Here is a 72,089-nt window from a genome sequence, read left to right on the forward strand (position 1 = left end):
ATACGATAAGGTTCAGTGGTAACACAACTGTTTTAGGTCACTTCAATTTGGCATTAATACTTCCAAAGGTCAGCTTCCAAAGGGAATAGCCTGTGTGTGTTCTACGTTTATATTTCTCACACTAGAGTCAGTGTGTGTACCCCGGTGGACGTGTAGCAGCTGAGGAGGGGCTGGGGGAGAAATCTGAGAGCCCATGTGATAAACACGGTGCTTCTTTGGCAGCACCAGTTTCCATGAAGCCTGAAGGAATCATTTTTATACTAAAACAATTTTATTACGGAGAATGCAAAATTCATTGACATTTTTAAGACAGAACACAAAATTTCATGAGTGGCAGGCTGCTTCTGATTTTGCTCTCAGGCCCCTTCGCCCACACATTCATGCTCCTCTGCTTTAGGACTGTGCTGGTGGAAAAATTCGAGAAGCAAACTTTAGATATGTCACTTTGCCCTTATCTTGGTCACTTTACCGATTCTTCTATGTTCTCTTTTTTACAAAGAGATGTATTAATGAATGTCACAGTATGGTGAATATTTTAAAGTAACCAATGGTAAACACTAACTTTGTTTCCAACTAGAAGTAAAGTCAGGCTGTGTAAAGAGTGAGACAATGAGAGATTCTCTTCTTTCCATCTAGACTTCTTATGGCTCTAGGTAAGATGCTTTGAGGGACAAATGTGAAAAAAAGATTTTCTCGGATCTTGTGCTTTGGATGCCCAAAGTACAAGGAAACTTGAAATACAATGCTAGATCACTTGACCATTCATTTAGGTTAGTAAGACCCTTCCCTCACCAGTTTCTAAAGCAATCTCAGAAAACAAGCGAATTGTGAAAGGCCATAATAAATTAATATATAGTAGTATCCAGACAGACCAAAAAAGGTTATGCAATAGATTTAAAATTACCTTGTACAATGTCTTAAATATTCTCACAATAATAACAAAATAACCCAAAGTCCGTTAACAAAAACAGCTCAGGATAGGTTTAAAGCATCCTGGGTGAATACAGTTAAGATTTTATATCAGTGAGGTAACAGGGCAACAGCTTTTCACAGTAACAAAATGTGGGAGGGCACCTAGGGAAACAGGGAGGTAGAGAGAAAAAGGCATAAAACAAATTTATCCAAGCAGAATTTGGATTTTTCAACATCACAAACATCTACGGAAAACATCTGACAGAAATACCAATAGCAGCAGTTCGTAGAACAATTTCTCCATTAAACTCCAGCTAATATCTTTATTGCATCAACTCCAGAAGCAACTTGCTTAAGAAATAGGAGGTCTATTCCCTATATAAAGATATTCCAAAGCATCCAACCTCTTAGAACCTTTCTGTCTGCTGAAGTTATGACATTCAAATAACAATAATTTATATCTAAAACAAACCCCTCAAATATCCTATAATGCTATACATTCTTCAAGATGAACAAAATTGTGTTCAAGTCTCAATTTGCAGGTTAAATTAAGCAGGTCTTTATACAGTGAATAAAGACTGCACTCATGCATCTACTACTCAACATATACAAAAACCATCTTGTGAGCTAAATTCTTCTAGACATGGAGTGAAACTCAAATGCTACTTTCAGCCCTCTTTATGACGTCATCTTTGTTCCAACCTGAGATTTAAAAAAAAAAAGTATTGGAAGGAACCTTAAAAAGCCATTTAGTATATACCTTAATATTTAAATGTTTAACTTTATTTTTAAAAAAATCCTTATTCCCTCTTATTCTGTCCTTGCTGGAGATGGAGTACAGTTTGTCATATTACTTCTTACTTTGAGTTCTTCAATAAAAGATTCAGTTAATAACTCAAGAGTTATTAAACTATCTCAACAGCTTTATCCCCTCCTGAGTTAAATGATCTTAATTCTTTGAACTTTTTCTCATCGGTCTTATTTCCCAATCTATATTTCATTCCTTTTTATTTCTGCTATATCCTCCCCTCTCCAGTTCCCATATGATCCTAAAACACAACATCCTAAGCAGGAACTGAATCAGTAAGAGGGGTACTTTGTCTCACCTCCTCCCTGGCCTCTTTTTAGCGGTCACTAATAAAAGAAAACAAAAGCATCACTATCTGCTCACCATAATAACAAGTAAACACAAGTAAACAACTTGCCCCCAGCCGGTTCACTCCCCACTTTTCGGGTGATAAGTTTACCCTTCACATGAAGCATTTCCTGTGCCACCTTACTGACCTTTCTATTGTTTACTTGTACAGTTTATTTCCAGTGCTTTGATCTTGCCCCATTAATTCTTTCCTTTCCCCCAAAGCTCTAGAAAATACCAGTTTTGATCTACATGCTCAATGAGAATACATTCATTTCCAAGATATTGTTCATAAACAAAAAGATAAACAATGTAGATCCTAAGGCTGAGACCTACTGGCAGTACTTCTGTTTCTCTTGGTTGGCTGGGGCTACTGAATTCATTCTGTTGGGCAAGTGTACACCCACTATGTCAAGTTCTTGTTAAATATGCTCAGACAGACTTGAGAGCTTGGCTAGAATCAAATAATTCCTTCAATCTATACACTTTGGGAACATTTGTAAAATTTTGTTAATTTTAACTTTGGATGTTTAAATTTTTGAGATACGCCTCCAAGCCTTAATGACTTTTTACCTTTAGATCACTCAAGTGTTGTATTATATTAAAGCACTCAAAACTGTTCTCTTTATAACAGAATGACAATACGGCACAGCTTTAGTCATTATGAATGAGCAACTGTATCATTTTAGCTCCACTTTGTTCTTCAGTCACTGAAACAAAGATACTAAAACCGAATATACATATTTTCATATATATATACATATATATATAGCATTGTTCATACCACTTTGTAGAATATAGGCCATTTCCTAAATTACAATCTACATTCCTAAGAGTAAATCAAGCAAAAAATTCTACACATTTCTTCTTTAGTACAAAGCCTTTGAAAACAAATTCATTCAGAAACAGTGCTCTACATTTAGCTCTATGATCTACAGTCACACAAGATTCAGCTATATAAGAAAGTGAGGAAGGAACAAATTAACAATAGTGGCAATACAATAATTTGAAAATTACACTTGGATTTTCTGCATTCAACCAAATGTTAGCTGACAGCTGCAATAAACCAAACCATAATTTAATAAATATTCCAGTCAGTTCAAATTTTACATTATTATTACTTTTGAGGACATAAATTCTCGTATACTAGCTATCTCCCATAGGCAATTTGTTTAGTGTAATTACGTATATCCAAGGCCTCATTACTGTTACCTCTTAACTACACCACATGTACTAAGTAGTCTATGAGCTATACAGAACAGGATACACTTTACGAAGATTAAACAACACCTCTCTATTAACTCTTTTTTAGAAGATGCAGAATCAACCAAAAGTAACCTTCCAAAAAATTTTTTTTTCACACTACAAAAGATAAACAGTATCCTTCTGATCAGAAATTCTACAGAAGTCAGCAAGATGTTAGGATACTGGACTTTAGTTTTAAAACATGTAGTTTTAGTGTTTCATAAGATCTAAAATCTGATGTTTTATTTCTTAGTAAAATGAGCATTACTTCATGTGATAAAGAAATAAATATACTTGTAAAAATGTAAAAGTTAGACTTTTAAATAAATTCACAGCTCCTTTCTTAGTTCGGATAATTTTCTTTACTTAGAGGTGGTGGTAACTGACAATTCTAACATGAAGATCCTTAACTACAGCTACGTTGAGCCTGCTTTTATTAAGATTTTTACTTATAACATTTTTAAATCAACAAACCTATTTGATATAGAGGGGAAGCACCTATATAGTTTGGAAGATTTTCTTTAACTGTCTGCAAATTAACTGATTAAGTCATATTCAATGCAAGAACATTATTTCAATTCAAACTGTGCCCTGAGAAAGCATTGAGAAATTTGACAAGAACCAAGCCACTAGGAGTGTTGCCACTATTGTTTTATGTTCGGTAAATGTCAGAATTTTAAATAAATACATTTACACTGCACCAAGAGCAACTGAAACAAAGGTGTTGAAACCACATATTGTAACATCTGTCTAAGCTAGAAGTGCTAAATACTTCATTTCAAATACTCTAATTTGTAAGTTAATACCTGTGATGCAATGACACTTTTCCACAGTATACTGGGAGCAGTGCCATTTTCTTGCCAATTTTATGGATTAATTTCCTTAACTAATTCTACAATTACATAACATTTATCTGCCTTTAAAAAAACCGTGCTATACACAATTACAAGAATATGGAGCTAAGCTTAATCACACTTTAATAAAAAAAACTCACATTTGTATTGTTTTGTGTCTGTTGAAGGAAGAACGATGTGTTACCATAATACTTTAAATGTAATGACTTTTGTTAGAGATTATGAAAAAATTTGAATCATTTCTCTCTAGACCATTTCATCTCAAATGTATACAGTTTGTTTAGTCAGCCAACCAAAAAGAAAGAAAATACAAGGAAAAAATATACTCAGCCAGATGAGAGAGAGAGAGAAGGCTAACACGAGTTCAATGACTGGAGTTCTTGGTTGTTCTGTTCCATGGGCCAGTGCAAAGCAACGATGTACTGGTGAACACTAAACAGAACGCCAGGTCAGTCCATTTTTACTGGGCTCAAGAAAATTCTCAATCAAAGCTTCAATGAGTTTCTTCAATTCCTCTTCTAGTAACGCAGTGTCACTGAGGAAAAAGGTTAAGAGTTTTGAAATTCTTTATTTTCATAGCCTTAAAATACATTTAAGTTGTTACAAATTTTTAAGAGGGCATATACCTGATGGGATGATTAAACAACTGGTAAACAAAAGAGAAATTCCCTCAGTTAAAACAAAATAAAACAAAACAAGACCAAACGTGGGAAGAGGGGAATCACACACACAGAAAACACCATTATCACAAACTGAAATTGAACTGCATTAAAAGGAGTTCCTTGGTACATGAAACACGGATGAGTTATAGAATATCCAAAGATTTCTCCTGAATCAGGCAATTTTAATGGCTTAGAACACCAATCCTAGGTGTTAAGATAAAATGGCTTCCTGAAATACTTTGAAGAATATCCCATATATATTATTATGGGATGATACAGCAGATCTTTCAGGTAGTAGAGAAAGAGGTGTGACTAAAAAAATGAGATGTTTAAAAAACAAGTATTTCGGGGATATGTGTATAAAAACATATGATTGAACTTGGTGTACCCCCCCAAAAAATAAAAAAAAATAAAAAAAATAAAAAAAACAAGTATTCCTTTCAAAGTTATCACCTGAAGAGCTGCCATTGCCCAAAACATCTCGAGGGAAGCCTCTTTAAAACTGCCTTCACAGTCATTTTACAAGCTACACAACAAATCAATTTTTATTACTTTAATAATCATCATTCATTTTAACCAAAGATAGCATTATTCAATTGGTTTTACTTTACACTCTGCACTGAATCAGGAGGTCATTTTTTTCCCCCAAAGGAAATCAAATCTGCTTCTAAACACAAAGATTAGGGAAACAGTTAATAATGTACCTTGGGCTCTAAAGGCAATTCCAAAAAAAATCTTCCCAAATATATATTGATCAATGACAACATTATAGGAGATACTACTTACAAAAGTTTAAATACCTTTGAACATGTTTATTAAAGTTACATACTCTACCTACTAAAAGTTAATTTGGTCACAATTCATACTCTTAAAAGGATATTAATTGGGCAGATTAAGTCAAATCATGTTAGATGCAGAAAATGAATATTTGGCAATAAACAATCTGTTGATCAGTTCTTTATGTTCCTCATATAATAGTTAAAGCTCAGAGAGCCTTCCCAGGAATATAAATTCACTAAAAAATTAAAATTCAGTTCCCAAATGACGCAGCCTCTTTGGAAAACAGTCTGGCAGTTTCTCAAAAGTTAAATACAGAACTACCATATGGCCCAGCAATTCTACTCCTCATATATATAGGATATATACCCAAGTGAAATGAAAATGTATGTCCACATAAAAACCTGAACACAAACACTTAGAGCACTGTTATTCATAAGAGCCAAAATGTGGAAATAACCCAACTGTCCATCCTCTGATAAACTGATTAAAAATACGGTACATCCATACAGTGGAATATCATTGAGCCATGAAAACAAAATTTTTTTAAAAAGGAATAAAGTACTGATTCATGCTAACATAGATGAACCTTGAAAACATTATGCTAAGTAAAAGATGCCAGTCACTAAGGACCACATATTATATGATTCTGTTTATATGAAATGTCCAGAATAAGCAAATCTATAATGACAAATAGTAGATTAGTGGTTGCCAAGGGCTGGGAAGGAGGGGAATGGGGAGTGATGGCTAATTGGTATGGGGTTGAAAATGTTCTAAAAGTGATTATAGTGATGTTTCCACAACTCTGAATACACTAAAAAACACTATCGTACACTTTAAATGGCTGAATGTGAATTACACCTCAATGAAGCTTTAACATATACATAATATTTAAAAAGCCAATTCTCACCTCTGGTCGGGTGGTGCACACATCTCTGCATAATACTTTATCTTTGGTTCTGTCCCGCTTGTCCGAAGGGTAGCAACACAGCCATTTTGAAAAGTAAGTGTAATCATTTGGCTGTTTTTACTCACAGGCAGCACCTATGCACAATTGCAACAACGCTCAATTACACTTGGTACCTTTCTCATTTTCAAGAATTGTAAAATACATTCCACTTATATGAGGTGTGTAAAGTAGCAAAATTCATAGAAAGAGAAAATAGAAGGGTGGTTGCCAAGCGCTAGCGGGAGGGGCAAATGGAGACTTATTTAATGGGTACAGAGCTTCAGTTTAGCAAGACTGAAAAGTCTTGGAGAGCTGTTGCACAACAATGTGAATATTGTTAACACTACTGAGCTGTACTCTTAAAAATGGTTAAGATGGTAAATTCTATGTTTTTTTAACTTCAATTAAAAATTTAAAAATATTTTAAAAGAATTTTAAAATACAAAAGATTACATGCATAACAATTCATAACGGTACCATTTACTGAACATTTATAATTGTACAGGCATTGGATAATACACCTTACACACATGATCTCCAGGCCTCAACAATAACCCTGCAAAGTAGATGTTACTCAAGGCTCAAAGAGAGTAAACGACCTGTTTAAGATAATCAGCTAAGTGGCAGAGTAAGAAGTTGAAGCCAAGTCTATCTGTACCAAAGTTCAAACTGCCTCTATGTTTGTTTGCCAAGTGCTTTAGAATTTCAAAGCACTTTCACAGATAGTCTGTCAATAGTCTCCAAAGCAGAGTGCACATATCCTAGAGGACAGGCAAAATAATCCACTGGGGTGCAATATATATATATTTTACCTAAAAATTAAAATAAGAAATGAAGCTCTACTGACATTAAATATATGAATTAACACTGGTACTATTCCTGGATCACAAATCAGTCTGTGAAGGTATCTTTTTTTTTTTTTTTTTTTTTTTTTTTTTTTTTTTTTTTTTTTTTTTTTTTTTTTTTGTGAAGGTATCTTGAGGGAACGGTGGGGGTTATAGTAGGGCAGAGGGGTTGACAGTAGTGCTTTCCCTCAAGGTGTCTCGAGCCTGGTCCTCTCCATGAGATCCCTCTCTCAGTCAGTGGTACTACTAGTTGCTTAAGACAGAGACCTTCCTTCCCTCTTCTGCACTCACAGGCCATCAGCTAGCAAGTCCTGTCGATTCTATCCTTTATTTAACGCAACTGTGGCCGGCTTTCTCCATCACTACTCCTACCATCTTACATTCAGGCTCCTGTCATCTCTCATCTGGATTTCTGAAACAGCAAACTAACTGCTCTTCCTGCCTGGAAGTGTGCCCCTCTCTAACCCACTTACCATACATGCCATTCTTCCTTGCACTCCACACTACAGCTGTAGAGAACTACTTGTGGTTCTTTGAAAGAAAACATGTCTTCTCACCTCCAGACATAGCACTTGCTGCTCCCTTTGCCTGAAACACCCTCTTTTCCTCCCACATCTGGATAACTCTTACCCAGACTCTAGAACTCAGCTCACAAAAGTCCTCTGCAAAGCCTTCCATAAGCCCCTCAGATCTCAGTAAGGGTCTATCTTATACTCTTCCATGGCACCCTTATGCACACCCTGGTTGCCCTTATCATTTTGTAAAGTAACCACTGTTTACTGGCCATTTCTCCACTGGACTCCTGAGTACAGAAACAGTGCCTTTGTCTTTACTGTACTGCCAGTGTGCCTGGGCCTGTAGTATAGCAGGCTTTTGACAAATGCCTGCTGAACACACAGATGAATGCCAATCTGAAGTTGGAGAAGAAAGAACTCAGGAAGTCTTTGACAGTCACTATGTGACCTTAGGGGATTAACAAATATCTACACTATTACAACAGTCTTACAAAACTGTTGTAAGCACCAGTGGAGAGTAGATAGGAAAGCACTTTGAATAACAAATATCATAAACTTTAAAGGGAGTCAAGAGGAAAAAAGCATCACACCAAGAACTATTCTAACCACAGCAACATTAGAGAAATAAAAGGAAGCAAAAAATTTGGTTCCTTTCAAGTAGTTTACAAAGACAGAAAAATAGCTACGCACATATGTGCACACAGACAGAACGACAACTGAGAACCAATTTTTGTTGACTAGATGAAAACACACAAAGGGAATATGGGTAGTATTCTACATAAAAGGCTTTAGATTTCCCAAATATATTATGCTCCTAGAACCTTGAGACAACATCAGAACATTATAAGTGGAAATTTAGGCTAATAATAATCATAACAATAACAAAATAAATACAATCAGCAATCTATGGCTTTTAAATATTAGTTGAGCACCTACTATGTAGGCAGGAGCTTTGAGAGGCATAAAGGGATATTAGAAATGTATCTGCCATGCACAAGACAATGGTAACATAAGATAGAAGGTGATAAATGACGAGAGGAAACCACAATATATAGTGAGAGGAGGAAGAAATCAGATTATGGGACTTGGGAGGGGTTGTAGAGGAGGTGACACTTGCATGAAGTCTTAAATAATGGCTAAAGTGTGGATCTGCAGCAGTGGGAAGAAAAGGTAGACTGAGGAAAAAGCCTGAGCAAAAAGAGAAAAAAAAAGTTTTAATGTATATATGTAAGAATGTATATATTCCATTTGGATGGAGGCATAGGGAATAAGGTTGAAAAGGGAAGTTAAAACTGGAAAGACGAATAGGTTTTGAAATTATAAGCATTTATTTATTCATTTACTTTTTAGGTGTCAAGATTATTAGGTAAAACGATAAAATTTTTAAAATTTTTATTGAAGTATAGTTGAGTTACAATGTTGTATTAGTTTCAGGTGTATATATATATACACATATTCTTTTTAGATTCTTTTCCATTATAGGTTATTACAAGACATTGAGTATAGTTCCCTGTACTATACAGTAGGTCCTTGTTGGTCATCTATTTTATATATAGTAGTGTGTATATTTTAATCCCAAACTCCTAATTAATCCCGCCCTTCCCTTTTCATAACCAAAAGTTTGTTTTCTATGTCTGTGAGTCTGTTTCTGTTTTGTAAATAAATTCATTTGTATAATTGTTTTAGATTCCACATATAAGCTATATCGTATGATGAAATTATAGGCTTTTAGACTTTATTTTCAACATTATTTAGCATCATCACACCTTTTCCCTCCCTCCCTCCCTTTCTCTTTCTGTCTCTCTCATTCTCCTTCCCACTCCCCAGCCCCAAGGGTAGCATACACTTTGGGGAGTGACGAGGACAGGATGGGAGTCAGAGCCAATTGCTGAACTTACAACTGCTCTGGAAAAAAACAACGGATCCTAGTTTCAAGAAACTCACAGGCTTGACCTTCAACTACTTTACTGTAGTATGAATTATTACAAATTGTTAAAAATTAAAAACAACAGGTACTTACTGATTTCTTATTAGGCTGGCTGCTATCATATCCAGTGGTAACATCTCGTATATGCAATATAGCAAATGTCCCACAAAACTTTGGGTATTCTTTTGGAGAATCAAAATTGCGAAGCCTTTCAAATATACTTTTGATGGTAGTTGGATCATAACACAAGAAATACGACGTTTTTGAAATATGATAACCATATCTGCACAAAGATTTAAAGTGTTAAAATCAGATTTCAAGTCATTCTTTAGAAAAGTATGTATTAAAGATAAGCCTATTACAGTGTTATACGGAAAGTGGCAGTCCTTAAGGCAGACAATTTTAGTACTTTTTAAAAAAGGAATGACTATTCCTCAAAAATAAATTTAGAAAGCTAGAAGTAGCACCAAAAAAATTAAAAAATTAGAATGCGGAATTCCTAATAGTAGAACTTACTTTTCATAAATGTTAATCAATTGCTGTTTCAATGTTATATTCATGGTTTCCAGGTAAGATGCCATCTCAGCAACAACAACGGCTGCACTCACCCCATCTTTATCCAAAACTGAAGTTCCACACAGAAAACCTAAGAATTAAAAACATCTTTAAAAAGGAGGAAAAGATAATTTCAATAGTTTTACATTTCTTCAGAAGGACAAATGAATTTAAAAGCCTAGAAATAAATGAAACCCACTGATACCAAAGGTATTTAGGGAACATTTAAGGGTCTTTTTATTTTTTATTTTTTTCTGATGAGAAATGTACTACACATTTTGGAGTTCTTGATGGTTTTTTTTTGTTAAACTCAAAATGCAAAACCAGATGACAAAAGTTCCTCTGTACAGAATTGCTATATTTTAAAAACTGCTCTCATTCAAATTTCAAATATTTTAATATTTACTACATACCAATAGATTCTTCAAATGCAAAAAGGACTTCTTTCCCATTTTCCAGGAGGTCTTTTATCCTACTTCCAATCCATTTAAAACCTGGTAATGTTTCCTGAAATGCAGAGGAGGCCACTCTAGTTAAGTGACTCTCTCATAAAAATACATATTAGAGAAAAGCCTGTCACTAAATGCACATAACACTTCTATAATGACCTTCTGTTATGGTCTTCAGTCCACAAAGTTTTATATAGTGGTAAACATAAAGGGCATGGGTATACACAATGCCGTGACTGATGAACCACAATTTATTAAGCACAGTAATAGGTGATATAATCCACCAAATATAATCCAACAAGTGGTGATGCATACAGTCACAAAGTAACATAAATACACACATATATGAGTACAATGATCATCTGCTATTTATCAAGCACTGTAACAGCTGCTTTACATCATCTTTTTAATGCTCACAAAAACTCTGCTGCTGAAACAGAGGCTCAGAGGTTCAGTAAATTTGCCCAAGATTACACTGCATATAAGAGATGGAGCCAGGATTCAATTATATTGCTTCTCAGAAACCGTCCTTTAAGCTGTATTTTAGGCACTAATATAAAAGTGCCTATGAAGGTTGTAATTTAGTCTGAGTAATCAAAGGCCATAAAGCTTTTTAATGATGCGGTCTCAACATTATCACAACATATACTTGAACCAAGTGTACTTTTACCATAACAGCATGACCCAAATAAAACCATCAAGAAAGTTACTAAGTCCTTCTTTGGTAATTAGATTTCAGGACTTTTCATCTGATGAGTTACTGTTCATTTCAAAGACATGAACTGTTTTAGAGTCAATAGAAAGAGCATGTGATACACAGTGACCCTAGAACTCTCCATTACTAATTTAAGATTCCTCATTCACCTCTCTACCTCCTCACTGGGGAAAAAAAGGACAAAAAAAAAAAAAAAAAGCCAACAAAAACAACACCTATCCCCCCCCCCCAACAAAAACAAGGAGGCACATTTATAACACTGGTCTTTAGAATCGTGTTCTTTTTTCTCTTTTGTGCTCATTATACATTTTTCTTGCTATAAAGAAAAGGTTAACATTATAGTAATTCAGAATTTTAGGTTTGAATAAATTTTCAATTTCCTCTATTTTGCTATTTGTATTTTAGAAAGCCAGAGGTTGAAAGTTCTATTTCATTAAGAAAGGTACAATTTTCTTTTAGTTAGCCAATTAGTGTTAAGACCTGTAGCTTGACTGTGGCTCAAGAAAAATGCCCAGAGGTGACTTTTTCATTGATATTTGGCAAAGTTGGCAGAGGAAAAGCATTAATCCCAGTAGCTGTAAAAGTGGTCAGTTTAACTGCCTGAGGCTCACAAAGGTTAATGATCTGTGCTGAGAGTCACTGTTTATTTTTTGGATGTAGAATCATGGGGTCTTCATTTGCAATTTAGGAGACTGCTTAAAGTTTCTTAAGACTGAACTTGAAAAGCCTAAACAAGCAGTCAATGACACGTACAATTTTTTGGACTGGAGTTTGTTATTGATGAGGTCATGGGGAGCCACATTTTCTTGGTATGAAGGCCAGATACTGTTATATGGAATAGTAAGCATTAATGCAATTTTTAAAGAACGTCTTATCTGAGCTTCAGACACTCACATACAGGATGAATCTGGCTCAAGGTCACTAAACAATCAAAAAGATTAAGAAAGTGTTAATAGAATTAGTAAAAAAAAAAAAAAAGAGGGAATTAGAAATGAAATCAATAAAAGTCAATTTTGGTGGGGAGATGGCTTTAATTTACAGAAATAGGTTTAGAAAAGGAGCACATAGATATTATCTAGTCTTACTTCAAAGTGAAATCCTTCTTTTAGTGCAATTGCCTTCAAAATTTTGGAAGAGACTGTGGTGGCTAACATATAAATGTTCTTCACATCAGCATTTCTTGATTTATTTTTCTTCCAGCAATCAAACATCCACCACCCAAACAAAGCTGCCAACTCATTCCCTGTGAAAACTTTCCAATCACCACTGTAGAGAGAATGAAAATCCAAGTCAAGACCTTTAGAACGTCTATTAAAACTTCTTGATGACCCCAAGACCTACAAATTACCATCCTTCACATAGGAAAACCCAAAAACTATTGTATGGGATTTTTGAGAAAACATTTACTACTACTTTTCTAACTGAGCAAGGTGAGCTTAGGGTAGGAATAGCAGCAAAGTAACTTTGAAAAATTACTATGCTGTTACTTTTATTTTCTTACTTAATATGATGTCCTCTTTATGTAAGGACATTTGTCACCACATTATAATGGCAAAAATACACAGCAACCAAAAGGGTCACGATTAGGAAATGATTATACTGATAAAGCAATCTCTTGGGATACTATGCCAGTTTAAAAATTAGTATTTAAAAAAAAAAATTAGTATTTTAAACAATATTTAAGGACATAGAAAAATGCTAACAGTACAATATTAAGTGGAAAATAATCAAGATACAAAACTATATATAGCCTGATTACAGTTCCATAAAAAAAAAAATCTTAATATTTGAATAGAGAAAACTTAGGAATGAAATGTCAAAATATCAACCTAGGTGGTTATCTCTGGATAGTGGGCTTACAGGAGATTTATTTTCTTCGTCTTTTTTTTTTTTTTTATTATTATTTCCAATAAGCCTATAAGACTTAAAATCAAAAACTGTTTTTCAAAGTTTAAGCTTTTTTTTTTTTTTGTAATCTTACAAGCTTTAATTATTATTCCTTTTAGCTTTAACTTTGTTATTTTTTTTTTTTTTTGGGGGGGTACACCAGGTTCAATCAACTGTTTTTATACACATATCCCCATATTCCCTCCCTTCCTTGACTTCCCCCCTCGAGTCCCCCCCACCCTCCCTGCCCCAGTCCTCTAAGGCATCTTCCATCCTCGAGTTGGACTCCCTTTGTTATACAACAACTTCCCACTGACTATTTTACAGTTGGTAGTATATATATGTCTGTGCTACTCTCTCGCTTCTTCTCAGTTTCCCCTTCACCCCCCGCCCCCTCCCATACCTCGAGTTCTCCAGTCCATTCTCTGTATCTGCTTCCTTGTTCTTGTCACTGAGTTCATCAGTACCATTTTTAGATTCCGTATATGTGAGTTAGCATACAATATTTGTCCTTCTCTTTCTGACTTACTTCACTATGTATGACAGATTGTAGTTCTATCCACCTCATTACATATAGCTCCATCTCATCCCTTTTTATAGCTGAGTAATATTCCATTGTATATATATATGCCACATCTTCTGTATCCATTCATTTGTTGATGGGCATTTAGGTTGTTTCCATGTCCTGGCTATTGTAAAGAGTGCTGCAATAAACATTATGGTACAAGTTTCTTTTGGGATTATGGTTTTCTTTGGGTATATGCCCAGGAGTGGGATTACTGGATCATAAAGTTTAAGCTTTTAATCAAATAAGACATTCTACTTACTTCTCCTGAAGTTCTGCCACTGCCAGTCGGTCTGCATCAGGATCTGTGGCTACCACTATCCGAGCATTTTCTTTCTCTGCCAGTCTCAAAGAAAGTTCCTGAAATGGTGACCCCAAAAGCTGGATTGCATTGAAGATGTTAAATTCACTGTTAATATTCCTAAATGTAGGCACTATGTTAGTGACATGAATTTTAGAAGGAACACAGTGTGGCTAAAAATTTTTGTTTCAATTTTATTGAATTATAGTTGATTTACAGTGTCGTGTTGATTTCTGCTGTATAGCAAAGTGATTCAGTTATACATATATATACACTCGTTTTCATATCCTTTTCCATTATGGTTTATCACAGGATATTGAATATAATTCCCTGTGCTATACAGTAGAGCCTCATTGTTTATCCATTCTATATATAGTAGTTTGCATCTGCTAATCTAGTTTGGCTAAATTTAAAATAAGCCTAGGAGTAGGGATATCTACCATAGAGATTTCAAACAAAACAGAATATATGGCTCTAATATAATTTAGAAGATGTAAACTAAAGTGGTTTTTGCTTTTGTAAGTAATCTTCGAATTGTCGAAGAGTTCTATCTATATGATAAAGTTTAATACACTAATAATAATTTAAATATAGAAAAAATATACCAGCACAGATTCCCCTTCTTCAGGATTTGGGCATTTAACAGTAGAAAAGTCTGGATCAGGATCCTTTTGTTCTGGTACTGGAATTGGAGGCTTAAAACCAAATACTTGAAAAGCCAACTGCACATAGTCATGTCCGACTCCATGGAAAGACGTATGTACAAATTTCAAGGTGGTCTTTGAGTTTAATTCCCTGTAAAGGAAAATATCATTCAGTCAATATCATAAAACTCATGACTTGTGTATAATTAAAATAATCTAGAGAAAAAGCTAAAATCTATTTTCATAGGATAGGGAAAATATACTCAACAAGTCATGATATTTTCTAAAAACAGTGTTAGATATTTATGGAATAGTTATAGAAATATGGAAATAGGTAAGGAAAAGTAAAATTTTAGAGGAAATTTCCTTATCTTATATAGAGTGAATACATCTATTCAGTTATAATTTTTAACAGCTTTATTGAGAGGTAATTAATATACTATAAACTCATCCATCCAAAGTATACAATTCAATGGCTTTCACTATATTCACAGTTGTTCAACCATTATCATAAAATTGATTACCATAATCAATTTTAGAACATTCTCATTACCCACCAAAAAACTCCATATTCCATAGACACCACACCCTAATCCTCCCATTTTCCTCAGCCATAGGTAACCACTAATACATTTTCTGTTTCTATCTCTATAAATTTACCTACACTGGGCATTTCATATCAATGTAACCATACAATATGTGGTCCTTTGTGACTGGCTTCCTTCACTTAGCCTATTTTTAAAGTTTATCCATGTTGTAGTATGCAACAGTACTTCATTTCTTTTTCCTGCTGAATAATATTTCATTGTATGGATATACTACATTTTATTTATCCATTCATCAGTTGATGAGTATTTGAATGGGTTATTTCTATTTTATGACTATTATGAATAGTAGTATTTAGCTATAATTTTAATATAATGAATAGCCAACACATTTTAATCCCTATTTCTTTCTCTTATGTGTTAGTCTTATGCTAAGGTAATATTATCCTACATTGCCACTCGGATACCTATAAAAACAGATCTTTTTCAGATCTTCCATGTATCTTCTACAGATGTCCTGCAGAGGATCTCTCTTCAGCGGGCTGGTATCCACTAAATTATCATTCCAGGAACCATTCCAGGGTTCCACACATTCTTCTATACATTTCAGAATTTCTTTGTCATGAGGAGATGTGATCTGAGCACCATTTTCCCAATAAACCTAGATGACAGGTAAACACAGGCATAATTTTGAAATATTGGCCATATGTTTTCTCAGTTAGAGATATTTAACTTTAAAAAGAAGCATACTAAACTAATCAAGTAGAAAATGTCAACACTGCACTAACTGAATAAATACCCAAGGATATTGATGGTAGTGATTCCATAGGGACTTTTCAATAAAATGATCCTGTATTACTTTCTCATTTAGAAGTATACTTTAATAAAAATACAAGTAAAATATAATCAGGGCATCATTACGACAATGTTAAAATGTGCATATACCATAATGTCTAATCATAATCTTAGATCTATAACTATATACTAAAGAAGATCTAAGAAACCATGGAATAGCCATAAAACTTGATCCTATGAAATTTTAGCATTATAAAATGGTCCTGTTATATGATAAAGAATACATTTTCAGCTATAAATTAAAGTAGAATTTGTCACACCCAATAAAGTCTATTCCAGGGAAGACAATTAACATGCTAATTATTTCATACACATTTCAGTATATATATTTTCAGTATTTAATGAAAATACATTTCATTAAGTTGTCAGCTCATCAAGTAGCCTGATCAACAAGACATGAGGAACAGTTAGCAAAAAAAGTAAGAAAACTTATTTCTATAATTCACAGGATCTCAAAGTTAGAAGGGACTCTGCTTAGAGAATATACCAACTTCTCCCATGTATTTGACATGAATCCCTTCTACTGCATCCTGAATGAAGGAAAGAAGAATACTTTTGAATATATACTAAGTACTAAACTCTATGCCAAGCAATATGGTAGACTAGATGACCTAAAAACTCTCACTCTATAAACACCTCAAAATGCTACATAAAGTAGGAAAAGTATTACCTAAAATGCATAGCTTAGTTCACAAGAAAGAAAGGGAAAACTCCAGGGAGTGGGAAAAAAGGAAAGAATGGAAAACCAGAGTGATATAGCTGTGGGCTGATGCTGTGGCCACCTGGAGTTTGGGAACTGTTCATTTATCCCGCTCTTGAGTTTTAATGCCCACATGAAAGGTAGGAAATTGGAACTGAGATGCCCCTCTTAGTGGAAATGTAGAACAGAAAAAGTTTTGCCCACTATTATTGAAAGATGATGAGGAAGAATGTCTGTTTCTTAAGTTCTGGGTGATTAAAAAATTTCAAATCTGAGATCTAAATTAATACAGAAATTGCTCCCAGTCAGTGAAACTCCTGAGGTTCCTACAGAAATTTTTTTTTTAATTTATTTATTTATTATTTTTTGGGGGTACACCAAGTTCAATCATCTGTCCTACAGAAATTTAAAAAACAAAACCAAAAATTGCTTTGAAGGAATGCTCCCACATTCCAAGCAACCAACAAGATTCTGTCCATAGGCCTTAAAGCTTTTCATGAAAATTTATATAACATGAGAAAAAAACATCTTGGCCTTTCTCCCTACCTTTCTTCTTGCCTTGTATGTGAATGTGATGCCTAGAGGTACAGCAACACTCACATAATGGTCTTGTTTGAAGAAAAGGCCAAAAAAACTGCAGACATGCCAAGCCCGACAACACTGAGCTACAGAACCATGCTTGTCATGTGAGAAAAATAAACTCCTATCAGCTTAAGCCACTTTTGTGGGTTTTCTGAACCTGCAACAGAAAGTATCCCTACCTGATTTAGTAACAGAAAAATCCATGCAACAAAATATACCCAGGAATAAACTTAAAAAGAAATGTAAAAGATAAAAAATCTTTAAAATGTTATTGAAGGGTCTAAAAGAAGTCTTGCAAGAATAGAAAGATACATTCTGTTCTTGAATAGACTCAATAATATTACAAAAATATTGAAGCTCCCTAAATTAATGTACAAGTGAAATATGATACCAATAAAATGCCAAAATAATTTTTCCGGATGGAAAAAACTACCATATACCATGCATGGAAAAATATCATAAATAAAGTCAAAAGGCAAATGATAATATGGGGGGAAAATATCTGAAAAACAGATGACCAAGAGCTACTCTGGAGTTCCCACAAATCAACAAGGAAAAGAGCAACTACCCAAGACAAAAAAGGGCAAACCCTTTAACAGAGTTTTCAGGAAAGGGAACGCAAATATCTTATAAATGCATGAAAAGATGGTCAACCTCACTCATAAGACAGGTACAGATAAAACATAACATTTCCACATATCTGACTGGCAAAGATGAAAAAGTGTGATAATACAATAATGGATGGTGTGGGATAAAGACCCTCCTATATTGTTGGTGAGAGTATCAATTGGAACAACAACCTTGAATAGAGAATGACAAATTTTATTTCTTAGTCCCTTTGACTCAAAAGTTTCACATCTAGAAATTTATTTTATAGCTCAGCAAGGCCACAGAAATATAATGTAAGCCACAATGCAAGTCACATATTTTACATTCTTTTTGTATTAAGTCTTTCAAGTCTGGTGTATATTTTACACTTACAGCACATCTCAATTCAGACTAGTCATATTGTAAGTGTTCAATAGCCATAGGTGACTGGTGGCTATCAGACTGGACAGTGCAGCTATAGATGATAAGAACAAAAACAATAGATAACATTTATTATTTATCAGAGCCAGACACTATACTAAGCATTTTTCATACACTATCTCCCTTAATCCTTACTCTCACCCTGTGATGCTGGTTCTGTTATTATTCTCAGTTTGCAGATGGAGAAACTAAAGCACAGAGAAATTAAGTAACGTGCCTTAGGTTACAAAGCTTCGGAGTGACAGAGATACGTTTCAAACTCACCCCATAATACTCTTAACCACTATTCCATACTGACTCTAGAAATCTACTTGTGCATATGAACAAAGATATATGCAGAATAACATTCACTGCAGCACTGTTTGTAAGCAGCAGAAGGTCAGAAGCAAAGGAAATATTCATCAACAGAGGACTGGTTAAATAAATTAGGACTCATCTATACAGGTTTTTAAAGATGAATGAGACAAACCTATCTATCTATAGATCAACTGATGTAGAGAATGATCTCTAAGGCTGTTTCACACTGTTGTGTGAAAAAACCAAGCTGCGGAACACTATATATAGTGCCCTGCCATTTATGTGGGAAAAAAAAGAGGGAGTGACCAACACATGATTGGTCATGATTATACATGCATAGACTATCTCTAGAAGGAAACTAAAACCAGAAACAGTATTTGCTTTTGAAAAGGGATACTAGGGGGAAGGGGTAAGAGAAATACTCTTTATTGCTTAACTTTTTACACTGTTTAACTTTTATAGGTTTTACCTTGTGCTTATATTGAATACTTTAAGAAAACAAATCTTTGAGAGCCTACTATGTGACAAGCATGTTCAATAGCAGTAAATATCAAAACAGACGAAGTCCCTCCACCCATGAGCTTATACTGGAGAATGGGGTCGGGAGAGTCAAACAAACAAGTCAATAAACAAACAAGATAATTCATCATAAAGAAAGCAGTAATTACAGATAGTGATAAGTTTTGTGAAGGAAATAAACAAGATGAAGAGAAGGTCACTGAGGGAAGCCACTTCAGATAAGGTGGTGGCCGGGGAACATCTCTTCAAGGAAACATCTGGGCAGGAACCTGAAGGATGAAAATAAGCAAGTCGGCAAAATTTAGGGAAGAGCAATCCAAGCAGAGGAACAAACAAAAGGCTCAGAGTGGGGAAAAGGGCGTGGTAAACTGGAGGAATTGGAAGAACAGAAAGGAGCCACAGCGCCTGGGACATAGTGAGCACATGAGAGGAATGAATGAAACAAGGTGGAACAGGCAGGCAGCAGATAGAGTCCTGTAAGCCCCAAGGTAAACAGTTTGGGTTTAGCAGGAAAGTTAACATGATCTGTTTATATCTGAAAAGATCAGGACTTCCTAGGTGGCGCAGTGGGTAAGAATCCGCCTGCCAATGCAGGGGACATGGGTTCAATCCCTGCCCCAGGAAGATACCACATGCTGTGGAGCAACTAAGCTCGTGCACCACAACTATTGAGCCTGCACTCTAGAGCCTGTGAGCCACAACTATTGAGCCCATGTGCCGCAACTACTGAAGCCCACGTGCCTAGAGCCCGTGCTCTACAACAAGAGAGGCCACTGAAATGAGAAGCCCACGCACCACAACGAAGAGTAGCCCCCGCTTGCCGCAACTAGAGAAAGCCCCTGTGCAGCAACGAAGACCCAACACAGCCAATAAACCAAATAAATAAATAAATTTATATTAAAAAAAAAGATCATCTGGCTGCTTGGTGGAGAATGGACTGCAGGGGAGAAAAATGGAAGCAGGGAAGAGACCAGCTAAGACGCTGTAGTTCAGGCAAAGACAACAATGCTTTAGAACGGTGGAGGTAGAAGGTACCGGCAGAAGTAAACACATTCTACATATATTTGGATGTACAATTTGTAGAACCCGTTAGTAAATTAAATGTCAGGAGTAATCAAGAATGAATTTTGGCTTTTTTTGTTTGGGTGGGTGGTAGTGTGAATGTACAGAGATGGATAAGACTGGGGGAGGAACACATCTGGGTGTGTGTGTGGCAGGTTTTGGGGGAATCAAGACCGCTGTTTCAGAGACACTAATTTTGAGATGTCTGTTAGGCATCCCAACAGATATCAAGGTAGCTGCTGGATTCAGGAGTCTGATGCTCAGAGAAGAGATCTGGATTCTTAGCTCTCTTTGACAGTTGGCCTCTCCCTCCTTGCAACTCTCTTACTCCTTTGGTTTTTACAATACCAATCTCTTCCAGTCTTTGTCCTATCTCCAGCTCCTCTTCTTTCTCCCTTCACTTGAAGCTGATATTCCCTAGGGATCCATTCTTGACCACTTTTTCTAACCTACACTGTCTCTGGGCTGCTCAACCTAATAAAGAACTTCCAAATAGTCTTACATGTTCTAATATAATATGTACGGTAATCCCCAAATCTGTAACTTCAGCGCAGATTCTCCCCTGAGCAACAGATCTACATATTCAACTGCCTACAGCTCGTTGCTGCCTGGTTGACCCACAAACCCCTCAAACTTAATTATGTCCAAAACTAATTAATTATGCTTCTTCCCTGCCTCTATAAATGGTAACACTACCCACTTAGCTGGCCAGAGCCAAAATCATAGATTAGTACTGAATATTCTTTTCCCCAGTAAAAGAGAGCTCAGTGTGCTTGGAGTCTCCTTACACAAGATGAAAAAAAGAATATAAGATCATGGACTCATCAACCAGGAGCCCCAAACACTGGTTCGATACTGTGCCACATCTTCTGTTTGCCCCTCCAGAGCCACTCTTCACCTTCCCCACCCTGCTTTCTGCCATGAAGCTGACACATCAAATAGATCCTATGGCCAACAGGGAGTCCCAGCAGAAGGTTGGATGGAGAGGAGAATGAGGTGAGGTACTATTCCTCCGGCTCTCTCCCTTCAAACTCCCATTCATTCTTCAAGTTCTTGGTACAAAATGACTTTAAAATGGTAGAGAGGGTGGATTTGGGATTGGTTGGGGAAATCAAAGGCAATACGATATCAGAAGTAAAAAGACCACGGACGAGACGTTTGTTATAGTACATATTGAAATGTAATAAGGGCCATTAGGGATACACTTTCTTTGAGGGGCAGCCTCAATGTTTTTATCTTTCTGTTCCCAATGTCTAACCCTGCTCCCCATTGTAGAAAATATACTCAGCGTACACTATTTAAATAAAATAAGAACTAGGAAATAACCACAGATGAGGAGTCCAAGGTTTACCTTGTATCCATTGTCTTCTTTGCGGTTGTGAGACGCAGTAATCATCACACCTGCAACTGCTTTGAGCTCCTGGACTGCATACGGCTAAAAAAACAATAACACGGTAATTCTATTTTGTTTCCTAGCTACTCATACAGTTGAGGTAAGAATAACTTTGATTAAATAACTGGAAAAGACATTAAGATATAAATAGCCTAAAACCTCAATAATCAACTCCAGGTTCATTGGGTGGGATATAACCAAAGCCACCTAACTATTAGGTCATCAATAACCATCTAACTGTTACACTGAATGGTTTCCCCCCCAGTCTCATTTAACTTAGTCCTATAATTATTTTGTTCATTTAACAAATATTTAACAAACACCTATTATATGCCAGATACTCCACCAGACTCTGGAGTATATTCATAAAATATTAGACCTGGAAGTAAATTTAGAAATCATCTAATGTATCATATTTTACATATTTTACACACTGTATACTGTTTATCCAATATTATATAATCATAAGGGAGAATATATAAGAGTAGGACATAGGTCTCTTGCCTTCCAATTTGAAGATCTTTACATATACACTGTGGCCTCTATAGCATATAAAGGTCAATCTACCATCTCTCCCAAAGTTAATTCCCAGGTTGAATTTCCCTTTTTCTTTGCAGTTATTATTTATTTGCCTAAGATGTTCCCCCTACTCCATCTCCTATCACATCCAACTTCTCTCCTCCTGGCCATGGGCAGAGGGTGGGTGGTGTGTGGACACATGACCCTGATCTGACTAAAGTAACCTATTCCCTTGATGATTTAACTCAGAGACTGGCTTATAACCCAGGCCTGGTCAGAATCTTTCTCTAAGATGTTTCTGTTGTAGGCAGTCAAGGAAAACTGCCTTTTGACTCAAAGACATGGTGATAAATAAACGGTGCTAAAAATAACTTCCCTAGCAGCTAGAGCAAATCTACCTGCAATAAGAGAGGAAGACCAACACACAGTTACAGCTGGAAATGGTAATCCAGTAACAGACTCCTACAGAAATGTTTTACATTTCTGGGCCCTCCCTGGTTTCTGTCATGTTATTAGAGCTGTTTAGAAATTCCTTCAGTTCTTTTTGAGCCACTCCGTATATTCCTAATAAACCACTGGTAACAGTTTATAGAGACATTATCTAATCACCAACCATTTGGTAAAACTTGTCCACAAAATCATGTGACTCTGGCATTTTTATTTTGATATTAATAAAAATCAATTTAATTTCTTTAGTGGTTATCGGTCTATTCAGGTTTTCTATTTATTATCAGTTTTAATGTATTATTCTAGAAAATCAGCCAATTCTCCTAAGTTTCACATTTTTTTGCATCATGTTGTTCAAAATATTGTGATTTTCTTAATCACTATGTATTTATTATGCACTCTTTTACTTTGTCTCTTCTCTTTTTCTTCAGCACTTTTCCCAAAAGGTTTGTCTATTTTATTATTTATCTCTTCAGAGAGCCAACTCTTGCTTTTGTTGATACCCTCTTTTCATTTCTATTTAATTGATTTTTCCTCTTATCTTTTTTTTAAAGCTCTTTATTGGAATATAATTGCTTTACACTCTTGTACCAGTTTTTGAGGTACACCAAAGTGATTCAGCTGTATTTATACATTTATCTCCATATCCCCTCCCTCCCATGACTCCCTCCCACCCTCCCTGTCCTGGCCCTCTAAGGCATCACGCATCATTCTTCATATCTTTATTATTTATTTTATTTTATTTTATTTTATTTGGATTTATTCTGTTTTGGTTATTACATACTAAGTTAAAGTCTTAGCTCATTATTTAAAAATTTTTTTCCTGATATATTCATTAAGACTATAAATTTCCCTTTAAGTAGGGCTTTAGCTATATCCCATAGTTTTTGCTATTTATTGTTTTCACTGTTGCTCAGTTTTAAATACAGACAATCCTTGTTTTGCAAAGTTCCAATATACATGAATTTCTGATACCATATTAACTAAAATACACCATGCTCAAATTTCAGTTACCTATACCGTGAGTAACTGCATCAAGTATAAACTTGGCTGCTAGCTCTTCAGTCCAAAATAACTATGTATATAAAAGATCCATCATGATTAGTGACCAATCATGTCACTCTGTTAAACTCTGTCAGTGATTCGTCACTGTGCATCTGTTAGTCAGCTCTTGCACAGACAGCAAAGCATGTAGCTGTGTTGCCTCCTTATCTCCCAGTGATAAACCCATGTGACAGTTTTGCAAAAATGGATAACTGAAAAAAAGAACTAGCCAACAAAGATGAAAATGCAGCAAAGAAACAAAAAGTGAAAATGGTGGAAGTGAAATTTGAATTGACCATAAATGGAGTTACAGAAAAAATAACTGGGAATGTTGACACTGCTCTCATTCAAGAGACTCTAGATATGCAACCAGACCAGCATAGTGAAGGTGAATGTATGGATATAAATGAAGGATGTGGTTGTGATGAAAAGGATGAAGCTATTCCAGAGGAAGTGATACTGGCAAAAAAAATGAATTCTCAGAGACATTTAATGACATTGCAAGTACAAAAAATAGGGACTTCCAGTGGTTAGGACTCCACGCTTTCACTACCCAGGGCCCAGGTTCAATCCCTGGTTGGGGAACTAAGATCCCACAAGCAGTGTGGCACAGCCAAAAAAAAGAAGGAAAGAAAGCACAAAAGATAAAATGTGGGAAGCTGATCCAGACTTAGAAAGGAGTGTGATAATTCACCAAGGCACAGAAAAGATGCTCGCTCATATTGTTATGTTATATGACAGGAAGCAAGCACTGTTCACAGTCTTGATTCATTTTTTTTACAAAGAAATAAAACACTGAAGTTTTTATCATTCCTAATGTTTTAAATTACAGAGTAGCAAATAAATATTAGTTTATTACTTTTTTCTTTTCTCTGTACATTTTTAACCAACAGAAAGGGTATATTTAAGGTTTTGACAAAAATTTTAAAGGTCAGAGAACAATTGCAATTTTCGCCATTGATAATTAACATTGCTTTGCATGGTTTTAGCTTACACAGTTTATCTTTACAGTCCTGCACTACCATGTAAAGCAAGCATGGGTATAGTGTCTAATCTTCATTATATCTTCCTTAATCCATAAATTACTTACAAATGTGTTTTTTAAATTCCAAATGTATGGGCATTTGTGAGTTTCTTTATTTTAAATCTTATTCCATTGGGGTCCAGGGCTATGGTTTAATACGGAATTCTCTGGTATTTGTGAGATTAGTTTTGTGATCCTATTTGGTAAGAATGAGTACCCTGCCATCACTGAACACAGGGTTTATACACATACACACACACACACACACACACACACACACACACACATGCGTGCGCGCAATCAAGAATGGTAATTGTGGGTTTAAATCTATTCTTAGTAATTTTTGCCTGCCTGATAAATCAGTTTCTGAAAGAAGAGTATTAACATATCCCATTGCGACTGCGGATCTGTCAAATTCTTAGGTGGTTCAACACATGCTTGTTGAATGAAATAAATTCAGAGCAAAATTTGTTTTCTTTAGGTTCTTCATATCATTTAATACAGAACTATATACATGACAAAGATATGAATCCTGGTTGATTTAAGAAATCTTTTCAAGAGCCACCTTTTCAATCTTTCCCATACGATCAATAATACAACACACTTACTACAAAAGGTGTAGGAACATATCTTGAAAAAAGGTACACAGGAACATCTTTGGCCAGTAAGACTGCAGCAGTGAGTTTAGCAAGCCTGAAAAAAACATAGAGATTTCACGTGGTCCTTAGCTTTACATACTTTTTGAAAACCAACCTCCCACAAAATCAATGTATTACAATTATTCTGAATATATAGTAGCCTAATACAACCAATTCTTATAATCACTAGTTATTTAAGCTCCATGCTTCAACTTTAAAATGTTAAATAAATAAGATTTTTTTAAAGGAGTTTAACAAGGAACAGAGTTGACATTTTAATTTCTTCCTTTTTCCTAATTCATCTTTTGATGGCTCTTTTACTAATAAATAAAACATGCAAAAGGCAAAAAAAATGGAAGAAAGTGAAATCAGAGACTTTGATAAACACAATATGCCTATTTATCCCCTGAAAAAAAAAGAATCACTATATCATGACTATCTATGTGTGAAAATATCCTAAAACTAATCAAATAGGACTATAATGAGAGAATACAGGTGACATAACACTCCTACCCAGTGCCTCTGCCAAAATATTAAAATCATAAAATAATCTACGTCATTCTAAATACTAACTCTAAACACTTTAAAATTTACTCCTTTCTGTAAAAACCAAAGGTTATCTTTGAAATGCTTCTATTTCAGCTCTAAAATAAACATTAGCATGTGATCACATTTTTTTGGACAGCTTCCTGTTTCTGAAATCCTACTACTTGGCATAAATTTTTTTTTAAGGTTTTATTCCAATCCAGCTTAATCTTTAAAATAATTAACACTGTACCTCTGGCTGCTGCAGCTGCTAGTTACTTGACCCCGGGTGTCATACCCAACGACAAAACCTCTTTGCTTGAAGTCTGAGAAACATCTCTCAAGGTATTTGTACATCCCCTGCAGCAGATAAACACAAAAGATTGGTTCCTAATGCCTGTATGTTCGACGACTTAAAGTCTATTCTTTTTTATGTGCGGTGTGCAGCTTACTGGCTCTCAGGGAACTGGCTTCCTCCTTTTGCCCATGATTACTAGTGTGAAAACACCAATGTTCAGTCCTCAAATGTGAGATGACAAACACCTATTTCCTGGAGTTTCAGACACATTTAATTCCACAGCTATCAATTAAGTAACTGTTAAATCCAATATGATAGAGAAAATATTAGGGGAAAAAAGATGGGACATGAGAGTCAGTATGCTACCAAAAAAAAAAACTTGTTAGAAGAGCTGAAAGAAATTGTTTTTTGCCTTTAGGCTTTAGGAAACAAAAGTTTGACCATTTCAGGCCTTGCTAAATCACAAGATTGAAGCTAACCAAAAGATCTGACCTATTTATGACACAAACATTTTAAATCAGCAACATAAACCTTCATTAGAACATTTCTTAAGATGGCTGATCCCATTCCTTGGTGTTAAAATCTCACAGAAAGAAAATCTCAGAAACAAGGAAAATTTGCAGTCGGGTGACAAAAAAATGAAATGAAGTATTTAATATTGAAAATATCACACTAATAAGCCAAAACCATTTAACTATCTTATGAATGACTTGCTAACTTTAATAAACACTTTCATCTATAAAAATAGCACTTCATATTGACACAGTCCTTTAAAAACTACTTTCTCAAATGTTGCTACATTTAATCCTCACAACAACCCCCAAAAGAAAGAAATGCAGATACCAGTTCTATTTTTGTCTCTGTCTTTCAACATCTCTTCCAAAACAGAAGAAACAAAATAAGACTGAAGCTCCATTTAATGACTTGCCCAAAGCCATTCATTCAACTAAAACTGTGTTATACTGATTTACTGAAGACCTACTATATGGCAGGCGCTGCTAACTATGTGGCAGCAACAAATGAGACCCCAGTGACTCCCGGACCCTTCTTTCACAGTTCTTTCAAGTATAATTATTCTTCCCAATCTACTCCCTATAAGTGAGAGTGTAGGTGTGCGCACGTGTGTGTGCATGCGCTCAAGCAAATGCGTGCAATACAACTGACTAGTTTCACCAACTCATTTATTTCTAATGATGATACTATCCTAAAACCTCACAGAATCTCATTCTCTGGTGTAAAAAATCCATCTTATTTTATCCCTCTGTACCTAGGCTCTGAAAAAAACCTAGGGTTTAAGAATCAGATTCCATCTGGCTTTTCCACTTCACATAATAGAATCTTAACTCCTGTAAAAACTTGCACTTCTGTGGAAACTGGTTTTCAAACACCTTCTCTACCCTTTTTCTAAAGTCAAGGAATCTTCGGTTAAATGAAAGCTTATGAAGAAACCCAACATATAAAAAAGATTGAACTGAAGCATTTCTGGACCAGGAAAAGTAAGGGGATGGGGGCAGGAGGTGGCAAGTATCCTTCAGTCATCCTCTGTTCCTGATCCCTTGCATTAGGCCCTGGATTTAGAGAACTCCCTCAGAATAAGGTTAAAGATGATTTACTGTTTGGCAGTATTGATTAGAGTTATATCTACTGAGTAATTCTCTAGTTCAGAACTACTTTTAGGATATGCTAAATGCATTTTGGCCTCAGAAGTGGAGTTCCTTGAAATAGTAACAATGATTCACTGGAAAAAGAAGTAATTTATTTCTAGAATAAGTTGCATAAAAATGGGGAGAAATAAAACAAATTGTATCTTATCAACACTGTCTTAACTCTCAAAATATTTGGAAAACCATGTTATGGGGAAATATTTTCAACTAAATTTTCCAAATATGCTGGTTAACCTTTATCAATGGCCATATGCCAAAATGAGTACTCACTTCTTTCTATCTAAATTTGTTTCTTTGTATTAAATGGAAATGTCAATATCCATTTCCTGGTTTCAAATGCAAAGTAATATTGTCAAGAAGTTGACCATGGCAACCAAAATAACTCAATAAGAAAGTCAGTCTGCTATGGCTTTGTATCTTTTTATAATAAACTGGATGCAGAAAATGCAACTGCGCATATGGGAGGTCAGTGGTTGGGTGGTCGTCAAATCAGAACCAATTGGGCCACACGTAAACCACCTGCACCTAAAAGTACACAAGAAAATAACACTAAGCAGTTGAGGTTTGAAGATGTAGTAAACCAGTCAAGTCCAAAAAATTGTACTGTGTACTGTGGAGGAATTGCTTCTGGATTAACAGATCAGCTTATGAGACAGACATTCTCACCATTTGGGCAAATTATGGAAATCAGAGTTTTTCCGGAGAAGGGCTATTCATTTGTCAGATTTTCTACCCATGAAAGTGCGGCCCATGCCATTGTTTCGGTGAATGGTACTACAATTGAAGGACATGTTGTTAAATGCTATTGGGGTAAAAAATCTCCTGATATGACTAAAAACTTCCAGCAGGTTGACTATAGTCAGTGGGGCCAGTGGAGCCAAGTTTATGGAAACCCACAGCAGTATGGACAGTATATGGCAAATGGGTGGCAAGTACCGCCTTATGGAGTATATGGGCAACCATGGAATCAGCAAGGATTTGGAGTAGATCAATCACCTTCAGCTGCTTGGATGGGTGGATTTGGTGCTCAGCCTCCCCAAGGACAAGCCCCTCCCCCTGTAATACCTCCTCCCAACCAGGCTGGATATGGCATGGCCAGTTACCAAACACAGTGAGCTGGGACTCTAAACAAAATGTAATTCATGATAGCTTCAATTTCCTTGTGACACTCTGAAGACATGAAAGTAGACATCGGAAAATGAAAATATTTATTTTAAAAATTGAAATGTTTGGAACCTTTAGCACAGCTTTGCTTTGGTGAAGGACACATGTCTTCTAGTTCTGCCTTTTTAAGTTTTTGTTCATGATGGATGTGAACATGATTTTTCTTTGTGTACAAAAACTAAAAAAAAGTCAATTAAGACAAAAAAAAAAAAAAGTCAGTCTGTGACTCTAAAGATACATAAATGACCTCTAAGATGAGTCTTGTGCAAGACCAAAGGTCAGAATTTATTCTAGATTTTTTACTTACAAGAGAGTATCTTGCTGGATATAAAGGTTTTTTTGATTTTGTTTTTTTTTTAGAAAAAAAATTTATAAAGCAAAATAATAGTGATAAAAAGTACACATATTATAATTCATAATACTAACCTGTGTTGATTGTATTACTGTAAGATCATTAATATAGGAAAATCCTGCCCCCATAGCAGAACGAAGTCCCGCAGTCCCAAAAGTCATTCGGCAACAAAGTCGATCTCGCAGCTCCTTGTTCATCCCATTCCTTAACAGATTTTCAATTTGCTCTTTTGTTTTGGGATTCTATAAAAAATATGTATTAAAATTTAATCAGAATCACAAATAGGGTCCTAATGTGAAGTCCTTCTGAGGAGCCAATAAATATTATTCATATATTACAAGGTTCTACATTCACTATAAATTTCACAGTGCTACTTATTAATATTAGTAAGTATAATAAAAACACCTGCCATTTACTGAGTCCCCAAAGAGGCCAGACCCTATTGAGGGTGATTTACATATCTCTAATTGTCATATTTTTAAAATAATATATTCAAGAATTTTTTTTAACAAATTGACAAACTTAAGAGCTATGGATCCAAAATAAACATCTTACTCAAAAATTACATCAATTAAAGTCTATGTTAAGTTTTAAAAGAAAATGGAAGCAATTAGTAAATGCCATCAAAACATGCCTACTAAATATTTCCTAAATATCTGTAATTCAAAATTACCAGATAAGCCTTACCACTCTTAAAAGTCACAGAAAACCGTTCAATTTATCTACAGCAAAAGTTGACCATAAAAAGGTTTTAAGTGTTAAATGTGGACTTGGGGACTTCCTAGGTGGCACAGTAGTTAAGAATCCGCCTGCCAATGCAGGGGACATAGGTTCAATCCCTGCCCCAGGAAGATACCACATGCCACGGAGTAACTAAGCCCATATGCCACAAATATTGAGCCTGCGCTCTAGAGCCTGTGAACCACAACTATTGAGCCCATGTGCCGCAACTACTGAAGCCTGCACACCTATAGCCCGTGCTCTGCAACAAGAGAAGCCACCGTAATGAGAAGCCCACCTGCACACCACAACGAAGAGTAGCCCTTGCTTGCCGCAACTAGAGAAAGCCCTAGAGAAAGCCTGTGTGCAGCAATGAAGACCCAAATAAATAACTTTATTTTTTTTTTAAATATGGACTTGGTTAAGAATGAGAATGAAAATTCACTCCAAACTTGGCTTGTGAAGCAAGACATGCCAACATCTTTATTTTAGGATTCGTATTTCATTAGCACATATTTCAACTTATTTTCATAAAGCTCAGGATGCCTATAACTGAAAACAGTGCTTCACAAATGAGTAGCAAGTTTTGAATAGAAATGCAATTATAATAAGAATAAAACTTAAATGGAATTTTCCAGTATGTTCTTTTTAGGAGAAAGAGTCATATAATAAGAAAATAAGGTAAACCATAACTTATCTCTTCCATACCATACATGGTATGGATTTAGTCCATACTAACTGCTTAGACTGTCTACATCTGCAGTCTATACAATGATAATGAATAGTCAGAGTGATAAACCAAGGCACCTGAAAGATGCTAAACATTAGAGTGTATTTGTACGTGTAAAGAAATAAAATCATATTACTACATAATTTAAACAAAAAGGTATTCTGCTGATAGTGGAAATTAAAGTTACCAGAGTACACGCCACAAACTAATGAGAAGCCATGGAAATTCTGATTAACTGAAATTGTTGTAATCTGCTTAAACTAGATGGATGTTAAAAAAAAAAAAAGTATGTGTATATATATATATGTGGAGAGAGAGAGAGTGCCTTGATTCAAGGAGTCTCTATTTCATCAATAGCACAAACTAACAAATATAGAGCCTATGTTAAAATATGAATAGCTATTAAAAGAAAAATTTAAACAATGAGATTATCTGGGCTACTATATATTATTTCAACGTCTAAGATACCACCAGATTTGGGACTTCCCTGGTGGCACAGTGGTTAAGAATCTGCCTGCCAATGCAGGGGACATGGGTTCGATCCCTGGTCCGGGAAGATCTCACATGCTGCAGAGCAGCTAAGCCCGGGCGCCACAACTACTGAGCCCACGTGCCTGGAGCCTGTGCTCTGCAAGAGAAGCCACCACAATGAGAAGGCTTTGCACTGCATTGAAGAGTAACCCCCACTTGCCACAACTAGAGAAAGCCTGCATGCAGCAACAAAGACCCAACACAACCAATAAATAAATAAAAAATTTTTTTTAAAAGATACCACCAGATTTGATACAGAGGTCAGACTTGGAGAAGGTTAACATTTAAAAATAGGTATAAGAAAGACAAAAATTGAAAAGACTGGAAAACTTCAGTACTATAGAGGGTACAAGGCAGTGTCATACACTTAGTTATACTGAAATTGGGATAGTCTTTTTAGAGTGAGTTTGCAGCAATTATCAATATTTAAACTGCATATGCCATTTGGCCCATAGATTTCTCTGTCCACAGTAATACCTTCACATGAACAACAGGATTAATTCATACAAGAATATTCACTGCAGTATCTTACTGGTAGTAGTATTATTACCATCATATTGATGACGAGATTAAGATTTATAGAGGCAGCCTTGTAACACTAAGCTTCCAATATGGAAGTCTAGACAGGAGTTGATCCAGGTTGGTCTGGCTCTAAAGCCTATACCATCTCACTATAAACAAAATAATTATGTAGGGCAGGTTAATAATGCTTCTAATAACAACTCCAGCTACAAAGCAAAAAATATTCCTATTTATTATAGTTATATAAATATAAAAATGATCCACCAGACATGAATGCTATTAGGTTACTGAGTACAATTCCTTAATATTTAATTGCACAACTACTAGAGTAGGGCCTAAAAATTCTATTTACTGTTATACATCACAGCCAGTTGTAACCTAATTTCTGGTTCTGAAAAAGCCTGTAAATTGGAGAAAAATAAAAATGGATAAAGAATCATGATGCATTAGAAATAAGCAAATTTTTACGGTAAAAAGAGCTAAGCAATTAGGTGACAGTCATTTGAAATCTAAAGTCAGATTTCCCTACTATTTCATAGCTAGACATTAAATTAGATGTTGATGTTACAAATATTTAAAAATACAACTAAAAGGCTATCTATGATTATCATATATTTTCCATTTGGATGATAAAATTACATCTGTATTTTATTGTTAAAATCTTCAAATAACCATGATTTTTATAAACTATAGTATATGAAGATTCCCAAGAATTACAAAATTATTTTAAAAATACAATTTCCACAAGGAACTAAGTTATATTAAATAAAAAGGAAAGCAAAGCAGACACGTATATAAGGTGTTTACATTTGTATAAAAAGAGGTATATGTATATTTATGTATAATTCCAGAAATACTCCATGCAAACATTAAGAGACTAAAAATAGTGATTATCTATGATAGGGAAATCAGGGGCAAACTCTGAGGTAGAAAGGATTTATTTTTATTGTACAGTCTTGGTTCTGTTGGGCTGCTTTTTGTTTGTATTACTTATTTTATGGTAAAAATTATATAGATATCCATGATGGCTGAGAAAAACTACTACCTATGTATGTACATGAATACTTTTTACCTCACAAACTACTCTCTTTTTCCTACCCACAGAAAGCTATTAATAAGATCTGAATCTATAAAACATATATTGGTGCTTTCTCAAATACAAATTATTGTTTTCATTCTAAATGTGCGCCCTTATTTACAATTCACTTATTACTTTAGAGTAACAAAAGCCTTATCAGCAAAAAAAGAAAATTATTCAACTGTAAAAAAAGAAAAAGCACCTCTAAAATTAAAATATAAGTCGGTAGGAAAGTTGATTTACACACTTTTTAGAAATGTACTTATTGACTTACTATATAAAATGAAAATTATTTAGAAAGTAAATATATCCAATCTGAACTAAATTTGCTCTTAGCCAGCATATTTTAGAATCCTAATAATTTTAGTACTCTAAAAAAGTAACCCTGCAGAAAATCCAAAGAGATTTTAGTGACTACTAGCATGTTGTATACTTCATCAGGAATAAAGCTGGTTGCTTGATATGAATCAGTAAGCTAAAGAATACAGAATTAAAGCCATGCATTATTTTCAAATTTTACCTGTATACCCCAAATTTTCCTTTATGTTCTAATCATATGGATTGCTTTATATGGCTGAAATGAAAAAAACTTTTTTTTTCCATAGTAACTCAAATATATCTAAAATTGCAAATCTGTAACACTTTTAAATGTTTCTGACGGAGATGGGTGTCTAAACAATAAATATCAGTTTTATATTAACTACAGAAAAAAATTAAAGTTTATTTCTAGACAGAAGTTAAAATAGGAAACTGCGATCTGAAAATCTGAAGCGTGAATGCAACTGACATTTACTTCTGAGGGTCAGCCAGCTTGGAGATCCAAGTATAGAGTCCTGAAGCAGAACATGTTTTTCAAACCAGATACTTCCGGACTGAGCAAATGCGAATATTTTCATTTCATGGCAGGCAGAGTTGGTGTGATTTGGGTCTGATGTAAGCTTTTTTCACAGCTATGAAAGTCTATAAGAGTTAGGTTTTTTAGAAGAGGCACTTCTATATATTTAAAGTGTTGCCTTTTTTGTAAATCAGTTATTTCATATTTTCTTTGAATTTGGGCCTTATGGACCTACACTATGGAAAAAAAACCTCCACATAGTATTATGTAAGAAGACACTTTCTTTTCTTCATTTCAGGCAAAATTTGAAAATAATGCATGGCTTTAATTCGGTATTCTTTAGCTTACTGATTCATATCAAGCAACCAGCTTTATTCCTGATGAAGTATACAACATGCTAGTAGTCACTAAAATAATGATAAAAACATCAGTCATTTTATTTCAAAACTTAAGGTTACATAAATAGTCTTTTTTTTAACTTATGGATTTTTTTTCTAACAAAGCACATACATTTAGCTGAAATGTACTGTTCAATGACATAGTCATATGTAAGTCTCTACTATGGTTTAAATAAAAAATATTACTCATATAAGGTAGTCAAAATAAAACATTTCAAATATTTGCTGTTTTTCCTTATATATTTTGATATATAATACCTTTCTTGACAAATGAAGAACCCAGCTGTTGGTCAACTAGCTAAGTAGGTCATTGCAGGGTAATGAAAAGACCACTGAACTATGATTCTAGGAAGCTTGGTCCTGATCTTGAGTCTGCAATTGGTTAGCTAGATAATCCTGAACAAGTCACTTAACTTCCTCCTAGACTTTAGATTGTAAGTAGAGTGTGACAAGTTTTGAGATTATCTTTTCAAGCTCTACAGTAAGAGATCATGTGAGGGACTGAATATACTAAAGGACTCCAGTCAGCTGCATCTATTACTAGCTTTATAACTTTGAGTAGGTAATTTTACTCTAGTATTCTCACTTGTAAGAAATAGGAATAATGTTCTGCTGTTCTTCCTGGGCACACAGCTAGAATATATTTTCCAGCCTCCCTCAGAGCTAAATGAGATCGTGTGACAGACTTCTGGTCAATGGATCTGAGTAGAAGAGGTGTGGCATCCAGGCCTAGCCCATTAAACATTCCCTTACCCCCAGCAATCCTCTCTTTCCCCATGTACCCACGACAGAGAGAGGGCTCCAAGGACTTACAGGAGTAGGTAGTATGTATCAAGATGGAATAAATGATGCACAGAGCAAAATTCCCCTCTACCTCCTACCTCACAAATACTCCCAACAAATTTTGGAGTATTTGTTATCACAGTTAACCTGCCCTGTTTAATATTAGCGTTCAGAGAGGAATACTCACATACCCCTCAAAACATTTTTCAGTGGTAGACTGAAAAAAATCACTTCACTTTCTGTTTGTATCTTCAGGGCTTATGCAGTATCCTGGCTAGGCTTACTCTTCCCATAATGTTGTTAAGTTTCTTTAATAGACTTAAGACTTAGAAGACTTCAGTTCTTTACTCAGTCTCTTCTATCAAATAAACTATGAGCCCTTGGACAGGTCACTTCTCTCTGAGGCTCATCAGTACAATTTAGCAGTTGGAATTTAATCTGAAAAGATTTCATTCTAGTATCTAGCTTTTCTATATGCATTTTTTTAAAGGAAGGAAAAGAAGAAGAAAGAAAAGATCCCTTTGCATTTTGATTGTTAGACTCACTATGGAATCTAGTCAACAGTTCAACCTCCTTATCACTCTCTATTTAATTTTTTCTCCAAGGAAGTTCATACATGGAAAATTTTTTGTCCAATAAAATACATCAATTTATAAATTTTTTTAAATCAAGGACAATTGCCAGTTGCTAAAAACTAAGTGTATCTTGAGTACTAACATACGTACTCCTAATTCCAATCAAAAGCAAAAAAACTTAGTATTTTAATTGGATTATAAACAGACACACATATAAGTTTCCTAAAGTGTTTTAAAAGGTTGACAATAAGTTAGGAATTTGAGGACCCCAGATTGGCAATAGCAACCAACTGCCAGACGTCTCCCAATATTTCTCTCTCCTTTTATCATACAGTTGGGCACATACATGGCAGCCCGGCTAAGGGCTATACTTCAGTCTACCTTACAGCTAGGTGTGACCTTGTGACTAAGTTCTGGCCAATAGCATGAAAATGGGAACGACATGTTCCCATTTTCAGGTCCTTCCCTGAAAATGATTAAGTGTACACTCTCTTGAGTCTTATTCCTCTCCCCTGGATCAATAGTGGAAGTCATATTTTGAGGATGGTACACGTACCCCATACCAGCCCTGGATGCCACTGACCTCTGAATGTTATGAGAGAAATTATCTTCTCTCTGCTTTAAGCCATTACATTTTATAGTCTTTGCTATAAGAGCTCAGACTGTACCCTAATACAGTAAGTGATGTTTGTGTCCCAATGCGAAATAAGGTTGAGCCTTCTTGACTCCCAATATAATACTTTTTCAATACACTGAATTCCATCCCCTATCATTCCTCCTTCTCCTACCTAAGCATTCTTTCTTGCTATTTATACATTAAAGCAACATCCATCAAAATCCTTATTTTGCAAACATTTTGAGGGAAATAACTATATATTTTTGCTATTCTATATTTTTCCTATAATCCTAAGTACAATGTCACTCAAAAATAAATATTAGGAAAAAAGTTAACAGATGATAGTGGGAATTTCCTTAAAAAGAGTAATTGATTATATAGTGGGGATGGGGGTACTACATTCAGTTGACAGCAGTGACCATATTTTAAACAACTTTGTATCCCCCATAGTACCAAACCTGTACCTTGTAGAAGATGTGTTGACTATGTGAGTCATTAATAGTGACAAAATAGCCATGTTCTTTCAGGACACAAATATTAGAGAAAGAAAATATCAGAACTGGTTTAAATTATCATGCAATCAAACATAAGAACCCCCAACTGAAATGAATTTTCTAATTAAGTGGATGTATTTGTTAAGATAAAGGCCTTGGGAAAAATAATTTCATGTTTTTCTTTGAAGCTAAATTAAATCACGAGTATATACTTCACATGATCACTCAAAAATATTACTTTGTTTTAATTATTACCATATCTTCAGTACCAAGAACAGAACCTGGTACCCAACAGGCACTCAACAAATATTTGTTGAATTAATTAAAAATATCTACTTATTAAACACACACTTATTAGGCACAGGAAACACTACAGGGAACAAGAAGACACTGTCTCTGCTCTCACAAAGCTCAAGATCCACTGAGGCATAAAGATAAGTAAAAAGGCAATTACCACATCAAATATAAAAAGTATTAAAATAGGAGTAAGTAACAGCATTCTATAGGAGCACACAAGATAAGTCTCTAACCCAGAATGGATTGAAAGATAGAGAGCAGAGTCAGGGAAAGCTAACTGGAGGAAGTAATATCTGAAGTGAAAAATGAGTAGAAGAAACTGGAGGATAGCGGGTGAGGAACAAGGTGAGGGTAGAGAGATAATGAGTTCAGCATTAGACTTATTTATTAAATTTGAAATGATATCTACAGCCAGCATGCCAACTATTACTTCCCTACCCAATAGCCTCTTCCTAGTAATCAAGGAAATACAAATTAAAATAAGATACCATTTTTCACTTAGAAACTTTATTAAGAGTTTTTAAAATTATAAGCCCAGTGCTGGGAAGGGAGGGTATATTAATCACTATGGCAAGGGTAACAAACCACTCCAAACTTAGTGGCTTAAATCAATAATCATTTCTCTCTCATAGTTTCTGTGGGTCATGAATTCAGAAAGGGCACAGCCAGGATGGGGCTAGCTGGGGCTGTCAGTTGGAATACTTATAGTCACTACTTGTGGCCTGGTTCCAAGGGCAAGTATCTCAAGAGCAAGCAAGCCAAGTGGAAGCCACATTACCTTTTACGACCTAGCCCCGGAAGTCAGGAAGCTTCACTTCCACTGTACTGCGTTCTGCAGACAGTTACAAAGGTCCACCCAGGTGTCAGGGGAGGGAATATAGACCCTACCTTTCAACTGAGGTGTGCCAAAGTTATAGCATGTGAGATGGGATATGTATATATGAGACCAAAAAAGATAAATGCATATGATACCAAAAATGATATATAGCGATATAATATACATGCATATATATAATATATACAAGTGCAGCCATCTTTGAAAAATACAATCTATCATAGAGGAAGTATAAATTGATATATCTCAGATGATAATTTGCCAATGTTATAAATAACTTAAATATTAAATAGCCTTTGATCCAGCAATTCTATTTTTAGAAATTTATCCCAAGGAAATAATCATTGATGCATGTTAGTATTTAGTCATACGGATATAAAATTAGTTATTATATTATGCCTATAATAGTCATAGGTAAAGTACATATCCAATAGAAAACCAGTTAAATAAGAAGTATGATGTAATAGTGAATTAGACTGGTATATTAAAAATCACTTTAGAATTCTATGATACAGGAAAAAATTCATGATATATTAAGGGGGAAGTATATATACCATATGTGCAATATGATTCCAAATTTATAAAATGGATACATACAAATGCATAGAAAAGTAAAACTAAAAGGAAACAGACTGTTCTTTATTAGTGGTGATTATGTTTTTACTCCTTTTATATGGAAGGATGATATAATCAGGCAGAAAAGTTTAGAAAATACAAATTAAACCCAAACTCTTTTACCTGTGGATTAATGTCATTCCCCAGTTTAGGAAATTTCACAGTTCAGGAAATTTCTCTTCAAATATTGTTTCTAGTTCATTTTCTTTCCTCTCAAGAGATTTCAATTAAATGTATGTGGGAACTTTTTCACTGTATCATCTTACATCTTATGCCTTCTTTTTTTCCCTCTTCATCCTTTTGTTATTCCATCCTTCATTATGAATATTTTCCATGACCTATCTTCTAATTTACTAATTCTCTCTTCAATTCTGTTTGAAATGTTATTAAATTCATTCACTGAATTCTTTTTTTTTTTAATTTATTTTGGCTGTGCTGGGCCTTAGTTGTGGCACGCAGGACATTCATTGTGGCATGCAGACTTCTTGGTTGCAGCATGTGGACTCTTAGTTGGGGCATACATGTGGGATCTAGTTCCCCAATCAGGGATCAAACCCAGGCCCCCTGCATTGGGAACTTGGAGTCTTACCCACTGGACCACCAGGGAAGTCCCTCATTCACTGAATTCTTGATTTGGATTACTGCACTTTTTCAGATCCATAATTTCTACTAAAATCCACTTGGTTTTTTTTTTTTTTTGTATCATTTTCATTTCTCTAATTTTTAATTGGGAAGTTGACAAGCATAGTTATTTTAAAGTCTGCATTTGATAACTGCAGTAAGAGGAGCCCCTTCATGTCAGTTTCTATGATCGCTGGTTCTTCAGGTTCTTGTTCATGTTAACTTGTTTCCTTGTGTGTCTGGTTATCTTTGACTCTGTATGGAATACTATATTGGAAATATTATTAGTAGGAATAATTTGAAACCTGGGATGAAAGTACTTCCCTCTAGGGAAGATTTTTTTTTTTTCTTCTCCCAGGCACCTGAAGACACTAGTAATCTGAGTTTACTTTAACCCACTTTTCAGGCTCCAAATGACTCAGAGTTGGATGCAGTCTGTGTGCAGGGTGTTTAGTTCAAATTCACCAGTATTCCAGGGAAGCCCTAAAGTGGAAGTATTTTCAGGGTTCCCACCTATGGTAGGCCCTAAATTGCAATATTTGCCCCTTTATCCTAACAAGGCTAACAAAAAGACTGCTAAACCTCTTGGCTGCCCATCCCTGGATCAGTAAATGAGTACAGGTCAAAAGTGGCCCTAAATGCTAAACTCAACCTCTCTGAATTTCTATCTTCTTCCAGATCTTGAACTAGAAATTCCTGACTAAACTAATGAGTCAATAACACCTATAAATCTATACTTTGTCTATCTTTTCTAGTTGTTAGGGGAAAGTTATCCAAATTACCTCATCTGTCATTGCTAGAACCAGAAGTCCTTCTACTATACAATACTGTTATACATAGTATGGTTCTACATACACTTAACTTACACATATTCAACTATATGTACTTAGCCCTACCTCCCAAAGCACTGCTAAAAATTACATTTTGTGCATGTTCTCCATTATATATGATGAATTATTATATACATTATTATTATACAGTAATATAACTATATAAAGATAGATACTTGAAGTCATATATTCTGTAATTCACAGGCAATTTAAGAGTTTCCAAGTGTAATTTTTTACTTTATGAAATTTTCATTATTTATTGGCTTTAGAATCTAATTCCCAAGTAAGACAAGAGTCCACAATACCAAGGATATTCTGACACTGAAGTCGTCTATTAGGGATACTTTAGTCATTTTAATTCTGAGTAGGAGCTTAAACAAGATGACATCTAGGTCCCTGTCAACTGAGATTCTATAATTCTATACTTAATTTTATTTGTACTGGAAAAAGATTCATGGCCTGATGTTTAATACATATTTTGGAGTGGTGAAAATACTACTAACAATCAGGAGAACTTTCCCATCAGTATGAAAACTATCAACGAAGGAAACAATAAGATGGATTTCTTTTTTCTTTTTTAATAAGGCCCAATTTTCATATTCTTCTGAAATCATGCTACAATTATGGTCTGACTGCATTTCTCAGAAATTAAATATCTGTCTCACTCATATACACGTCATCTTTACATATGTTACAGAAATAATCCAAAAGAAAAAAAGCTATGTGCAAAACAATGCCCTCAGCAATACTGAAAATAGCTTTTAAAAAATCAGAAACACCTTGTTGTATCTGTATGAGATGATGGATGTTAACTAAACCTACTGTGGTAATCATTTCACAATATATGTAAATCAAACCATCATGCCATATACCTTAAACTTTCTTTTTTTTTTTTTTGGCCATGTGGCACGCAGGATCTCAGTTCCCCAGCCAAAGATCGAATCCGTGCCCCTGCAGTGGAAGCACGGAGTCTTAACCACTGGACCGCCAGGTAAATTCCGTCATATACTTTAAACTTATACAGTGATGTATGTCAATTATTTCTAAATAAAACTGGAAAAAAGTCAGAAATACTTTAAGATGTTCAACAAACAGAAAATGTTAAGTATGACGTATCTACCAAGTATTACCTATCAATAAAATAATTATGTTCTGCATGATAAAAATTACATAAGTAAATTCAAAAGACAAACTGCAGGGGGAAAAAATAAAAAACATCTGAAATCAAAACAACTAACAACCTGGCTTCCCTGGTGGCACAGTGGTTAAGAATCTGCCTGCCAATGCAGGGGACATGGGTTCGAGCCTTGGTCCGGGAAGATCCCACATGCTGCGGAGCAACTAAGCCCATGAGCCACAATTATTGAGCCCAGGTGCCACTACTGAAGCCTACACAAGCCTAGAACCCGTGCTCCACAACAAGAGAAGCCACCGCAATGAGAAGCCTGTGCACTGCAATGAAAAGTAGCCCCCACTCGCCACAACTAGAGAAAGCCTCTTTGCAGCATAAAAGACCCAAAGCAGCCAATAAATAAATAAATAAATTTATAAAAACAAAACAAAACAAACAACCCAATAAAAAAAACAGGCAGAGGACCTAAATAGACATTTCTCCAAAGAAGACATACAGGTAGCCAAAAGCCACATGAAAAGATGCTCAACATTGCTAAATATTAGAGAAATGTAAATCAAAACTATTGATACAATGAAGTATGACTACACACCAATCAGAATGGCCATCATTAAAAAGTCCTCAAATACTAAATGCTGGAGAGGGTGTAAAGAAAGGGGAACCCTCTTGGCACTGTTGGTGGGAATGTAAACTGGTGTGGCCACTTATGAAGAACAGTATGGAGGTTCCTTAAAAAACTAAAAATAGAGTTACCCTATGATCCAGCAATCCCACTTTCAGGCATATAAAATCCCAGTTTTCTGGAAAAGATGAAAATTCTAAGTTGAAAATATACACTCACCCCAATGTTCGTAGCAGCACTATTTACAACAGTCAAGACATGGAAGCAACCAATGTCCACCAACAGATGAATGGATAAAGATGTGTGTGTATGTATATATGTGTGTGTATGTATATGTGTGTGTGTATGTATATGTGTGTGTGTGTATAAAGATGTGTGTGTCACACACACACACAATGGAATATTACTCAACCATAAAAAGAATGAAATAATCCCATTTACATCAACATGGATGGACCTAGAGGTTATCATACTAAGTGAAGTAAGTCAGACAAAGACAAATGTCATATAATGTCACTTATATGTGGAATCTAAAAACAATGATACAAATGAACTTATTTACAAGACAGAAATAGATTCATGGACATAGAGAACAAACTTATGATTGCCAAAGGGGAAGGGGGGGAGGGATAAATTAGGAGTTTGGGAATAAGAGATACACACTACTACATATAAAATGAACAACAAGGTCCTACTGTATAGCATAGGGAACTATATTCAATATCTTGCAATAACCTATAATAGAAAAGAAACTGAAAAAGAATATATATACAGTAACTGAATCACTACGCTGTACACCAGAAAGTTAACACAACATTGCAAATCGACACTACTTCAATAAAAAGTAAAAATAAAATAAAACCATTTGTAATATATAAGTTAACCAAAGCTCTCTTTAAATAAAAAAAAATCAATGACTCAATAGAAAAATAGACAAAACATATGAAGACAGTTCATAAAAAAGGAAATGCAGATGTGTTTTAAATATATGAAAATACACTCAGCTTCATTTTTAAGAAAAATTCAAATTAAAATGTAGTTTTCATTTTTCACACTGGCAAAGAAAAATATTTGATACTACATTGCGGTGAAAGAATTTGGGAGAGCGGGCACTTTTATACATTTCTGGTAGAAGAATAAATTGGTACACCCTCTCTGGAGGGCAATTTGGCAATATCTATCAAAATTTAAAGGCACATAACCTGACTCAATATTTCATTTTTAGGAATTGATGTCATAGATACTGAGAAATACACGTCTAAAGATGTGTGTGCTACAACCATTACTCTGATTGCAACAGCAAATAACAAAAGCAAATCATAAGTGCCCATTAATAAGAGACTGGTTAATTAGATTGGATATCAATTTCATGAAATACTATCTAGCTCTTGTAAAGAATGGAGCAGTTCTACATGTACACTGACAAAAATATTTTAAGTGAGGGAAAAAAGCAAAGGGCAGGACACTGGCAGGATAGTATACTACTATTTATATTAAGGGACAGGTTAAATATCTGTGAAAATATGTACAAAAAGTTAATAATAGTGTCTCTGGGTACTTAGATGGATATGGGAAAGTGATTGATATTTAGTCAAGTACCTTTTGAATTTCTGTATGTATGGCCTATTTTTTTAACTATATAAAAGTATATAGGATAGAATTCAATGTTATGAGCATGGAAATATTGTGGTAAATAGAAAAACAAAAATTTAAGCACACTGTGCTAACAGGCAAAGAAAAACTAGATACACTTACAGAAAAAAAGACTAAATGGGAAATAGAAAAATGTAAAAAAAAAGATATCATATTATAACTTAATTTAATGTATTAAAGTTATTTATATATAAAATACTGATGAAGGAAAAACGCCTAGATATATGATTTTTCACAAGACTGCCCCCACTTCAGACATTAGTCCTAAGTCCCAGGCCACCCTTACTTCTTACAGATTGGCTATACATCAGAGGTTCCCATGACCCCCTCCTCAAGTTCAATAACTTGCTAGAATATTTCACAGAACTTGCGAAAGCACTTTACTTGTGTTTCCCAGTTTATTATAAAGGACACAACTCAGGAACAGCCAAATGGAAGAAATGAACAGGGCAAGATACACACTGAAAACCAAAGGTATTTACCCAAGAGTAAAGCATGGAAATACAAGAGAGGCTGAGAGACAAAGAAGATACAGTGTGGAGGTCTAACACACTTAAAGAGGATTCCCAGAAGGAGGGGAAAGATAGAGAACACAGCAAAATTGGTTTCCTACTCTTCTACCTGTATTATACCTTCACAATTTTCTCTTTGTCTATCTTTTCCAGAGATTAACACCTAGAAACATCATAGTTAATCTTCTGAAATCAAGACAAAAAGAAAATTATCAAAGTAGGTAGAAAAGGAAGAAAAAATTACCTCCAAAGGAATGACAATCATTCTAAGTTGACTTTTCAACAGTAGCAATGTAAACTGGTAGGCAATGGGATTATACTCTTAATGCACTGATAGAAAAAGCTGCCAATGTTAATTTCATCCAGCAAAAATATCTTGCCAAGAAACACGCTAAAATAAAGACATTCTCAGACAAAACTAAGAACTCAATGTCAGACGGAAGTAAAATGATCCCAAATGGAAGGTTTGAATTGAGAAATGAAGGAAAAAAGGATATATAGATAACTCTACATAAATATTGACTATTAAAAGAACACGTGGTAGGACTTTCAAAATATAGACTAAAAAAAGTAAATATAGTTAGCATTCTAAAATCCTTGTAGCTTCTTTTCGGCTGGAACCGCCATCTTCCAGTAACTCGTCAAAATGACCAACACAAAGGGGAAGAGGAGGGGCAACGGCTACATGTTCTCCAGGCCTTTTAGAAAACATGAAGTTGCTCCTTTGGCCACATACATGCAAATCTAGAAGAAAGGTGATATTGTAGATATCAAGGGAATGGGCACTGTTCAAAAAGGAATGCCCCACAAATGTTACCATGGCAAAACTGGAAGAGTCTACAACGTTACCTAGCATGCTGTTGGCATCACTGTAAACAAACAGTTAAGGGCAAGATTCTTGCCAAGAGAATTAATGTGCGTATCAAGCATATTAAGCACTCTAAGAGCTGAGACAGCTTCCTGAAATGGGTGAAGGAAAATGATCAGAAAAAGAAGGAAGCCAAAGAGAAGAGTATTTGGGTTCAGCTGAAGCACCAGCCTGCTCCACCCAGAGAAGCACACTTTGTGAGAACCAATGGAGAGGAGCTTGAACTGCTGGAGCCCATTCCCTATGAATTCATGGCATGACGTGTAAAGAAAATAAAAGACCTGGAGTGTAAAAAAAAAATCAATCAATCAAATCAAATCAAATCCTTGTACTATCTGAGAGTTAGATAAAGGTATTGATTAACATCCAAATAACACAATGGTCAAAAAAGAAATAACAGCAATTAGGAATATTTTGAGTCAAATGGTAATGAAAATACTATATATGAAAAAATGTATGGGCATGGCTAAGCAATATTTAGAGGGAGAAAAGTATACATATCAGAAAAGGCTTAACATTAGTGATATAAACATGCACTAAGAATGAAATGAACAATGGAAGGAGCAAGAGGACATTATGCTAAGTGAAATAAGCCAGTCACAGAAGGATAAATACTGCATGGCTCCACTTACATGAGGTATCTAAATTAAACTCATAGAAACAGCGTAGGACGATGGTTGCCAGGGGCTGGGGGGGAGGGGAAAATGAGGTGTTGCCATTAGAAAGATATAAAGGCTCAGTCATGCAAAAGGAATGCATTCTAGAGATCCGCTATACAACACTGTGTCTATAGTTAACGATACTGTATTGTGTATTTAAAAATGTGTTAGGGTCGATCTCATACTAAGTGTTCTTACCACTACTGAAAGAAAAAAGAATGAAATGAATAATAAAATTGACAATGAAAAATATAAAACCCCCAAAGCTGGAAGAGCATAAATTAATGAACTAGAAAATAAACATCAAAAGAGAGTATATACCAAACAAAAACTTGGTTCTTAAAGAAAAAAAGAGAAGGCACAAATAAATAACATCATGAAAGAAAAATGAGTCAGCATGACAGATCCCACAGATATTAAAAAGATAAAAGGATATTAAGGGCTTCCTAGGTGGCGCAGTGGTTAAGAATCCGCCTGCCAATGCAGAGGTCACGGGTTCGATCCTAGCTCCAGGAAGATCCCACATGCCATGGAGCAACTAAAGCCCGTGTGCCAAAAAATAAAAATTAAAAAAAAAAAAAAAAAAAAAAGGATATTAAGAACGATTTTGTACCAATAAATTTGAAAATTGAGACAAAATGGGCAATTTTGCTCAAGAAAAAAAAACCTGATTAGACTTATAAACATGAAAGAGATTAAATAATAAAACGTTCCCACAAAGAAAGCTCCAGCCCCCGTTAACTTTAATGGCAAGTTCCATAGTATATTTAAGAAACAAATCATTCAAATATTAAAAGAACTCTGCCAGAGAAGATAAAAAGAGGGTACACCTATCAACTCTTTCCTGTGTCTAGCTTAATCCTGATACAACCAAAGACATCATCAGAAAGAAAAATCATATTCCGACCTCACTCATGAACACAGGCGTAAAAATCCTAAATAAAATTCATCAAACCAAATCCAGCAATATATAAAAAGGATAACAAATCATGACAAAGGTGAATTTATACCAGAATATAAGGTTGATGTAATATTTGAAAATCAATCAAGGTTATTCACAAGATTGACAGGTTTAAAAAGAAAAATCAAAAAAAAAAAAGAAAGAGAAAAGAAAAAAAATCAAATGACAATCTGAAGAGATGTGGAGAAACTACCTGATAAAGTTAAACATTTACTACATATGGTAAAAAATCTTAGCAAACAAGGAATATATACAAACTCAGGACATACATGCTAAGATCCTCCAGAGATCCTTTTAACTGGATGGCTGTGTCCATCTCTAGCTGCTATAGGTACTACTGCTATGAGTTCACACATGTGCAGCCTTCTCTGGAGAACTGCCTTGGGATGATCAAAGGCAGCTTATGCAGAGGACCTGAGGGTTATACACACCATTTCCCCATGGACAACAGCCAAAGACTGGTGCAGGAGTATAACTCTGTTGTGCAATTAACACTCCAGAGAGCATAGAATCAAGCTGAGATTAAACTTCACTTGAAACTATATCATTGCTTAGTTCTTTCCTTTCCCTACCCTGATTCCCTTGCTCCTTTACAGGTTTCTCCTGAGAGCATTCCTTTTTTTTTTTTTAATTTATTTTCATTTATTTATTTGTTGGCTATGTTGGGTCTTCATTGCCACACACGGGCTTTCTCTAGTTGCAGCAAGTGGGGGCTACTCTTCATTGTGGTGTGCAGGCTCCTCATTGTGGTGGCTTCTCTTGTTGTGGAGCATAGGCTCTAGGTGCATGGACTTCAGTAGTTGCGGAACACAGGCTCAATAGTTGTGGCTCACGGGCTCCAGAGCACAGGCTCAGTAGTTGGGGCACATGGGCTTAGTTGCTCCGCATCTTCCTGGGGCAGGGCTCGAACCTGTGTCCCCTGCATTGGCAGGCAGATTCTTAACCACTGCGCCACCTAGGAAGTCCTGAGAGCATTACTTTTATAAATCATTTGCACAGAAATTCCCATCTTTGCTTCTAGGGAACTCAACCTAAGATACATATAAGAAAAAATGTTTACACTTTCAACTTTTAGTACACAATTCTGTGTTTTTAAAAAAGACAGAAATCAACTTGTTAATAAGTCTCATCACTTCTTTCTTAATTTTCTTATAAGATTCTATAAGCATCCCAATATAAAACTTTGATATATTTCTAGAAGAGTCTCCAGGCTACCCTCCGCTACCCTAAACCATCTCATCCTAATTACATACTGCAGCCAGATTAATCAACCAAGAACCAACAATAAAGTCCAATTCTGATTACATCAAATGTAAAGGTTAGGAAGGGCGGGATCAGAGCTCAAAGGGCAGAGGAGTTCAAAACCTTTTTGGATTCAAATACTCTCTCCATTTCTCTGAACCTGAGTTTGTGTGTAGGTTAAAAAAAATGGTAATAACTACCTCACACAATCCTTAGAAGGATTAAAAGATACTTTTTACATGAAAGCATCTAATACCATGTTTGGCATATTGGTATTCAATAAATACTAGTTTTCCTTCACCTATTCTTAATTGCCACGAGAGTCTAACACATACACTCTACCTGAGTTTTTAAAAAAATCTCTTCATATATGGTCAGTTAATCTATGACAAAGAAGGCAAGAATATACCATGGGGAAAGGACAGTCTATTCAAGAAGTGTGCTGGGAAAACTGGACAGCTACACGCAAAAGAATGAAATTAGAACATTTTCTTACACCATATACAAAAATAAACTCAAAATGGACTAAAGACCTAAATGTAAGACTGGAACCACAAAACTCCTAGAAGAAAACACAGAACTCTCTTTGACATAAATCATAGCAATATTTTTTTGGATCTGTCTTTTAAGGCAAAGGAAACAAATGCAAAAATAGACAAATGGGACCTAATTAAACTTAAAAGCTTTTGCACAGTAAAGGAAACCATCAACAAAATGAAAAAGCAACCTACTGAATGAGAGAAAATACTTGCAAATGATATGATCATTAAGGGATTAATATCCTAAATATATAAACAGCCCCTACAACTCAATATATGAAAAAACAAACAACCCCATTAAAAACTGGGGAGAGACCTGAATAGATTATTTTTCTAAAGAAAACATTCAGATGAAAAACAGGCACATGAAAAGATACTCAATATTGCTAATTATTAGCAAAATGCAAACCCAAACTACAATGAGGTATCATCTCACATGGGTCAGAATGGCCATCATTAAAAAGTCCTCAAACAATAAATGCTGGATAGGGTATAGAGAAAAGGGAACCCTCTACACTGTTAGTGAGAATGTAAATTGGTACAGCCACTGTTAAAAACATTAAGGAGGTTCCTCAAAAGAAAAAAAAAAAAAGAACTAAGAACTACTATATGAGTCAGCAATTCCACTCCTGGGTACATGTCCAAAAAAAAAAAAAAAAAAAGAAAAGAAAGAAAGAAAACACTAATTGTGAAAAAGATACATGCACCCCAATGTTCATAGCAGCATTATCTATAATAGCCAAGCTATGGAAGCAACCAACAGATGGATGGATAAAGAAGATGTAATACACACACATACACACATACTCACACAATGGAATTCTACTCAGCCATAAAAAATAATGAAAATTTGTCATTTGCAACAACATGGTTGGACCTGGAGGGTACTGTGCTTAGTGAAATAAATCAGACAGAGAAAAATACTGTATGTAATCACTTAAATGTGTAATACAAAAAATAAAATGAATGAATATAACAAAACAGAAACAGACTCACAGATACAGAGAAAAAATGGGGGAGAGGAAAGAGAGGAGGGGCAAAATAGAGGCAGAGGATTAAGAGGTACAAACTAGTATGTGTAAAATAAATAAGCTACAAGGATATATTATACAGCACAGGGTATACAGCCAATGTTTTATTATAACTGTAAACAGAGTATAATCTATAAAATCTTGAATCACTGTTTTACACCTGAAACTAATATAATACTGTAAATCAACTATACCTCAATTAAAAAAAAAAATCTCTTCATTGTTCTTGCAAGTCCCCTGTTCAGTTTCATTTCCCTGATCATTTTCATTCCATTTTATTATTCTATTTCTCCCACTTTAAGTTTTCTGCCCCCATATCCATCATCTATTCCCATCCTACTTAACCTTCAGGTCTCAGCTCAAATTCTACTTCTTACCTGAAGTTTTCCTGACTTTGAACTCCTATTGCTCTTAGAAACCAGTGCCAGAGAGTTGACCACTTAATTGTTCTTTGTTCATATTTAAATTTTTATTTTTAATTATTAATTGTAAATACATCAATATCCTTTCCTTGTTTTAAAAAATACTAGTAACACAAATAAAGCCACAGAGATCTTTGGCTATTATCATTCCCAGACCCTTCTTTTAGGGGAGCCTTCCAGACCTTTACCTGTATCTATATACTTAGAGAAATGTAGTTTTGCTTTATCTCTTTTAATTTTATATATATGGTATCGAATCACACATGATGCTCTGGAACTTGCTCATTTCAATAAATCTCAGAGGTCCTCTCAATACACGTAGATATGTGCTATTCTTTTCAAATGCTGCAGTGTTCTAGTTTATTTATCCTTTCCCCCATTGGTGGACATTTACATGTTTTTTTTTTATAGTTTTAACCTACATAAATAACGAAATATTTCAGAGAGAAAATGACATGAGAAAATTCTGAAGCAGAAACCACAAAACGATCACTTACACTGAAGAGCTTTTCTAACAAGGTTAAATTTGGTGAGCGGAAAGCTAAGATGACTTTGTATCTGAGAAGCATAGTATTCTTCATTTACATTATAATTTTCATACTCTTTTGGGCATTCAATAAGATCATTTTCACAGTTTCGTTGCTAAGATATAATGCTCATTAAATTATTTGGTATAAAAGGTTCCATGCAGGATTAGATACACTACCTGTCTGTGTAGTCTTTCCACCAGCATTAATCATTTTCTCCATTAACTCCCAACACCAGAGGGCAGCAGCCTCAGTACTAATTAGCAACAATGTAGAGAGTAAGCAACTAATGAAAAAATACTCCTTTAGTAAAATCCACACTAAATTACTAACCAACCTTTTATTTGAGGGAAAAGTGTTTCTATAATACAGAACAGACATATGAAATAGGTAAAAACAATTAAATAAGCAAAACATATTGTCTTTCCACAAGGGTAGATAAAAGAAATCAAATTTAGATTATCCAGGGAGGGAACACAAAAATCTGAGCTAGTGGAATATAAGATTTACATTCTTTGGTTAATTTAATGCATCTTATTAGTTCAATTTAGAAGAACCAAATAAAGATAAATCCTTTTCATTAGCCTCTCCGGGCTCTCTGATTTTTCAAATAGGAGGAAAGGAAGAGATGGGGAAAAATAATTCTAGATTAAAGATATATTCAAACAGACTTCTAATAGCCTTGTAGAAAACTTAAAGGAACTAAACAAAAATCCTTTATGAAAGAAAAAAACAGGGCAAAGAAGGCCCCTAAATAAAACGGCAGAAGTAGCCAGTCTACCTATTCTGAAATTTTCAGGTGGGAAAGAAGAAAATGCTTTAAAATAAGAAAACTTTCCCTTTCAAGTATATAAGTACTTCTAAAATTCACAGACTTTAATTTTTAGAACAGTTTTAGGCTTACAGAAAATTGAACATATAGTACAGGGAGTTCCCATAAATCCTCCCACCCCACCTGTTTCCCCTGTTGTTAACATCTTGTATTGGAGCTGGAGGGAGGGGAGGTAATGCGACTTCTTTAACGGGACAGAGTTTCAGATCTGCAAGATAAAAAAGTTCTGGAGATCTGTTTCATAAAAATGTGAATATGACTAACGCTACTGAACTGTACACTTAAAAATGGTTAAGACGGCAAGTTTTTTGTTTTTTATCACAATAAAAAATTAAAATTTTCTGTTTTGTCTTCAGATTGATACTGAAAATTGAAAATAATGTAAGTACTAGGTTAAGATCATCTAAATATTGTTCACTACAGACCCTAATAGTGGGTTTGGATAAAATTTCCCTCTCACCAGGCCCACCTGTGTCTCCTGAAGGTACTGAGATCAAATGGATTTCTTTTCCTTAAGCTCCATCAATTAATTGTTCAAAATCATGCCCTGTTTTAGTTTGCTTCACTTTTGAACCATAACTTGCTTATTCACGTCTGTTCTCCTTCCTTCCTCCCCTCCCCGTTCTCCCCTTCCTCCCTTTCTTCCATCTGTGGATAACCGCTTTTTTTGATGTTGCTGTTGCCAGAAATAACATGCAATCTTCATCACTATCATTAACATCTTCCAGCTTTTTATTATTTATGGCACAGACATTGCATTCTTTTTCAAGACACATTTCTTTGAAGCCCGGTGTTGAACTAGTACACAGTTATCTGGGATTTCTTTACACTGGACTCCTACGTAGTTCCTTCATGTCAGCTTTCCACATATTTCCTATTTCCTTTTGCTATAGGTTTCTTCAACTTCAACTTTTATATTTTCTATTGCATTTGGCAGGGGATGGAGGGATACAGTTTTTTTCCCTTAACTTCCAAGAGCTCATTCTTCTTTCCTGTTCTTTTTTCATAGCATCTTTCCCTATCTGATGGAATAATAATCTTTTTAAACTTAATTTTAAGATTTTAAGTCCTTATGTTCCCTTGTTTACCTCAGTTCCTTTCTGGGTCCACTGTTTTGTTTTTATTTTTCATGCTACTTGTTTTCTTTAGATAACTCAATCCTTGATTAGTCATTGATATCCAAAGATTTTTCTGGGAAGCTGGTATGGGTTTTTCTCTGGTTTTGTATATAGCTATGTTTTCTGCCAATCTCTTCTCAAATAGAATGGCCAGTTGGAAGCTCTGTGTTTGTGAGCTGGGCTTACTGTTCTGGAGACTTTGTTAGCAGTAATTATATTATTTAAACTTTCAAAAGGATAACTGAAACTAATGGCATAATGAAATTTAAATAGGGTGGGGGACTTCCCTGGCAGTCCAGTGGTTAAGACTTCGCTTTCCAATGCAGAAGGTATGGATTTGATCCCTGGTAGGGGAGCTAAGATCCCACAAAAAACCAAAACATAAAACAGAAGCAATATTGTAACAAATTCAATAAAAACTTTAAAAATGGTTCCACATTAAAAAAAAAATCTTAAAAAGTGTAGGTAGGGTGGAGAACAGTGAGTGAGCTCTCATTTTTCATAGCATGTATTTGATAGACAGTATCTAAAATAAATCAAGGAATAGTGGTACTAGCATATTATTTAGTTTTTTGATGGTAGTGATGAGAATAAGATAAACAGTTAAAAATGGTTTCTAAGGAGCAAACTGAGGATGAGAAGAGGCAGTGAGGAACATTGCTTTCCATTATAATCCCTTTGTACTATTTTTTAAAAATCATAAGCATGTATTTCTTTAAAATAAATAAAAACAAATTTAAAAATAAAATGGCAGAAACTGAAGAGCAAATGTAAGAGATTTGGAAAGAAAAAGAAAAAAAATGTGTGTGTGTATGTATGTATATACCTCCAAACCCTTATTTATATGTACTAAATCTCTTGGACAGAGGGAGAATGTTGTTGCCAAGGAAACCAAAGCAACTGTTGAGCAGAAAATTCAGTTCTTTAAAAAAAATTCCATGGCAATTTATTCTGCAGAATATTACAGCCTACTTTAGCTTTTACAAAAGCCAATAAAATGGTTTTAATAAGGTCCTTGAAACTTGGTTTATGATGTCCTTAACATTTACTAAATATTCAGGTTACGGAGTCTAGTACAATGATAAGAAAACTAAAGGTCAGATATCCTAGGTTTAGTCCCAAGTCTATCACTTAAAAGCCATATGTCCTTGAGCAAGTCACTTTCCTTGTCTGCAACTAAGTTTCTTTACTTATAAAAATGGGGTTAACTACTACCTAGCCTGCCTACCATACAGGGTCGCTGTGAATATCAAATGATTTAGATCATCAAGGTTTGAAACACTACATAAATGAATTCAAGTAATAAGCACTAATATTTTCCAAAATTAATGAAGTTGGTAAGTACTCTTCATTGATTAAATGCCAAATTATGTAAAGTATTAGAAAAATGTGAACAAAAAATGTAATATAGACTAGTATTATAAAAATTGGATTGAACTAGGCTGCAGATCCAAGCTCTGGTCCAGGCTCTATCTACCACAAATGATAATTTCCACAACTTCTTTGGATCTCTGCACAATGAAATTGGACTAGATAACTTTTGTAGTGGTGCTTCATGGGTGTGTTTTCCATCATACGATGATGATTCAAAAGGAAATTCATTCATCACTTTTAAAAAAAATTGGGCTACATTTTGCTTGAAAAACTTTCACAGCTAGATGTTTGAAAATCACTGACTTTAGAATGAAGTCTTTTATTTCTATTTTTAGGCATTTCATAACCCTAATCTAACTAACCTATACCTTACCTTTACCTTCTACTCTTTCTCAACATAGACCTACATTCTGAGACCACAGTACTCTACCCATCATTCCTCAAAACGCCGTGGCCAATTCTTCCCTCCACACTGAGCAGCTCTGCCCTGGGTCCTGTCCCACTCCATCCACACATTCACACACCCAAACTTGGCCAGTGCTTAATATCTTTGATAAGACTTTTTTCCAAAAGTTAAAATTTACAGTATAACAAAAACAGGACAGAGCTGTCATGTTAAAGAGAACCTGGCTTGGGCTTCCTAGGTGGCGCAGTGGTTAAGAATCCGCCTGCCAATGCAGGGGACATGGGTTCAGGCTCTGCTCCAGGAAGATCCCACATGCCGCGGAGCAACTAAGCCTGTGCACCACAATTATTGAGCCTGTGCTTTAGAGCTCGTGAGCCACAACTATTGAGCCCATGAGCTGCAACTACTGAGGCCCACAAGCCTAGAGCCCATGCTCCGCAACAAGAGAAGCCACGGAAAAGAGGAGCCCACGCACCACAACGAAGAGTAGTCCCCACTCACTGCAACTAAAAGAAAGCCCGCGTACAGCAAAAAAGACCCAATGCAGCCAATAAAATATATAAAATTTTAAAAAAGCTTTAAAAAATAAAATAAAATAAATTAAAATAAAATAAAATAAAATAAAGAGAACCTGGCTTATAGGCCAGTAAGACTTATCTGTAATTTGACAGAATGTATGAAGGCACTGAAAGAAAGAAGTAGGAAGGAAGTGAGGGCCTTGTTAGCTCTAAAAGATAGAAGGGGAGAGCACTGTAGAAGAGTCACCTGTGTATTGTCTGGAGGAAGAAAACCTTGATCCACAGACTTGTTGGATTCCAGTGGTAGGACAGTCTCATCATAGAGACAGAAGGATTTACTTATCACAGGCTAATGCTGTTAAACATTTTATGCCATATATCTGATTCCCTATGACTTGATTTCATAATTACTATAAATCCTCTGATTCTCTGAATTCCCTATGGTGCATCTAGAAAGTGGCCTAAGACAAAAACATTTATATTACATCTGTATCATAAATTAATAAAACAGCTTTCTGAATTCAGATATCAGTTTCTGTGACCTTGAGCAGGGTGAGTCCATCCTGAGACAAGACAGGTTAACAAATTAGTGAAGGTATAGGAATCAAGGGTCAGATCCTGGACTACAGTAAACAGAGCAACAGAATGCCACTCCATAGAAACAGCAAGAGACACCAGGCACCTCCTCAGTGAGCACCCTGTCTTGTTGAACCTTGTTTCTTTCTAACACTTACATACACCTTTATTTACGCAAGGCCACTAACGACATACTAACGTGCTTCTATGACCTGGTCTACATGCCTTTCCAACAATTTCTCTCTACGTACCCTAAGCTACAGCAGAAACAAATGTTCGAAGTACACACATTAATGTTTTAATTTCTACTTGGAATATTCCTCCTCTCAGTGTTGACAAGTCTCAATTTTAACTAATTCTGAAGGTTCAGCACAGATAACACCTTTTCCATGAAGAGATTTCAAAGACCACCACCCACCAAGGCTAAAACTAGCAATATTGGTGACCTAGGCAAGCAGCAAATTGCCTTTAGATCAACTCATGACTTAGTACTATGTGCCTCACCAGAGTCATCAAAGATCAAGGCATTTGGTAGGTTCTTTTTTTCACTATTAAAAAAAAATGGGTATTAAACTCAGTTTCTCTATGCTGGAAAATCACATATGCCATCCACGTGTAATGCAATAAATGCTGTTAGTCTGACCTATTATTTTACATTTCTGCACTCTACATGTCAGTGCCCTGGGACATCATAGCCTAGCTTACGAACACTATCAATCTACAGTAGATAGACCTTTGCTTACTATTTAAAAGTATTTCTTCCCAATAAGAGAGGGATCAGTTAAGTAAATATTATGTTTATTAAATAATTGTTAAACTCATGAAATCTATTGATCTGCTAAAGGCGCCTGTTACTTGCTCCCTGTATTATATTTGTGAGCTTTTGTCTTCCCTTCTATTTTCTTTGAAGATATGATCCATATCTAGTTCATCTTTGTGTCTCCCACAGGTTTTCAGCCAGTGCCTTGTATGTAGAGGGCACTTTAAATGTAAATTAATTTCTCTTCCACTTTCAATGAAGGTTCTCCTCATTCTTTTTATAAGGCTCTCCTAGAAGCTGAAACCCCCTCCAGGTGGCAGAAGTTAATGATTAAGGATGGTACACTGCCCACAAGCATGTAGACCCCAGACCAGCTGGACTTGAAGGTTGATGATGCTGACTCCTCCTTACCTCACCACCGACCCATCAAAAGAATGCAAGACTGTTACTGCCTTGATCCTTATTGCCTACCCCTGACCATGAGCTGCAACTATAAGACCTCTCCCTATTCCCCAGGGAGGGGGAGCACAGGTCTTGGGGCACTAGCCACTGTGTTCCCCCTTTGCCTGGCAAAGTAATAAAGCTATTCCTTTCTACTCCTCCAAAAAAAAAAAGAAAAAAAAATGGCTCTCCTTATTCTTTTTATATCCCATCTTCTTATTGTCTTCCTCGACTATCCCAGTCCACAGGTCACTTACTTTTAAACGCCTATAAAAACTGACTGCCTATAAACCATTTAACTGCCACCAATACCACCCTAGCGTTATCTTTTTATGTGTATATGTATTTCATAATCTTTTTATATTTTAGTATACCCCAACAGTATCTAGGTACAGCATGGACAATAAATAAATAGTAATTCATTCAGGCAATATTTTTTTAAAAAATCAAGAGACTCATTAGGAAAGTGTAGTCAAAACTGGCACTTATAGAGAACAAAAAATTTCACCCATGGCAATGAAAAACAAAGCATTGTTGAAGGGCCAAAGGCTTTGACATACATAATAGTTACTAGTAAATTAAATTGCGTTGGAATTCTACACGTCTCTTTGAATTTCGTAAATCTTCCTTTCACTTTAGGGAGACACAAGTGCAACCACATTCATTTACTGGCAGCAGATGGCTTTAAACAATAGCAATTAACTATATTAAACAATAAGGATAACATTCATTTGCAATTTAGATTTCCCTGCTGAAGATATTTATATGGTAAGTTTGTAGTAGGTATCATTTCACAGTATGCTAAGCCTTAGCTCTTTTATTTCTATTAGGCTTCCTCCTCCCTAATGAACTAAAAGCAGAAGAGCAATCTCTGGATCTTCACTTTCTTTGTATCCTTCCACAACAAGGAACTATATTCACAGCAGGCAATTAATAAATACTGGCGAGATGGATTTATTTGCATTTTGCACATCCTTATGATAATTAATGACATACCACAGATTTTTCACACGTGATTGAAAAAAATACATATATATACACACACATATGTATTGTTTATATTTGTGGTCAAATCCTACATAAAGGGTGTTACCTCTCTAGTATCTCAGAACGCTCTAGAGCCTCGCTACTCAAAGTGTGGTCCACAAACCAGCAGCATTGGTATCACTTGGGAGCTCATTATGAGGCAGAAGCTCAGGCCCCACCCCAGGTGTCCTAAATCACAACCTGCATTTTAAGATCTCAGGTGATCTGTAAGCCCTTCTAAGTTGGAGATGCACTGGTTTAGACTCCAGAGGAAGAATCAGAATGTCCAAGATACATATGATCAAGAAATACTAAATAACTCGTAATTGCTTATTTGTTGGTCTTCCTTATCTGCTGACTGAAGGCTTTTCCAGGGCAGGAATCCTTTCTAGCTTCCTCACCACTAGCATACCCTGGATTTAACAGGCCCTGGAACATTACCCAGTGGTGCTCAAAGGATACTGTTTGCTGAATGCATGAATGACTGAACAAAGTGAAAATAAAACTGTCAGAAAGCTAAGAATCCTTTAGGAAACTGAATAACATGATTTTACATATTTCCACACCAATTTTTTAACTCAGTATTATTAATTCCATTTAAAATATGTTGCCTTCTCTACTTTAACAAATGCATGTAATGCACTCGAGAAAGTAAAAGGTTGGATCATCTTCCTCTGCTGGAGCCAAGGGCCTCTCTTGCAAGTGAGATAGCTACATTTTAATTCTAGCTCTCATATATCCATCCCATATGCCTGCACAAGATGAAACCACCGCAACAATTTGGAGGGGGTGGGGGTGAATAGAGAAGGAATGGGTAAAGCAAAACCAATTCTGTATCGGAAGCATCGCATGAAACCTGGAAAACATGATTTTTGGAACAGGATACTTCCATAAAATAACTCCTGGCCAGAGAAAGAAAGAGAACCCTTATCTTTCTCAAGAGCAAAAGGTGATATTAGAGAATATAGGGGAGCGATAAAAGACCAGCGACTACCTAGCGACGCAAGGTGGAAACACACCAGACCAGAACTAAAGCGGATAGCGGTTAGATAGCGTCCAAGAAGGGTGCAAAAAAAAAAAAAGCACTTTCAGATTTGTTGAGTAGGAAGTCAAGGAAGAAGAAAGGGGAAAGGAAATAGCTCTACTAAGGGTATAACTTTCGATGATGATGATTAATTATTATTTATTATTATTTTTTGGAGAAAGATGACATACACTTCGGTGGGGGGGGTGGCGGGGAGGAGGAAGGGAGGTTGCAATTTCGCGCACTGCAAAAGGAAGCGACTACAGGCGTCCTTTCCCAGCTCAGACGGTCCCAGCGGGGCTGCCCAGGCATAGGTGGGCGACAACGCCAGGCTCCGCTAGCCCCCGCCGCATGGCCTGAGCCATCTCCGCCAGAGCCTGCCGAGCACCGGGTGGGAACGCCAAAGGACGGACACTGTATGAGGGCGTGCGGGAGGAAGGGGCGGATGCGGGGCTGAGCAGGTACCCACCTTGTCCCAACGGAGCCACTGCCCGATGGCCTTGTCTAGCTGAGGGTCCCCGGTGTGAGAGGGGACGTGGAGTAGGTTGGAGTTTAGGTCCCCCTCTGCGTTTTCAGCCATGGCAGCCAAACTGGGGTGTGCGGGCCTGGGGGGCCTGCGAAAACGCGGAGCTGGAGGGGCTTGACGTGCGCTCACCAGGATCCCGACGCCCACTCCTCACTGAAGGGCATCGGAGACCAACCGCAGGATGTCTGTGCCAAGTCCTGCCTCAGCTTTGGAGAAGCAGAAGAGAGGAGGGACGCGGCCGCCCGCTCCCCACCAGACCAGCTTCTGGTCTCTCTGTGCGAACGGACCGAGGCAGTCCAGTCGGGAGAGAACAACAACAGACCCAGGTGTCTGGGTCGAGGCCGCCGCCGCCACCGCCGCCGCCCTCGCCGCTTTAGGCCCCGCCCCACCGCAACCCTGGCCCCGCCCCTCCCCACCCCTAGTGATTTAAGCCTCCCGGACCCTAGTCGCTAGCCGGGAAGCGCGCTCCCGACGCCTCCCCAGCTGCGCGAGTTAGGACGCGCTGGGTAGTGAGGAATTGGGGCACGGCCCTTTTTATTTTTCAATTTGCCTTTTTCCACGTGTCTTATCCTTGCTACAATCCCTACACACTCCCAGCGCGTCTCCTTTTCTGGATCAGCCGCCACTGCCACCACAACGTTCCCCGCCTCAAGGCTCACTTTGTGAATCCTGGGCGCGCGCGCAGGTCCCCTCCCGTTTCTTCTTGTCTGGCGGGAGGCTACACGGGACTATCTCCGCACGGCCTCACGGGAGTTGTAGTTCTTTTCTTTCCTCAAGGTGTGTGGAGACCGATGCAAAGACTACAATTCCCAGCAGCCCCGCGCGCTGCGTTTTCTCAAAGGAAAAAGATCTACCTCTAGGCTGTTCCGTACAGACACGCCCTGTCCGTGTTAGGTCTGCTGCAGTTTGTGATCCTGGGCTTCAATTAAATTAAACAAGAACTGGTACAGTAAAGGGGTAGCTGATATACGTTCAGTGCTTTACAGTTTACAAATCTCGTTCTGTCGTTTCAGCCATCGTGTGAGAGAGTAAATGGACGTGGTCCATCCCCATTTTACACACAAAGAGGAAACTGCCTCTTAGTGACCCGACTTTTTCAAAGGGGCGGAATTCGTAAGTGATGGAACAAGGGTTCCAACCTCGTTTCAGATCTCCTCAGATGGCACTTCTTTTTGCTCTGCTTCTACAGTGAACTAGGAGTTAGGGAGAACAAGATGACGGGGTAAAAAACGAAAACAAAAATCAAGTTGTGAAAGAGGGAAGATGTGTCAGCATTTAACCATAACATAAGAATGAATAAGCGTTGTAAGAGAGTGCAAAAAGCAACGGCAATAGGAATAGAGAGGAAGAAGAAAGATTGTTGAAATAGTCTTAAATTTCTCCTTATTTTGGCCTCCCATCTTCTACAGAATGTGACCTTTCAAGTCACACGACTTGACGTGTGGGCGATGCTGAGAAGCGCCTGCCTGTCACACACAGCTGCTCCTGAGTTTCTTGGTGTAGCTTTCTTACTCTTACTCTATGATTTTGAGCAAGTAGCTTACGACTCTTTCTCTGGTCAGCTTTTTTGCAAGGAAAGTGTAATATTTACACCTTGGCTACCATAACTTAATAAACGGCTTTAAAATGCTTTGAGGTTCACAGGTAAAAGACATAATAAATTCAAAGTATTACTTTCTTTCCTTTAAAAATGCCATTTGCCGTCTTAAAATGCCAACTACCAAGGTACAAGAGGATCATAGCACCAATCCCTCAAAAATAACATGCTGTAGTTGGGAATTACAGTTTTTGCTAATCAGTTGGGTGTTTCCTTTATAGAGTCAGCAGGTTCTTTTAATCACACCAGGCCTGGGAAGTAATCATGAGTCCTGGAAAGAAATTCATTGTTCACTATCATCACCATTATTGTCCATGATGAATGTTAATTAAACATGTACTGTATGCTAAGCGTTATGCTAGGGGCTGAGGCTACGAGAAAAAAAATCTGTTTGGGGAGACAGGATGTATGCAAGAAAAGATAGCCCATGATAAACAGCAACTGCTTGCTGCAGACAACTGTTAAGAATTTAGAGTATGAGGTAGTGAGAGCAACAAGTGGCAGAAGGGATCAGCAATGGGCTTTAAAGGACGAAAAATTGATAACTAGAGAAAAAGGTGGAGGGCATTTCAAACCCATACACAATTGGTCTCCCTGGGAAGTTGTTTAAAATATATGTTCCCAGACACTGCCGCAGAGATTCTGAATCAGTACGTTGGGATAGGGCCTAGGTACCTACATATTTAATAAATATCTATTGATTGTGACATAGGTGGTCATAATCTTCTACTCAAAGTGTGATAGGATGACCAGTCTATTAGTTCTCTGGGAGCTTATGAAGAAATATAAAATTTCAGGCCCCATCCCAGTTCTCCTGAATCAGAATCTGCATTCCAACAAGATCCAATGATGATTTACAAATACATATTAAATTTGATTAAGCAGTGGTTTTTAGAAGACAATTCTAATTCAATTCTGAGAAACACTACTGAGTCTACAGAACTTTTGAGAGATAGAACTATATAGGGCAAGTATAAAGGATGGGAGAAGTACAAGCTTTTTTTTATGTTTAATTATTTTATTAATTTATTTTTGGCTGCTTTGGGTCTTCGTTGCTGCATGCGGGCTTTCCCTGGTTGGGGCAAGCGGGGGCTACTCTTTGTTGCAGTGCGCGGGCTTCTCATTGCAGTAGCTTCTCTTGTTGCGAAGCTTGGGATCTAGATGCTCGAGCTTCAGTAGTTGTAGCACGTGAACTCAATAACTGTGGCTCGCAGGCTCTAGAGCACAGGCTCAGTAGTTGTGGCTCTCAGGCTTAGTTGCTTCTCAGCATGTGGGATCTTTCCCGACCAGGGATCAAACCTGTGTGCCCTGTATTGGCAGGTGGATTCTTAACCACTGCACCACCAGGGAAGCCCAGAAATACAAGTTTTAATTCAATACCAGAGTTACTTTTATCAGCAAGATCATGACAGACATAAACAAGTTACCAGAAACTTTGCCCACTATCTCTGGTTTGTTGCTTAGGAACTGAATGGTAATCAAGAGGATACAAAACATATGAAATCCAAGAATGGTATCTAAGTGTGTCCAGAAGAGGGAGTATAATAGTTTTCCTAGTCAGGGAAGCTCAGAAGCTTTAATTTCTGTTGGAATTTGCCCAGGGTGTCCTGTATTTTTATTTGCTAAATCTGGCACCCCTAACTGTGGTTATGAAAGAGAATATCTCTCTTGGTCCTAATGTATACCTTTTGTTTATTGTTTTTAAAAATCAAATTAAGATACTCAAAGCTCTTATTCTGTCAGGGTAACAAGAAATTTAATTTTCATCAGTATCAGGGACTCATATCTCCAACCCAGGCTTTAAATGGTACTGGGGAAAGAGAAAGAGCAGATAGCTCTAGTTCATCTAGGTTTGTGCTAACATCTGTATTGTCCAGAGTCATAGTGGTATTGGAAGTCTGACAGCTTTCTCCTTGCATACCATTCAGGTATGGTCAGGAAACTTGGCTGAGACTATGAACCCCAAAGCTTCTGTCTAGGCACTTGGCCATCTTCTCTAAAATCCTGCCAGTTCCTTGAAATGCTGCTACTAAGCAGAGCTCAGGTCTCATCACCCTCCTGTTTTAAAACTTTAAAATTTGAGGAAATCTATCATTCTATCATTCTGCTTGTAATGACTCTAAAAAGAGAAGCATTTTCTCTTCTTGTTCGCAAAGATGCTTGTCATAAACTCTAGTGAATGCTGTATTTAAAAAAAAAAAAAAAAGCCAGGAAAGGAAATGAGCATCTTGCAAGCAACTTTCTACTTTTAGCTCCGTTATTTAAAACCTCTGCTGCAGGAGTTCCCTGGTGGTCCAGTGGTTAAGACTCTGTTCTCCCAGTGCAGGGGGCCCAGGTTTGATCCCTGGTCAGGGAACTAGATCCCACATGCCACAACTAAAGACCCTGCACGCGGCAACGAAGATCGCACATTCCGCATCTAAGACCTGGTGCAGCTAAATAAATAAATTAAAACAAACAAAAAACACAAAAAACAACCTCTGCTGAGACAAGGGATACAACAACAATGAGTAGAAAGTGGTTTTCTTTGTGTAAGGGGGAAAACATGCAGAGCACACCTGGTATCAGGGTGAAGAAAGGCAAAGAACCCAGAGTGCAAAATCTAAAGAGGCACTTCCTTTCAGGTTTGTGGAAATGCAGAATTGGCACCTGAGGGTGAGTGTCTCATTACGTTCTTAAAATCAGCTTTGTTGAGACATAATTCACTTACCAAATAATTCACCTGTTTAATGTATACAATTTAATGGTTTTTTTATATTCGCAGATATGTACAAACATCACCACAGTCAATTTTAGAACATTTTCACCACCTCAAAAAGAGATCTTATGCCCTTTAGACCCCTGTCTCTTTATCTCCCACTCCCAGGCCTAAGCAATCACTAATCTATTTTCTATCTCTATAGATTTCCCTGTTCTGAACATTTCACATAAATACAATCAAATAATATGGGGTCTTTTGTGACTAGCTTCGTTCACTTAGCATAATGTTTTCAAAGTTCATCCATGTTGTAGATGTCTCAGTCTTTCATTCCTTTTTATAGTTGAATAAAATTCCAGTATATAGGTTCACTACATTTTGTCGATCTGTTTGCCCATTGGTGGACATTTGGGTTGTTTCTGCCTTTTGGCTATTATGAATAATGCTGCTATAAACATTCATGTACAGTTTTGTGTAGAATATGTTTTCATTTACCTTAGGTATATGCCTAAGAGTGGATTTCCTGGATCATGTGGTAACTTCTATGTTTAATCATTTGAGAAACATCCAGACTGTTTTCCATAGCAGCTGCACCATTTATAGTCCACCAGTGATGTATCAGGGTTCCAATTTCTCCACAGATTTTCCAACACTTGTTACTATCTCACTGTTTGATTCTAGCCATTTTAGTAAGTGTGAAGTGGTATCTCATTTTTGATTTGCATTTCCCAAAAGACTAATGATGTTGAGAATCTTTCATGTACTCACTGGTCATTTGTATATCTTCTCAGGAGAAATGTCTATTCAGATCTTTGGCCGTTTAAAAAAATTTTTTTTAAATTATTGAGTTGTAAGATTTCTTTATATTTCTGGACATAAGCCCTGAAACAAATCAGATATATGATTTGTAAATGTACCCCTTCATTCTGTGGGTTGTCTTTTCATATTCTTTTTTCTTTTAAGTATCTCTCTCTCTCTTTTTTTTGGCCACGAGGCTTGTGAGATCTTAGTTCCCTGACCAGGGATTGAACCTGGGTTCTCAGCAGTGAGAGCACGGAGTCCTAAGCACTGGACTGCCAGGGAATTCCCCATATTCTTTTCAGTGTCCTTTGAAGAACAAACGTTTTTTGTTTTGAAGAAGTCTAGTTTATTTTTTTCTTTTGTTGCTCATAATTTGGTGTCATACCTAAGAATCCTTTACCAAATCTTAGGTTATGGAGATTTACCCTTTATTTTCTTCTAAGCGGTTTATAGTTCTAGCTTTTACATTTAGATGCTTAATACCTTTTGAGTTAATTTTTATACATGGTGTTAGGAAAGGATCTAACCTCATTCTTCTGCATGTGGCTATTCAGTTGTTCCAGGACCATTTGTTTAAAAGACTGTTCTTTCCTTATTGGATGGTTTTGGCATTCTTGTTGAAAATTGTTTGACTATAGACATACGGGTTTATTTCTGGACTCTCAGTTCTAGTCCATTGATCTATATGTCTATCCTTGTACTAGAACCACAATGTCTAGATTAATGTTACTTTTTTTTTCTTTTGGCCATACCATGCAGCATGTGGTATCTTAGTTCCCTGACCAGGAATCGAACGCATGCTCCCTGCATTGGAAGTGTGGAGTGTTAATCACTGGACCACCAGGGAAGTCCCTAGATTACTATTACTTTTTTTTTTTTAATGGAAACTTATTTTATTATGGAATAATACAATATATGCAGTACATAACAACTACACAAATATATTTATGAACATATTAAAATGAAACATTTTCCCTAATTATTTTCCATGAAGTTTTATAGTTGTTTAGGTGAGTAAATATAATTAAATTAAGAAAAGATGTGAAAAATGATTTGTATAATGAATGTTGAAAGCATTGCACTTTTTTTTTAACCAGCTTTTGAGGTAAACCAAAGTGAATCAGCTGTATTTATACATATATCCCCACACCCTCTCCTTCCCTCGACCCCCTCCCACTCTCCCTGTCCTGGCCCTCTAAGGCATCACCCATCATCGAGTTGATCTCCCTTTGTTATACAGCAACTTCCCACTACTATTACTTTTTAGTAAGATTTGAAATCAGGAGGGATAAATTAGGAGGTTAGGATTAATATATACACACTACTATATATAAAATAGATAATCAACAAGGACCTACTGTATAGCACAGGGAACTCAATATTCTGTAATAACTTACATGGGAGAAGAATCTGAAAAAGAATAGATATATGTATAACTGAATCACTTTGCTGTATACCTGAAACTAACACAACATTGTACATCGACTACACTCCAATATAAAATAAAAATTTTAAAAAAAGATTTGAAATCAAGAAGTGTGACTCCCACTTTATTCTTTCTCAAGACAATTTTGACTATTCTAGGTCCCTTACAATTCCATACAAGTTTTACAAGGAGCTTGCCAGTTTCTACAAAGAAGCCAGCTAGAATTGGGATTGGGATTGCATTGAATCTGTAGATCAAACTGGGGAGTATCATTGTCTTAACAAGGTTAAGTCTGATCCATGAATGTGTGGTATTTTTTCCAGTTATAGATCTTCTCTAATATCTTTCAACAGTGTCTTGTAGCTTTCAGAGTATAATTTTTGCACTTCTTTCATTAAATTTATTCCTAAATTCTTTATTCTTTTGGATACAATTGTAAGTGGAATTGTTTTCTTAATTTCATTTTTCAATAGTTCATTGAAAGTGTAAAAAATACAATTGGTTTTTTGTATATTTATTGTATCTTGAAAAGTTGCTGAACTTTTTATAGTTCTAATCGTTTTTTAGTGAATTTCGTAGGATTTTCCATATACACTAGAATGTCATTTGTGAATTGATAATTTTACTTCTTCCTTTCCAACCTGAGTGACTTTATTTCTTTTTCTTGTCTATTTGCCCTGGCTAGAACCTCCAGTACAAGGCTGAATAGAAGTGGCAAGAGCAGACATCCTTGTCTTGTTCCTGACCTTAGGGGGAAAACATTCAGCCTTTCACCAGTAAGTATAATGTTAACCTGGGGGTGGGGGGTGGGGGGTGCTTTGTGTGGATATTCTTTATCATGTTGGCAAAGTTATCTTCTGTTTCTAGTTTGTTGAGTGTTTTTATCATGAAAGTGTTGGATTTTTGTCACTTTTCTATATCTATTGAGATGTTCATGTAAGTTTTGCTTTTTTTTATATTGATATGAAGTATTACATTAATTGATTTTTGGAAATTGGACCAAACTTACATCCTGCTTGGTCATGGTATATCATTGTTTTTATATGTTGCTGCATTTGGTTTGCTGTATTTGTTGAGGATTAATTTGATCATATTCATAATAAGATACTGGTCTATAGTTTTCTTGTAATGAGTTTTTCTGGTTTTGGTATCAGAGTAATGCTGGCCTAGTAAAATGAGCTGAGAAATGTTCTGTCCTCTTCTAATTTTTGGAAGAGTTTGTGAAGAATTGGCATTAATTCTTCTTTAAACTTTTAGTAGAATTCAGTGGTGAAGCCATCTGGGTCTGGGGTTTGTGGGTCGTTTTCGAATTATTGACTCAATCTCTCCACTTGTTATAGGTCTATTCACTTATCCATTTCTTCTTAAGTCTGTTTCAGTAGTTTGTGTCTTTGTAGGAATTTATCCATTTTATCAAAGTTATCTAATTTGTAGGCATAAAATTCTTTATAGTATTCCTTTATAATCCCATTTTTAGGGTTTTTTGTTTTTTGATTTTTTTTCTGTAAGGTCTGTAATAATGTCCCTTCTTTCATTTCTGGTTATAGTATTTCGAGTCTGTTTCCCGCCAGTCCCCCTTGGTCAGTCTAACTAAATAAAGGTTTGTCAATTTTGTTGCTGTTTTCAAAGAACTAACTTTTAGTTTTGTTGATATTCTCTGTTGCTTTTCTGTTCCTTACTTCATTAATTTCCACTCTAATCTTTATTCTCTTTCTTTTTTCTGATTTCCTAATTTTCTTTTCATCAGAATGCAATCTATTAAACTGGGTGGGCCTTGGGTTTTGTGTATGTGCATGTATTCCAATAAAACTTTTTTTACAAAAACTGGTGGCAGACCAGATTTGGCCTCTGAGCTGCCATTTGCCCTGATCCAGAGTAATGGATTCCCAACCCTGGATGCATAGCATTTTAAGGAGCTGACTCCTGGGCCTTACTCCCTAAGATTCTAACTCAACTGATCTGGGTTGGAGCAAGGTAATAAGTGTTTTTTTGCTTGCTTGTTTTTTTGTTTTACGCTCTCCCAGGTGTTTCCAATGTGTAGCTAAGGCTGAGAGCCATCTCTTCAGAGCAGGGATTTGACCTTTGAGGGGGTGGTGTGTGTGTGTGTGTGTGTGTGTTTGGCTTGAAACAACAGAAATATATTGTCTTAGAGTTTGAAAGCCAGAAGTTCAAGTTGACGTGTCAGTAAGGCAATGCTCTCTCTGAAGGCTCTAGGGGAGAATCCTTCCTTGCTGCTTTCAGCTTCTGGTGGCTCTAAGCAGTCCCCAGCTTATGGCTGGATTACTCCAACCATTGCCCCTGTCTTCATGTGGTTTTCTCCTCCTCCAGTTCGGGAACAGCCAAATGTGAGAGATGCATAGGCCAAAGGAAGCGGTGGGGGGGTTGGGGGTTGGGGGGGTGGGAGAAGGGTGGCGTGGAGCTTTCATTCCTTCCCAGGGTGTGCCACCATCCTAGTACCTGGATGTGTTCACCAGCACCTTTGGGGTTTTAATTTCAGTTACTGTATTTTTTGTTTCTAGAATTCTTTTAGATTCTTTTGCAAATTTATTATAGCCCTTTTTATGGTTTCCTATTCTCTATAGAGATCTTCAAACTTGTCTTTTCCTTCTTTATCTATAGTCAGCATAGTTGTTCCATATCTGAAATCTTTGTGGATTTTTCTCCTCTATTGTTTTTGCTAGTTCTTGCTCATAGAGTCTAGTTTCTTTGTGAGCTTTGTGTTTGTGTTGGACATTATATTTGATCAATTACTTGTGAGAGTAAATTTAGACTTGCAAGGAAAATACTTTTATCTAGAGAGAATTTGCATCTGCTTCTGCCAAGTTCCTTGGAGTTCAACTACTTTAAGGCTTTTAATTCTCTGGTGCTCTTATGACCCTATTTAGGGTGTAATTCTGTGTAAGATATTTATCTCCTAGTTTATCCTCACTCTGGATGTGAGGTCCCAACATATTGTGAGAAGTTTCTCCTATGAAACTCTCAATCTTTTGCAGGCCCTGGGCTTTACTTTCTTTCTTGTCCAAAGGCTTTATAATTTAAGGTTCAAAATTTTAAGGCGTGACAAATGCTTTCAGGGCAAAATCCACATTTCTACAGTTTCATCTCTGGGATTACCTTTTCCCTTCACCTTTGGCCCAGTAATTTCTTGTTGGCTTGTCACCTTTCTTCTGTGATTTAAAAGAAGGTGAAAAAATATTAATTGAGCTTTATTATTTAGTTATAGCAGGAAGATTAATTAAAAAAAACCCTAGTCTGCCATTTTAAGAAATATATTATTTTGATAATCATCTTTTGGCTGGAAAATATTACATCAAGTTGCTCTACCATGTTATTTTTTTAATGAATCTCATTTTGTATGACTCTTACCTTATCTCCATTTTTCTTTGATAACAATAATAATTAACATTTTTGTGCATAGAGCTGTTTTTGCCTTCTGCATTATTCCATACATCTAACTTCTTGGGAGTACAATTACTGGGCAATATACTATAAATGTTTAGGATATTTGATTTCCAAAGGGTTGATCTAATTTTTTATGATTTAAATTGCATGGTCTTAATGTGTTTAGTTCTGTCATGGTAATATTAATGTATTTTAAAACCAAGCCAGAGAAACTAGTCCTGCCTAACTGTGTAAATAGTTCTCAGGCAAAAGATGACCTTTATGAGTTTTCTTTTAAAATGTTAACTGTTTCACAAAAATTATTTTAGTTCTACTTAATGCAGCAAATACTTGCATGTCCGTAGTGTGCAGGTGCCCTTCTAGGTGGTGCACATTCAGTAGTAAACCGGATAGATCCTGGTCCATGCCCTTATGAAGCCTAAGGTGGGGAGCACAGACAAATAACATATCATTGAAATGCACTGTGTTAAGTGCTTTGATGACAGTAGTTGAGAATACTGAGGGAGTACAGAAGAAAGGCACTTAACCCACACTGGAAGGGCCGATGGAAGATATCCTAGGGGAAGGAATAGCTATGCATAGTAAATCTTGAAATCAGGTAGCCTAAGTTCTCCAACTTTGTCCTTATTTTTCAATAGTATATGAGTTTTCTAGGTCCCTTGGGTTTCCATGTAAATTTTAGAATGAGCTTGTGAATTTCTACCAAAGAAAAAAAAAAGAAGAAACCTACTGAGATTATGATTGGAATTGTGTTAAATCTCTGCGTCAGTTTGGGGTTAATTGACATTTTAACAATATTGAGTTTTCCAATCCATGAACATGGTGTATCTCTTTATTTTAAAAAAAGTTTCTTTAATTTTTCTCAACAATGTTATGTAGTTTTCAGTGTAGAGGTCTTATAAGTCTTAAATATATTCCTGAATATTTTTTAAGCAAATGTAAATGTTTTCATTTTATAGCATAGCTTGGAACTGAAAAATAAATGTTAGGGAAAGGGGATATGACATTTCAGGCAAAATTAACAAAATAAGAATATTTGGATGTTGAAAGCTTAGAATGACAAAAATCAAGCTTCTTTTATCATACTGACATGGGAGAAATATTGCTGAAGTAAATAGCAAGTACAACAAAGAAGACACAATCTTTTTTAATTCCAGGGTCTGCAGCTATATACCTAATAATAATATCTAATAATGTCTATTAGGTGGGTATTATTATCCAACAATAGAAAAATAACAGCGAATAAGTTGAGGAGTTAAACTCTTTTGGAGAAGGAAAAATTTGGAAAACTTATACTATCTGCCTTTAAGACAGCCACCAAAAGAGTTGGTGCCAACATTCTGATGGACAAATAAATCAATGGAACAGACTCGAGAGCCAGAAACAAACTCAGGATGACTGATTTTCAACAAAAGCACCCAAACAAGCAAATGAGAAAAGGAAAGTTTCTTCAAAATATGTTGTAGAAACAACTAAATATCCATCTGGAAAAAAAAAAAGTCAACCCTGACCCCTATCTCACACCAAATGTAAAAATTAATTTTAGATGGATTATAGACCTAAACAAAAAGCTAAAGCTATAAAGCTTCTAGAAGAAAACAAAGTAGAATATCTTTGCAACTTGAGAATAGGAAAAGGTTTCTTAGGATAGAGAAAGCATTAATCAGAAAAAGAGAAAATGGATAAATTGATTGTCATTGAAATGAAAACTTCTGCTTATCAGAAGACAGCCTTAAGAAGATAATTAGATAAGCTGCAGATTGGGAGAAAATGTTCTCAAATATGTATCTGATAAAGAACTGGTATCGAGAATATATAGAGAACTCTTAAAATAAAATAATAAAAAGAGGGAAAAAACCATGTCTTCTGATTACAATGGACAAAAACAACGTTAATATAGTTTAAGTAAGAAAACGATTTTTGCACAACAGTGTGAAAGTAGTTGATGTCACTGAACTGTACACCTAAATATGGTTAAAATAGTAAATTTTATGTTATTTATATTTTACCACAATGAAAAAAAAGGAACTTACTGGCTTATGTACCTGAGAAAGGGAGAAGTAGAGCTAGTTTCAGGCACCCCTGGATCCTGACATGAAGACTCTGTCTCCATCTTTCAACTTCACCCTCTGCCCCCTGACCCACACCCTAGGCTCACCTACTTAATGCTTCAGAAGAAGACAGTTGTGGCTACACAACAGCTTCTGGCAAATGTCATCCCAGCTAGCAACCCAACAGGAAAGAGAGGATTTCTCTCTCTGCTTCAGTAGATGTAAATTTCAGGAAACAATTGGCCCAGCTTGGGTCCTGTGCCCACCACCCCTATGGCCATGTGGTAAGGGTGGGATAAGGGGAATATGATTGATGACTCTGGAAGAATCACATAAAATGGATAGTGAAGGAGGAACAGTTCCTCAAAGGAAGGGCAGGGTTCTGTTACTGGAAGAAGGGGAAAGGGGAACCTAAACAGACCAAAAGGAAAAAAATTGATTTATTTTCTCTTCCTTTTTTAAAACAAGTTCAGTAACCTTTCTCAGTTCTTTCTGAAATATCCTAATTTTCATTTATTTATTCAGCAACATTATATCGTGCACCTCTATTGTGCCATGTCTCTTCTAGGCATTGGAGAGAGAGTGTGGTGAACAAGTGAAAGTCCCTGTACTCCTGTGACATGAATGACTTCCTCTCTTATAAGCACGTATTGCCAGCTTCACATCCTGGCATATCCGAAGACCAACAGGAAAGAAAAAAATTTTTTCCTCTTGAAAGAAAAATGTTAGCATTTTGAAAGATTAAAAATAACATTCCACTTTTAGTGATGTCATAGTATTCTTTACCTAGAGCCACTTTATATGTATGTGTCATTCTCAGCTTCAAGAATTATGAAGCATCTTATGTTTATGTAGGCTGTAAACCTTTATTTCTCCAGTTTGTGTTCATTTCATTTTCTGCATACCCCATAGCTCATTTTGAAATATTATGTTGCTTTCTATTTTACAGAAAGTGTGCTGTGGATGCTGTAAAGTGCACGTAGATGATTATAAAACATATGGTAACTTGTTTTCCTATAAATATATATTTTTCGGCGTTCCGTTTATTCAGTGAAAGAACTGGTAGCCTGTAGTCAATTTTCTATCCCTAATCCAACAATAGGAAAATGAACAACCCGATTTAAAAAATGGACCAATTGGGACTTCCCCTGGTATACCAGTGGTTAAGACTCTGTGCTCCCAATGCAGGCGTCACGGGTTCGATCCCTGATCAGGGAACTAAGATCCTGCATGCCGCGTGGCATGGCTTACCATCAAATCCAGCAATTGTG

General features: G+C 36.0%; 2 protein-coding genes across 2 annotated transcripts; one reads left to right on the top strand and one right to left on the bottom strand.

Moving 5' to 3' along the window:
* Nucleotides 1-3,928: 3,928 nt before the first annotated feature.
* On the bottom strand, nt 3,929-59,135 carry PGM2L1 (phosphoglucomutase 2 like 1). The gene is made up of 14 exons (XM_057750369.1): nt 58,787-59,135; nt 29,669-29,836; nt 26,370-26,476; nt 25,562-25,646; nt 21,878-21,961; nt 15,950-16,143; nt 14,899-15,088; nt 14,255-14,352; nt 12,626-12,806; nt 10,790-10,883; nt 10,338-10,467; nt 9,915-10,104; nt 6,496-6,629; nt 3,929-4,681 (listed from the first exon to the last, which is right to left on the bottom strand). Exons 1-14 carry the CDS (start codon nt 58,895-58,897, stop codon nt 4,579-4,581), a joined length of 1,869 nt encoding a protein of 622 aa, XP_057606352.1. The 5' UTR covers nt 58,898-59,135; the 3' UTR covers nt 3,929-4,578.
* Nucleotides 26,603-29,384, top strand: LOC130860149 (nucleolysin TIAR-like). Its single transcript, XM_057748014.1, has 2 exons — nt 26,603-26,643; nt 28,470-29,384. The coding sequence occupies exons 1-2, from the start codon at nt 26,603-26,605 to the stop codon at nt 29,191-29,193; spliced, it is 765 nt and encodes a 254-aa protein (XP_057603997.1). The 3' UTR covers nt 29,194-29,384.
* Nucleotides 59,136-72,089: the final 12,954 nt, after the last annotated feature.

The sequence above is a fragment of the Hippopotamus amphibius genome, chromosome 9 (genome assembly GCF_030028045.1).
Source record: "Hippopotamus amphibius kiboko isolate mHipAmp2 chromosome 9, mHipAmp2.hap2, whole genome shotgun sequence".
NCBI classification, from domain to species: Eukaryota; Metazoa; Chordata; class Mammalia; order Artiodactyla; family Hippopotamidae; genus Hippopotamus; species Hippopotamus amphibius.

Coding starts and splice junctions, on each gene's coding strand:
- LOC130860149 (XM_057748014.1), top strand. CDS start 26,603: ATGATTACTAGTGTGAAAACACCAATGTTCAGTCCTCAAAT. Junction 26,644..28,469: donor CCAATGTTCAGTCCTCAAAT/GTGAGATGACAA, acceptor TAACTCAATAAG/AAAGTCAGTCTGCTATGGCT.
- PGM2L1 (XM_057750369.1), bottom strand. CDS start 58,897: ATGGCTGAAAACGCAGAGGGGGACCTAAACTCCAACCTACTCCACGTC. Junction 16,144..21,877: donor AAGAAGACAATGGATACAAG/GTAAACCTTGGA, acceptor CCTGTCATCTAG/GTTTATTGGGAAAATGGTGC. Junction 4,682..6,495: donor TGTGCACCACCCGACCAGAG/GTGAGAATTGGC, acceptor CTTTTTCCTCAG/TGACACTGCGTTACTAGAAG.